The following is a 72,089-nucleotide window of genomic DNA, read 5'->3' as shown; positions in this document are numbered from 1 at the left end:
AATCAACTTTTTAACCACTCACAAAATGCCGACACCAAAATGGCCTCAATTTTTTATACATTTAATTTAAAATTAGAACACAATATTTACGTTTTTAGTTGGTAATATTCTGTTGCGATGTTAGTTTTACTTAAATATTGCAAACGGCGTCATTAAGATATCGTTATCCGTTTAGGAGTAATTTGATGCTATTGTTACTGGTACGTTTTCATTGCTCATAAGAGTATTAATTCTGGCAGATTTTGAAATCGATATACAGGATGGGCCAGTGAAAAGTTTAAATTTAAATAATTCACAGAAAAAAAACTATAAGAAATATTTCAAAAAGGAGAAATATTTGGAAGAATGCCGAAGTCGTGACGGTAGTCATATAAACACTATTTTTATTTTTTTAAATCCCAACTTCTGACGTTATATTAAAAAAAGATTTTGAAATATTTCTTATACTTTTTTTTCTGTGATTTTTTTAAATTTAAACTTTTCACAGGCCCACCCTAAACAATAAAATATACTATTCGGGACTTATGGTGAGTTTTATAGAGTATATACAACTATACAATGCTAGATGTTGCTGGCGGGCCTTGCTTCGCCTAATCAGATTCCCCGTGAGAATTCCGGGTTAAAAATAGTAGCAAAAATAACAGCAGTTTTCCCATAAAAGAGTAACATGCATCCATACCTACTAACTAAAACGCGATATTAGTAGTATAATAGGATTCAAAATAGAAACACTTATATTTAACAAATATTCAGCAGACCAAAGTATCAATAACGGTTGTTGTGGACAAGTTCTCGAGTGGAAGCCTCCCGCCAAGCGTGGGACGCACTTCAATTGAGGACTACACATTGACGATCTTCACGAGACATGTATTCAGAAGTAGATACGGTAGGGGGATGATATTAGTTATTGCAAACAATCTGAGTAAAAAATTGGAAATAGATTTATTTTTAAAACTAGCTTTTCCCGCGAGATCCGCTTCGCCCCAAAAAGTATTCTCGTGAACATTGCGCAATAAAAAGTAGCTTATGTATTAATCCAGGGTTTCAACTAACTCCATACCATCGGTGTTTTGAGGTGAAAAAGTAACAAACATACTCACAAACTTTCACGTTTATAACATTAGAAGGAGACAGAAGTCAAGACACAAAACCAATAGTACTTACTAGTAGTTATACGGATTATTTTTTTCCTCATTCATATATTATTTATCTATGGTGAACTTAATTTTTCCATGATAAACATTCTTACACTTTCCACATCCCTCCTCCCACAGTGCGTACATTCATGAACTATAAACGCGTCCCTCGAGCTCGTATTTCAAATGCGGCCGGCCCACTTCCGCCACACTCGATAAGCGATAAAACCACGCAATTTTAAACGCTACTCCCGATCGCGTTTCAGAGGGCCCGATGTCGTGAGCTGAATTTAAACCTGCCCTAAATAGGGGGCTGATTCTGGTAATCCGCCGATTTATTATGCGTTCGGCTTCACGAGCCAATTGTAAGTCTGGTAAAGATTGATTTAAAAACAACACGGCTTATGTGTGCTTGGCTTTTATTGATCGGATTATGTTTTAATAATACAACGCGGTTTTGCGGTGAGGGTAAACATTTTGAGCTTTGACTTCATATTATATGAATCCACACTAAGTAAAGCTATACAGAAACATGGCTATAATACCAGAAACATGGTAAATAGTAGACTGTTCCTAATGTGACCGGTCCATCTTTTATTGCTAGCTCTTGTGATTGTCACTGACACGAAAGGAGAAGCCAAAAACTTAAGTTATAAAATGTCCATAAGTGCTCTATCTATGCATACGAGTATCTCACGGGAAACGTGCAAACAGGTTAAAGGTGCAAACGTCGCATATAAAATATTTCTTCACAATAAGTAAAATAATGAGCTGTAGCTATAAATATTTCATCACAGATTTTATTAATCACGAAATACTCGTATCTCTTGCAAAATAAGTTAATATTGAAACATATTTACAAAGTAGTAGCTTATTAAAAAATGCTTAACATTGTACATAATACAGGCTTCAATATTTATGGTAAAAACAGCCTCATACGGCGGCGCGACGTAATGTAATGAAGGTACTCGTATTAACTCGTGCATGGTGGCTCTGCTCCACGGCTCTTCGTAAATGGTGAATACAATATGAGAGGTTCCGTATATCTTCTTGTATCTATTCTATAGTAATTATATTTTGTACTCTCCTGTAAAGTTTGAAAACTAGATGCGATCTAATGTGTCTAGTACCTTATTTCGATAAAAAAATACTATTTTTCGATTTTCGTGAAATGTTATCTTTACAGGGGTTTTAATGGGGCAGAAGGAATCAACAAACCAAGTGATACTATAGTATAGTATCACTATAGTATAGTTAGTATCACTTGGTTTGTGATTGTGTAGTAACTATACTACAGGTCCAACGGAAAAAAAAACTGTTTGTTCTACTGATTTAGTTGCAGATTTCAGCAGGCAGTCTTTGACCCTGCATTGTGCATTTTGTTTACGTGAGTTCAGGGTGTGCATGTGTGCGTGTGTGTGTTTCTGTGTCTGTGTGTGTGTGTGTGTGCATTCAATTTGCTCCGAGTGACGTCCCGGGCGCGTCACTGGGGCCATAAAACACGTGAATCTAAGCTCAAACGTCGCACTACGACGCCGTGATCTTAATAGAAGTGTATGGGAAGTACAGTTTTGTAAAACCGACTTATCTGACCCGAGGTACCTATACTGACGAAAAACGAAAGAACTAGCGTTTAATACAACGTGATAATAGAATAGAATAGAATACAGTGAACCCCCGGTGTCATTCTTTGTAGGGCCGTTCATAGGTATATTTTATCAATGATGTGTAGATTTTTTCCCTAGCATATTATACTTATGAAAATAAATGATGAGAATGATGATGAAAAGGATGACCCAGTCTCATATCTTCCCACATAATATGCAACAGCATCAAAACACTGCACTGTATCATTTTCAATGTGTATGAGTATGAGTATTTTATAATAAATAACCAACAGCTTATTCCATAATTTTCACTATCATTAGCCAGATGTCCCCCTAGTGACGTATCCAGCATGTCGTTCTAAGAAGAAGAAAAGGAGCCAGATTGGAGATCAGAAAACGTATACAACTATAACTCCACAACTCATCTTGAACGCAAACGTGAGAGCGCTCTCTAAACAGCCGCCAAGCAGGTAACACTAAAACAATTTGCCGAGGACGCGAGGGAAATGCGCCGAAATGCATCCCACTGTTGATCCAATGATCAAATATACACAGGCTCGTAAAATATGTTATGTCATGCCCCCTCGGCGACCGTGTCACACCATTAAATGGACGTAAATATGGACCCTGTCTCCTTTGTTTTGGATTTGCGCGGCTGAGGTAGTTCCTGGGAAAATTCTGGCAGTATCAAACAGTTATTTCTGCAAAATACCCTGTGGCTGTATGAAACGTTGCCATTGCATTGACAATGTGTGCTGAAATCTACATTATCATGCAGCCTTTGTGTGGAAGAATTAATGCTATCTGTAACTAGGTAGTCCTCAAATTCAAAGCTAATATGTAAAACCGTCCACTGCTGGGAGTGCAAAATCATGATTTATCTAAAATCTCGATATAAAAAATAAACTATATTTTTCGGCCGTTCGAAAACCGCCGGCTGAAATTCCTCTGGACAAAAACCGTCTCTTCTGCGTGAAAAAAGATTATCCTTTCGTGTTGTATTGAGTTTGACCACCGACGCGGGGAAAAAGGTTTTCCAGCCTTCTGTTGTATGTTTTATTTTATGGTATTCATTATCGTGAATTCTCTTTATTGATTGTTGGAATATAATATTTACTAGAGCGCAACGAGGAGACATAGCCTTGTTTGTAAAGTTTTGTATTGTTTGTAGTTTCAAGTACCTAAGTATACTAAACGCATATTTTCAAAAGTGAACAATTACTGGCAACCTATAAGTTCTTTTGTTATAGATACAATGTTATGTACGATATAGAGCCTCAACTTAGTTATATTTTCACCGAAATTACCTCAGTATTCATCACATAGAGGGTTCAGTTAGAATGCCTTCCTGTTTATCATATAGAGGCAGGGGCTGGCAGCGTTTCTTAATTAACTACAATAACACGAGAACGGAACTGAGCGCAATACATTCCCGTTACAAACTTGAACTATCCCAATAATCCAGTACAGGTTGATTACAATATACGGACCTTTGACTTAAAATGTTGGAGTAAAACAATCGACCTATCATATGGTGTGATAAAATTAATGAAATAATTAGGCTTAAAAGACTGATCAGTGATCATCTGATGATCGCACAGTGAAATGATTAATGGGTGCCGGATGGGCATACAATACCTACTATACTACGAGTACTTAAGTAATACCATGGCCATTCCATAAAATGAAAAACTAGTGAATTTTTAATCAAGTCATTGTATATCTTTGTCGTTATGAAAAAGAATAAGATAGTTTGTAAGAGTAGTTTGTAAAAATTTACTTTCATAAGAAAATTTTATTTTTATTTGAGTATACGATGAATAAAAATATTTGACTTTGATACAAAAATGTAAACCTTGTTAGTGTCAATAAAAACAAAAAAATACATTTAAGGCCATATCTCATGTTTGCAGACCGATATTTCAAATGATCAATTAATTTTATATGGCAGTAAAAACACACTCAGGGTTTACTTTTAAAACTAAATTCAATTTGGTCAACCTGTACCCTAATCTCTTAGCTTTAAACCTCACGAAGCAGCCTAACCGAGTAACCATGTAGTAATTTCGTCCCGCAAGTGGCAAGCTCGTGATATATCGGTTACTCACTGCTGTTACACCAACCGCTACAAAGGTACTCAATACCTACTTTATATTTTATTGTAATAGGTACTTTTATTGTAATATGCAAGCTGAAGTGGCAGTGGGCTGGTCATATCTGCCGAAGAACCGATAACCGTTGGGGTAGACGAGTGGAGACCACGAACAGGCAAACGCAGCGTGGGACGCCCTCCTGTCCGCTGGACTGACAACCTTAGGCTCGTAGCGGGTATTGACTGGATGAGGAAGGCCGAGGACCGAGTGTTGTGGCGCTCCTTGGGAGAGGCCTATGTCCAGCAGTGGATGGTTATTGGCTGATGATGATGATGATGAAGGTACTTCCACTTCTTATTGTGCCTTTGATAAACACTAGAACTGAACTATCGTAACCGTGGTCACTAGTCAAATTGAGTGACAAGTTGCTGTCTGTCCTCAGGGTACGCCGGACGTGTAAAATAATAAGATAATTATAATAGCACGTTGTTTTTTAAAGTCTTCGCTAAAAGAACTGAATTTTGTGCCAGCTTTTGTAGGCTAAAACAATAACACTGAGATCACAGTATAACCCTCTTGCAAGTCAAGACGTCAATTCGTCAATAACGCCTGTCTGCTTTAGTTTTGAGTGCTTTCTCGGTGCCTCTTTACTATAGCTCGGGGTAATTTGTTTAAGTTAAGTTTTGGCTGTAATTAAGGCCAATGGGTCTCTAAAGAGGGATCATGGCAATTGGCGTTTAAACTTTAAGGTATTTAAAAAGACTAATGCTTTGTTTAAATAAGGCTCTTATTTAGGAATGTATAATCTTTGCACCAACCTTTACCACAAATAGCTTCAGGGGTTATATGTTTTTTAACCGCTTCTTCTTTATTATCCGAAGAGGAAAAACAATAAAAAAATACTATTCACATTACGGCTTAGTGTGAAAAGTGTCTAGCACAATGCCTTCGATATTAACAAAATGGTCGTCCTATTACGCTGCGACGGTGGCCTTTGTTATAGGCAAAATTAAGTGCTCTGTGAAAGAATATTGCATTCCAGCCGGATTGTTCCCGGCAGTAATGTGAATGTGCCAACGAGGATAAACTACTTATATTAATGCATATTACTCGTAAATTCAGAGGACGGAAAGGCACAGGAGTGTTACTCTACAGGGTGTTGCAAAAAGGGTATACTATACTTTGAGAATTTTGAAATTCTGATTTCATTTTCGGGTTTAGATATAACATGCTGCACATGTAGGTTTCGGCTTAGAATACCCTTTTTGCAACACCCTGTATACTGACGAAAAACAAACTAATTAGAGCTGTCATGCAATCGGCACGTTTAATACAACGAGATAGAGTTGTGGCTCGCGCAGCAGCGCTTCGAAAGTTCAGTTTACGTCATATAGAATGACCCCCCTGGACCGAAAAAGTTGGCGTATATGAAATAACTCCTGTAACAGTGGGTGCTAGAGGGCTGATGATGTCTCCATAGGTATAGGCTCACAAACTGCCGATGCCGCTCACAGTAAGCCTTTAAATACTGTTAGTTGTTGTTATTTCTCGGAACACAATATTGTCGGTAATTATTTTCATTTACTTCTTCTAGGTTTAGTTTCAACTCTACTTAATTCTTAGAAAATCTAAATGGAACTGAAACTTTATCGGAACGACCGACCTAAAGCTAGCTCAATATTTCATTTAATTGTTTTGGTATGGATACAATTTTGAAAAATGATAAGAGTACAGTCTGCCATCTAATATAATACCTAATTCATAATGTAAAAAACTGCAGTAAAATTTTAAAGAGACTCTTTGATGCCTGTTTTTGTATTGATATACCTACCTATTTATTTCAATGGTTAGCTGCAAACCCGTTATAATCTAATGAGCCGTTTTCCTTGACAGCTGTCAGTTGAGCTTTTGGGTAAGCCGATAGATGGCGTGAAAACGCAGTGTACCAACTGTCAAAAATTACATAGAGAGCAAAGAGTACTAAACTCAGAATAAGAACTCACTAGTTGTGATTAAATGTCGGGTGGTAGCGCGAGCCATCCTTCCGAGGCTCAGACTGCATGTGGCTTGGGATAGTGCTAAGTATTCTGTGAATAGTTCTACCCGCGCCGTCACGTAGTGTTCTTTTCTCTATGCGCGCCGTTTGAACGGGTGCTGCGTGCGAGAACTGATTTTTTATTTTTATTTATTGTATGATCCTAAATAAGATCCCAAAGAAATACTTACAAGACAAGATGAGAATGTGTGCCGTCGCAACTTGTAAAAATAAAGGACATCATAAATTTCCAAATGATGAAAGCCAGGCGCAACAATGGATTAAGGCGACTCGGATAAATGTGCGAAAAATTGATTGGAAACTGCGAAAACATTCATGGTTGTGTTCGGATCATTTCATACCAAGTGATTTTCATTCACGTAAGCGAACGCTGAAGCAACAGTGACATCGACAACATAGAGAAAATAATACTACAATTCTACCTACCTACGTCACTTTCACATTTCGTTAGCCTCACAGAATAACATATTGTGACTGAGTGTGTTCTGAGGGTTTGAAAGTTGGTACAACCCCAGACAACGCCATCTATTTCTCCAAAAAGGAACTTTTTTTTTTTTAACAAACGCCTCATTATAATATCAAAACAAAGATCCCTGCTCTGCTTGCAACTAAACATAACGAGCAAAAAAACAAAAGCTTGGCAGCACAAGTAATTTCTAAAGTAGCCCATTTCGCACAACTAAGGAGCTATAATATCGCGGCACACATTGTCGTTGCTTCTTTACCGCCCCTCATGCTATGCACTTGATAGGCGACGGAGTCAGGGCATTCATTTAGTTTTGTTAAACCTCAAGAAAAATAAGGATGTTATGTAGCGAAGCTCCCAAAAAGCAGAACCGATTTTCTTAGAGTGATAGGTAATGTTACACCCGAGCGTTTTAAGCCATGGTTCAGCCGTTCAAAAGTTATGCGTCTTTTAATGTTAAATATCGGGTTTCTTTATCGTTGGTTAGGATATTGCATGTATCAGATCAGATATATAATATACGTTTGCCAACAAAATAACTTCTCGGTTACAAAATATAAAGGCCCACAGACGATACAAAAAATACCTGTCTCGGCCACGCTAATATACATACCTCAACATGAACTTAAATCCATCTCAACGTCAGTTTAGCCAATCAGAGCAAGTTACAACGAAAGAAAAGCTATTAAAAAAATTATTTATATATAGTGTGAGTATTCTAATTGAAAAATCCGGAGTCTTGCTCAAAATATTAATTCTTATACACTTCACTGAAGTAAAAAAATCTTTGTCAAAATGCTTGTGAATTCACACTCCCAATACCTCTCTGTTCACGATCTTTGTACGTACATAAATTTAACTTTATGAGTTTATGTAAGAACATAGGAGGTGAGCGAAAATTTTATGCAACGCAAAGGAAGTATGCTTTCAACTTGAGATTATAACCAACATCTGAATACTTGTGTAGGAATTTCAGCTGAAACTTGTATATTATGAGTGAAATTCGTACAAGTTTTCAGTTAAGCAAGTTTGTAAATAACAAGACTGTGTGAAAATAAAATGATATTGTACACAGGAAGCTGTTGTTTATGAATTTAACTAAATTACCGGAGTTTTTTTTAATTTTATACAAATTAAAGTTTAATGATCTACTAATAATGAGTTTATCCATACCCATCTCAGAATAATAAATTTGTGATTCACAAAAATAAAAATAAAATACCCTATAATATGAGCAAATTTATGAGGGAAATATAAGATTCACATGTCATAAAACTCAAGATTAATGTTGCCATGTTTAGTAACCACATGAATTTAAATAGTGCGGTAGGAAAGTATAAAAATAGTGTAATATGTTTGTATGTACCTAAGTATGTATAAAAGTCAGACTCTGGCGTAACCACCATTACCGTTACGATAGGACCCAAAGAACAAAGTGAATTTAATAATCTCAATAGTAAAAACAAATAACGAGACTGAATACCAACTTTATTTCCAGTTATTTGTTCTTTAGGTTTAGCAGGAAGATGTTGCCAACTTAACAATATTATTTGCACAAACAAATATAGCTTTTATCTCCGTGAAATAAGAATGACATCCTTTGTGCAAATGAATTGGTATTTGGGAGCTAAGTGATCGCACTTCAACTGAATTTCATAATTTCATTTTGCTTCGAGAAAAGAGCTTAGTTATTTTTTTACGAACTAGGTAGGTACTTTGTCGGTTTGAAATAAATTATTAAAAACATTTTCAAATGCAACGAGGTGGATAAATTTATGGTAACACATTTCATAATTGTAAACCACATAAATCAGACATAGTTAGATAATATCCCAACGACAACAATAAAAAATGCAGTTTAGTTTTTAGGCAACTATTATAAAGTAATTATTATAATAATATTTGGGGACATCTCACACACGGCCATCCGACCCCAAGCTAGGCAGAGCCTGTATTATGGGTATCGGACAGCTGATATATCTACACAAATACATATACAATAGAATATAGATGTCGCGAATTCATTTAACTATTTATATGAGTAAACGCGAATATCTGAACTGTTAATAATTAATAACCGTGATTAGTACAAACATACTAATCACGGTGACGAACTGAATATGGGATATATCATAAACAAATTAGTTACTTAGTATCACGCACACGTGATGACCGATCAGTCTAATAACCTGATCGTCTGAATGTCAAGGATAATCCTGATGTTCTTAGGGGTTTCACCCCAGTGGCCTCCAACCTCCCCTATAGCCACCCCGTGCCTCGCTAGCAGGGTTGTTCCCTGGGACTGATCACATGGGATTGTTTCCCTAGCTTCTTACACTGATCACATGGGATTGTTTCCCTAGCTTCTTACACTGATCACATGGGATTGTTTCCCCTGGCGCACTGAATATCTAATCTATCTATTATCACATGGTACGGGTACGGTATGTACTCGTACCTCCTTTAAACCTTACATTATTAGCTCCTTAGTTTCCTTACTCATTATAAACACAATTGGTACATCAAGAAATCAAGTGTAGGTATAACTTATCAATCATAAACGAGATATAAAAGGTAAGTAGAAAGGTCACTTAGCTGAGCACTTGCAGTAACTGGCTGTTGTCTGAACCGGGCCATCACGCCCGCCTCGGCTCCCCGAGCCTGGGCGCCTCGGCTCCGCTCCGCGGGGTCCTCTCGCACCCACGACACTGACAACTCCCTCACTCTCCGTCTGCTCACCGCGGCTGCTCACAAAAAGTGAAAAGCGCTCCCGCGCTGCTCGCTTACGTCGATATTATCGTCTACCCTCAACTCGCCGATATTAATATTAAGGCTCGTCTACACTCAGAATAATTATCTTGATTATTCTGTGAGTCGAAATCGGTACAATTCCCGATAATTCGGGACAATAGATACATATACAAGTACTAAGCATAAACTGGAGGAAGTTAGCTTAGTGCATTTACACGATAGAAGAAGAAGAAGATAGGTACATATTAATTATAAATATCAACACCCAAGACCCGAGTACAAATATCTGTCTTTATTGACATAGATTGAGTTCTGCAGCTTATGCGGTTAGAACCATTAGACAGTTAACAGATGTAGATACAGCCAGGCTTGTGTATTTTAGTTATTTTCATAGTGTTATGTCTTACGGAATTCTATTGTGGGGACGAGCGGCTGACATTAATCAAATCTTTGTTCTGCAAAAACGAGCAATTCGAGCCATATATGTATTAGGGTCTAGAATTTCATTAAGAGATACGTTTAAGGAAATAGGTATACTAACTGTTCCATGCCAATATATCTATGAAAATATTATGTATGTTCGTAAAAACTTAAATTCATTTAGTAAAGTAGGAGCCACTCACGGTATTGAGACCAGAAACAAAAATAAGTTGCTTATCCCCACACTCAGACTTTCGAAAACAAACACATTGGGGAACTGTATACGTTTTTATAATAAATTATCAAATGAAGCAATAAACCTTACTGAGCAAAAATTTAAGAATTATGTTAAAGCTACATTATGTAGTAAAGCTTACTATAGTATAAATGATTATTTAAACGACAAAAACGCGTGGTATTGTCCACCTCAGCTAAGGCTATTGAAAAAATGAAATGGATATAGGTACTTAAGTAAAATTGTAGGTACTAGATATAAGTAAAAATTGTAATAGATTATAAGGAAAAAGTTGAAAAGATGCTCGAGGAGTTTCTTTCGCCATTTCTTTCCTTCTCAATGACGGGGCCTTTGTGAAATGGTGGTAGATGACTATCGACAAATAATTGTAAAATTTTACGTCGATTAAACCATTTGAATTTGAATTTGAATTTTCTTAAACAAATATCTTCCCCAGCCGGGAATCGAACCCGGGACCTTCGGCATAGCAGTCAGGGCCACTAGCCACTACGCCATTCGACCGTCAATTGCAGTTTAGTTTTTAGGCAACCACCATTTATAAAGTAATTATGTGTAATTGTGTATATCCTTTGAATGAAGTAGGCATCCCGACTAGGCAAACTTATGTAGAATTTCTTGCAGACAGCTAAAACTAAGAAGGCCCTATACAGAACACGTAGGTGATGGTTGGTTGGATGAGGAAGGCCGCAGACCAACTGTTATTTCCTATAGGTAAAGACCTTTTTTAGCGGTGTGGGATAATAGGCTGATCATGGTGTCCTTTTAATAGCCACTCGGAAATGGGCTGATTATCAGTTAACCACGCATTTACCAAACCTTATCATCATCATCGACCCATCACGTCCCCACTGCTGGGCCACGGGTCTCCTTCTAAGGAAGGGTTTTAGGCCTAGTCTACCACGCTGGCCTAGTGCGGGTTGGTGGACCCCAACACACGCAAGCATGACTGTGCTGAGAGAGTTGTCGGGTAAGTGAGCAAAAAGACTCTCAGATGTTTTCAAGCCGCCTCTGACTAGGCTTAACGACTGCTGCCGAAAAAGCAACAACTTACCAGACCTACCAGCAAAATACACTTTAATGCAATGAAAAAGTTCCACATGCCATTGACGTTCCATATTGTGTCACTGGAACTTTTTCATTGTTCGTGAGTGTACAATGTAGTTCGTATCAAAATACAAATTTAATATCTTCTTGGTATCTTTAAAACAAAGTAGCTATTTCCGTTCCACACGAAGGCAAACATTTGGAATTAATTTAACTTGCCACAAACAACCGAGGGGTCCTATGCATTTATACAATTTTACACACGTGGGGAATAATGAAATATGGAGATAAGAAATCGTTTATATATTAATACATGTAGGAATGGAGCATTATCATTTATTATTATTTGGATGAACAGAGTGTGTGAAGAAAGGAAGAAAGCATCGATTGTCTATGAAAGGAAGTTTGACGGGATGAATGGAGGATTAGCAAAAATGTAGTTGTGCTCAAATATAAATAATTATTTTAAAAGATGTTTTACCTAAAATAAACGAGATTCAGTGCTTTAAACAGTTTGATTCTCATTTCCACCGCCTGGTCCCACAATTTTGGGGGCTCGTCCGGGATCGAGCGTGGTTATGAGAAAAAACGACGCGTGATGAGCACACAGGACGACGACGGCCATTAAAGACGAAGACGAAAATACGACGAAATTAATTGGAAAAAGTGATTGGTGACAAAGTTGGTCGCTAGTCACTAAATATTTGAAGACGAAGACGAAAAATGACGACGCAAACAAGAAACGACGGAAGAAGTAACACGATGCTTGGTAGCATGGTGTTAAACGACAAAATCTGCGGAATTACTAAATTCAGTGGAGAAGATAAGACGTATTCCTCGGCGAAGTGGGCCGCCGATATTGAAGATAATTCCGAGATATTCGGATGGAGTGCCCGGCAGAAACTCATTGTCGCTCGACAATCGCTCGTTGGTACAGCTCAGTTGTGGCTGAGATCGGAGGAGACGTACAAAACATTTGAAGAACTAAATGCCGCCTTACAAAACGAATTTCCTGATGCATTAAATAGCAAGGAAATGCACGAGCATAGATACCCAGAAGAAGAAAATGACAGCCATAGACACGAATCATGCAAAGAAGAACTGAGTGACAGCCAAGAAATGACAATGTCAAACAGCAACTATCAAGAAGTTGTAAACAAACAAGGTTTACAGAATGAAAAGGAGGAAAAGATAGATATTTGCAAAAAATCTGTAAATATGTTGATAGATAACGGAAATGACGTTAACCTTATTGTAGACGATGTATATATTGTAAAAAGCGACGATGAAATGAAGACAATGAGAGATGAACCAATCGATATGAAGGTTAATCTCAAAGATGATATCCCTGAAGCACCAACGCGTATATCATCTATGGAACAGAAGTTAGTGGAGGAAGAAGTAGCAGAATGGTGGAGGGAGGGTATCATTCAAGAGAGTTACTCAGCATATTCTAGTCCCCTGGTGTTGGTGACAAGAAGAATGACAAGGAAGATGATAAAGTTTATAAATCAAGTGATACCGAGGCGAAGAAGGATAAGAAGGCGAGTGACACGTGTGAGAAGAAAGATAAGAAGAGAAGCGAAATTTGAGATAAAAAAGATGAACAGAAAGAAGGAAAAGAAGATGAAAAGAATGAAGACAAGAAAGAAGAAAAGAAAGGAAGTGATATTGGGAGAAAGAAAGATAAAAGTGATGATGAACGAATGATGACGAATGTGTGTGTTTTAAGTTGTAATGCCGTATTTGTTTATTATTATTAGTTAAGGTGTAATGCCGTATTTGTTTATGTTTGTTACATTATCATTTATTATTATTTGGATGAACAGAGTGTGTGAAGAAAGAAAGAAAGCATCGATTGTCTATGAAAGGAACGAAGAATGAGTGAGGGAAGAGATTAAGAAAAGATGGAGGATTAGAAAAGGTTGTTGTGCTCGAACATAAAATTGTTTTAAAGGATGTAATACTGGAATAAACGTGATTCAGTGTTTAAATACTTTTGGTTTTCATTTCCACCGCCTGGTCCCACAATTTTAATTGTGGGACCAGGCGGTGGAAATGAGAATCAAACTGTTTAAAGCACTGAATCTCGTTTATTTTAGGTAAAACATCTTTTAAAATAATTATTTATATTTGAGCACAACTACATTTTTGCTAATCCTCCATTCATCCCGTCAAACTTCCTTTCATAGACAATCGATGCTTTCTTCCTTTCTTCACACACTCTGTTCATCCAAATAATAATAAATGATAATGCTCCATTCCTACAACTCGGCCATCCTGCTTACATGCTGCCCTCAGCATGTGCATTTAAACCAACTTAAATGATTAACCCTTTAACTAATAAACATAAACAAATACGGCATTACACCTTAACTAATAATAATAATAAACAAATACGGCATTACAACTTAAAACACACACATTCGTCATCATTCGTTCATCATCACTTTTATCTTTCTTTCTCCCAATATTACTTCCTTTCTTTTCTTCTTTCTTGTCTTCTTTCTTTTCATCTTCTTTTCCTTCTTTCCTTTCATCTTTTTAATCTCGTGTATCGATTCTCTTCTTATTTTTCTTCTCTCGTTTGTCACTCGCCTTCTTATCTTTCTTCGCCTCGGTACTACTTGATTTCTAAACTTTTTCACCTTCCTTGTCTTTCTCCTTGTCACCGGCACCAGAGGATTAGAATCTTCTGAGTAACTTCCTTGAATTATACCCTCTCTCAACCATTCTGCTACTTCTTCCTCCACTAACTTCTGTTCCATCGATGATATACGCGTTGGCCACTGTGCTTCAGGGATATCATCTTTGAGATTAACCTTCATATCGATTGGTTCATCTCTCATTGTCTTCATTTCATCGTCTCTTTTTACAATATATACATCGTCTACAATAAAGTTAACGTAATTTCCGTTATCTATCAACATATTTACAGATTTTTCACAAATATCTATCTTTTCCTCCTTTTCATTCTGTAAACCTTGTTTGTTTACAACTTCTTGATAGTTGCTGTTTGACATTGTCATTTCTTGGCTGTCACTCAGTTCTTCTTCGCATGATTCGTGTCTATAGCTGTCATTTTCTTCTTCTGGGTATCTATGCTTGTATTGCTCGTGCATTTCCTTGCTATTTAATGCATCAGGAAATTCGTTTTGTAAGGCGGCATTTAGTTGTTCAAATGTTTTGTGCGTCTCCTCCGATCTCAGCCACAACTGAGCCGTACCAACGAGCGATTGTCGAGCGACAATGAGTGTCTGCCGGGCACTCCATCCGAATATCTCGGCATTATCTTCAATATCGGCGGCCCACTTCGCCGAAGAATACGTCTTATCTTCTCCACTGAATTTTGTAATTCCGCAGAATTTGTCGTTGGACACCATGCTACCAAGCATTGCGTTACTTTTTCCGTCGTTTCTTGTTTGCGTCGTCATTTTTAGTCTTCGTCTTCAAATATTTAGTGACTAGCGACCAACTTTGTCACCAATCACTTTTTCCAATTAATTTCGTCGTATTTTCGTCTTCGTCTTTAATGGCCGTCGTCGTCCTGTGTGCTCATCACACGTCGTTTTTTTCTCATTTCCACGCTCGATCCCGGACGAGCCCCCAAAATTGTGGGACCAGGCGGTGGAAATGAAAACCAAAAGTATTTAAACACTGAATCACGTTTATTCCAGTATTACATCCTTTAAAACAATTTTATGTTCGAGCACAACAACCTTTTCTAATCCTCCATCTTTTCTTAATCTCTTCCCTCACTCATTCTTCGTTCCTTTCATAGACAATCGATGCTTTCTTTCTTTCTTCACACACTCTGTTCATCCAAATAATAATAAATGATAATGTTCCATTCCTACATACATACATATGCTCACGACTGTAGCGAGTCACCCTCTTTTCGCTGCACATTTGTACTCACGTGATAGGTATATATATTATTAATAAAATGGTTATAATTTAAACGCTCACTTCTCTTTCTTATCGTGTCGGGGGTAAATACAAGAGTTAGACTAGGATTTGTGACCGTGGTCATATTTGGATAAGTAACTGGTTGCTCAGGATATGAAAACTGCGTGTAAGTAATGTGTCTATGAAATCAAAGTGCGTCTTGCACTTTCGTAAAGCCTTTAGACAGCCGGTAGTGTTGTTAGAGGTAACTTTGTCTCGTAGAGGACTATTAAGAGCAAATTTTTCATTTCTCCCTTTACTCGTTATTCTACACCACAGTGCACATTTAGTTTTAATTTGGTATATTTGTCGCGTGACCTATTTGCGGAGTGCACAATGCCACGGCAGCACACAATTGTTGAGCGCCACACACTCACATTACGTATTCCGTTTTGAATTTTTAAATCGCTAATTTTTGGAAAACATTTTGTTCGGAAGTAGGTAACAGTTATGCATGTTGAAATGCTGATTCTGTATCTGAGATCTAATGGACAACATTTCATTTTCTTTACCCTATATTTTTATTAGCTATTCGGAAAGTTTATTAAAAATTAGAGGACCCGTATTTTTTTATTTTGTATATACATGAATTTTTGCATGTTATTTTTAACTTTAAAGTTAATTATTTTAAAACCGGAAGTGACGTCACATATTAGGCTCAATTTTAATTTTTGTCTTTTGCCTTAGTCTCGAAAAAAAAACATAAATGACACTGACAAGTGACATTTAAACTTTGTTTACATGCCAACCAACAAATGGGTCATTTTCAAATGATATTGATATTTCAGATAATACAAAGTAGGTACCTACTTATCATGTAAAAAAATAAGCAGAAGCATTTTTCAGAAGCATTTTTTCAGCTGTGTAGGCGGTGGCATGCTCTGGGACATAATATTATCATCATCATTGGTCATCTCTTAATACGTACTAACCATTTTATATCATCATCAGCCAATAATCATCCACTGCTGTACACAGGCCTCTCCCAAGAAGCGCCACAACACTCGGTCCTCGGCCTTCCTCATCCAACCACCTACCCGCCACCCGCCTAAGGTCGTCAGTCCAGCGGGCAGGAGGGCTCCCACGCTGCGTTTGCCTGTTCGTGGTCTCCACTCGAGAACTCGTCTACCCCAACGGTTATCGGTTCTTCGACAGATATGACCAGCCCCCATTTTGACAGCTATGTCGGTAACCTTAGTCCTCTGACGGATAACCTCATTTCGGATACGATCTATCAGAGAAACCCCAAGCATAGCTCTCTCCATAGCACGCTGAGCGACTTTAAATCGGTGGACCAGTCCTACCGTCAGTGTCCACGTCTCTGCACCATACGTCATCACTGGCAGGACGAACTGGTTGAAAACTTTTGTCTTCAGGCTCTGAGGAATGGCCGAGGAGAATATGTGACGAAGTTTCCCGAATGCAGCCCAACCCAGTTGGATGCGCCTTGCAGCCTCCTTGTCGAAGTTGCTTCTGCCTAGCCGAATAGTCTGCCCGAGGTAGACATATTCTTGCACAACTTCGATTGTTGCCTCACCAACGGCGACCGGCTCAGGTTTGATGTGAGCATTATGTACATGACTTTCGTCTTGTCCAAGTTCATACCGAGGCCTACACGTCGGGAAGCAGCATTTAGGCCACTTAGCATCCAGCTGAGTTCCTGCAGAGATTCTGCCATAAAAACGATGTCGTCCGCGAAGCGGAGGTGTGACATGTACTCGCCATTTATACATATGCCATGTCCTTTCCAGTCCAACGTCTTAAAGACATCTTCCAATGCATTGCTGAACAGTTTCGGAGATATCAGATCCCCGTGTCTCACTCCACGTTGCAGTTGGACAGGTCTTGTCTTGTGGTCCTGTTGGACAGTCATAGTAGCGGCTTTGTACAGACATCTCAACACCTTGATATAGCGCCAGTCGATTTGGCGTACCATTTTATATGATAAATAAAAAAAAATGACAGAAAGTGTCAGAACAGAATTTATGAAAATGGCCCAAATAAACAACAACATCACGATAAAACTTCAACGTCAATCAAAAATTAAAGTGACAGTTACTTTGTTTTTAAATCTATAGGCTTTGATCATCAAACTGCATCGCACCTGATGCATGACGTCATCAGCACTTTTTTACTATTTTATGAATTTCTCGAAAATGATACATCCAAAAAATACAAAATCATATTTTTTGTGGCCTTTAGAGCTAAATCTCGAAATGGTTTTCGATTTGTAGCAGCTTTAGTTTTTTGAAATGTTGTCCATTGATGTGATGACAATTTATACGGCAATGGCAGTTAATTGTAACTTTTTCATTGCTCGCGATTGTATTTAATTATGTTTATAAGTTTGAACCCATGCATTGCGAAGCTTAAAAACTCCAAGGTTCACAAAAAAATAACAGTCAGTCGGCACTCATGAGAATAGCGCGGGGTAAAAGCCGTGATAACTGTAAGCTCTCATGCCCCATGGGTCGATCCTCGCCTAGACCTAGCAATGTGGAAAAGGCGGCAGCACCACCATCAAATCATCACTTTTGATAGGCATGAACAACCCGAAGCGAAAGAAGTATGTCAGGATCGTGGCACGTGGAGATCCATAGTCTCTGCCTACCCCTCTGGGAGACAGGCGTTAGCATATGTATGTATGTATGAACAACCCCTAGTAGATTCGATTGTCAGCTCCCATTACACAGTATGAAATTATTTATAAGCATTGATTTATAAGTATAATTCTCCAACAGAGCTTTACATAAATCGAACTGCCCTAGAAAACATGCAAGCTACGAAACAAACAAATACAAAAGACTCATATTAACAAAAAAAAAAAAACACGCACTCGCGCCTTGTACTAATGTACTCCCTTGCGGGGTAGGCAGAGGTGCATTGCTGCACCCACTTTTCGCCAGAGTGTATGTTAGTCCCAATGTAATAGGGGGCGGGCCTAGTGCCATTTTACGGGCACATCCAAGACCCGAGAACAAATATCTGTGTTTAAACAAATATCTGCCCCAGCCGGGAATCGAACCCGGGACCATCGGCTCAGTAGTCAGGGTCACTAACCACTACGCCATTCGGTCGTCATATTAACAACATTTTCTTTATCCTTTTTATAATACAAACGAAAATAATATACAATATGAACTTGCATCAACGTTTTTTTAATAAGAGTTATTAGCTCTATGCCAAGCCCGTTTTATTAAAACTGCAGAAACTCTCCCCAGTGCAAACAAGGGCCATCGTGTCTCCATACAACAACTGATGAGCTATCTAAGCGGCTAATACCACCGACACAGCATTATATGGCAAATGGATCAATTATTGCTAAACAACATGACTATTACGACGCGTTAAATACGAAAGACTGGGTCACTGCCATCAACATGACTGTTTTTCAACGTGTTAAATTGAAAGACATGGCTTACTCATCCAACAAACGACTTCCATAAAGTTGTAAATACTTTCTAGCTTCTATAATATTCCTATAGCTATTTTTTTCATCAAATGTGCACTTGAACAGTTGCTGTAAAGGTATCATCATCAAAGAGCTCCTAAGTTTTGGCATCGATCCGTGTTCAAACTCGGATTTGTTCAATTAGTGCATTTTTTATTACTATAGATAATCTGCTGATGAACATTATGTGAGTTCCCGATTAATAAAACGGCTATGTTTTGTCTTTAAACTTACGTCATTAACTTTTTCCCGACACCATAACAAAAACAAAAAACTTTGCGTTTCAGCATTTCAGTTAAATGAAAGGCTTTTGAGTTCGCGATAAAATGGCAGCATTTTAATAAAATACAACCGTCGGTATTGCCCAAGAGAGGGGAAGATAGTCAGAAAAGACTCGAATGGTTCCTGAAAATTCTACAGGAAGAATAGAGAATACAGAGTAACGTAAACTATTCCACGTAAAACCACCAATTCGGGGTAACCATGGCTCAAGGTAAAGAAATTAGGGGAAAAACTTCACGGGACATCGAACCCGCTATTGGTCGCTAATCACTACACCACTCTTTCGTCATTTTAGTATCATTACCTATATTATAATATACATCTATCTATCTATCATTTTCTTATTCTATATACCTGCCCAACAAACTCTGAAGGATGAATCTATTGAAAAAGGCTAACCCATTTGTTTGAGTTTTGTAAAAGTTTGAAAAATCCTCCATCACGGCTGATTTGAAATTCACTTTCAAGTTAAATTGGAAAAAAATACTCGTAAATCGAACAGTCTCAACCGACTATTCAGTAATTCATAAAAAAAAACTTATTAAACCTTGTCTCTGCTTCGTTAAAATTCTTCTTAAAGAAAAAAACGCCAGCGTCCATAATTCTACCAAGTCAATCAACTGAATTCAGACACTATGCTTAGGGTGCTTTTCCACCAGAGATGTGCTATGCAGCTATGCTGCGAAGATGTGATATCTACGCTACGAAAATATGTGACCGTTTCCACCAATACTACGCTAGGTAGCTGTGCGAGGAAGATGCGCTACGAAGATGTGCCGCCGCAAAGTAGCTGTGCGAGAGAGATGCGCATCTCGAGCTATGCTATGTATCGATAGTGGGGAAACGACGGGGGCGGCTACACCACTCGCGATGGTCCATAGCACATATCCATAGCACGCATCCATAGCACGCATCCATAGCACACATCCATAGCACGCATCATTCCATACAAAAAACATATCTTAGTTGAATCCATTTCCACCAGTGCTAAGCTATGTGCTTGGTGTAATATGATTGGTGGATATCAAACGCATCCATAGCATCGTAGCATAGCACATCTCTGGTGGAAAAGCACCCTTAGATATGCGTAATCGTTAATTGATTTCTGATTCTGTTGTGATTTTGTTTCAAAATATTGATCTAAGTATATCTTTACAATTTTATACACAGACAAGCTAATCTTAAAACACCCCCCATTTTACGTCACAATAAAAAAGTATAGTGCCACAAACTTATCTGTTCCGGTGACAGCGAACTAAATTGATCCATATCTCATTACTTACTAATGAATTGTATATTTTAAAACATTAGATGGGTTTATTAACACCGCAAGAGCGAAATAACAATACGAGCAAACTTAAAATCTTATAGAATTAAGAAATATTAGAGATTTATTTGAGCTGTCACCGGAACAGATAAGTTTGTGGCACTATATCTCGATGATGCTTGCAAGCCTCTTGTAACTTGACAGTTTGTTCTATGAATTCCGGTATAAATCGTTAGTACCCAAGCCGTCATTAGAGCGATCAATCTGAAGCAAATCCATGTAGGTATTAATCTGAAACCGGCGCCCTACATTATCACATTATTAGGCCCCCGAGTTTAGGCCCATTTATCTTTACATCCAACCATGGGTAATTGAAATTAAGAGAAGTGGCGTTCTCATTAGGTATGTTGACAGCCACGTAACATTTTGGGCCTGTTTCACAATGCCTGGATAATGGCTACCTATCGGTTAAAAGACATGCTGTCACTGTCTAAAAAATTATGACAGAGTGTGTTTGACCTTTTTTTTAACCGACAGGTAGCCATAATCCAGACATTGCGAAACAGGCCCTTAGTGTGCATAAAGTACCAAGATATTATAAGTAGGTATATTTGGTATTGAAAAAATAACACGTTATAATAATAACTGATTATTTTTGGTGTACAACCAGAAGGCCTAGCACGGAGCACAAGACTCGCATGTCAAGACGTCGACGTGCGTGTCTTGCGACCAATGCTAGGACTTCAGATTAGCCTTCAGACTACCCATAAATAAATTATAAATAAATAAATAAGGATAACCCTATCTCCTTTGTTATTTAGCTCAAAACGTCGGATCCCTATAGTTAGATATGCAAAGTAACCAATTTAATTACCATTAGCAAATCTCTAGTTGGAATATTTGAGTGTTTGGCAAATTCACGAGCGATGCGGTTTGATTCTCTGTTTAAAATGATTGACTACGGACCGGAGGGCTCTCTGGCTTTCATTACAGATTACAGCGACTGGTTGAGCTGGAATAAACAACATATTAGGTACAATTATTATATCATGGGTAGTATAACAATACTAGACAATACAGTCATCTTTATTTGCACACCATAAAAAAACTTAAATCTAACTTAAATAACAGAGTTGCACAAATGGTGGTCTTATCGCTAAAAGCGGTCTCTTCCAGACAACCGTTGTATAACAAGAATAAAAGGTAAGGAAAGGGCATTTAGGTCTACTAACGAATATATAGTTTTTTTAAATACCTGCTGAAACGATTGCAAGTTTCGCCTTAAGCAAGAGATTCTATTGAAAACAGGCCCTGTAGCACAGGGCGCTATTAAGACGTGACAAGAGTTCTCCGTCGCGCTCGCTCTTGAGGCTGCGCGATGTGAGTGAGCGCGATGCAAAAATCTTGTCACGTTAAAACTCTTGAATGCGCCCCGTACTAGCCCTTCAGGCTCTCACACCCAGACGTTGGTATTTTGGTAGCAACAATAGCGCTATTATAACGATCGGTTGAGGATCCGTCCGTCCTCGACCAATCATTTTGCATTTAGTCGAGGACGCGAGAGCTCCACACACATCACTTTCGAGGCCATAAACAGAGATCCTCGGAATAATCGAAATGCCCGAATCTCAGGGACGCTTCTAGTAATGCAGAGCCTGTCACAGAGGTGTCTTCTATCCAATATAATTATTAATAAGGTTAAACTTTGTTGCGGAGATCCACCTAGGTACCAAGGCGGGTAACATGACTATAATTATGTTCCCCTCGCAAAAAATATAATTTTATAGAAAGTTTGTAGGTACCTACATACCCAGAATTAGAATGTCATCTAAGAGCAATGTAGGTACATGACTTTTGTTGTTAATGCGTCTATAGGTGTGGACACTACGTATCAAAGAAAATGTTGTGAAATTATTTTTAATTTGAAAACCTTCAGCAAAAAGTTGTCGTAGCGATATGAGAGTTGGTGCGCAATGATAGCCAAATGCAAGTGTACTCGTAAGCTTATGTCTGATAAGTGCCAAGAAGCCTTATTACTTTTAAATGGTAACAATATGCCTTATTCAACATGAATTTCAGATGTAGAGTACCGAAATAGCAGAATCGTTCTTTATAACCAACCCAGTCCTCTATCACGCCAAATTGGGTAAATCGGATTTTAGCGTATCTCATTACATTACACACTCATTACGTTCTTGTACCCTGATCGTATTTCAATTTCAATTGTATTGTATTGTATTGTGTATGTAAATCGTCATTTGAATACAGTTAAATTCCAGTTAGCTGATGAGAAATGTATGTTAAGTCTGTGTAATGCTTGATGAATGTAGCTGTACAAGTATGCGTGTATATGATGTATATGATGTGTATATGATATCTACAATGTACAGTTGACAAAAGAGATAGGTACCTATATACACTCACGGGCAATGAAATGGTTCCACTGAAAAAGCACCTAATTACTGCTAAACGAAAAAGGCTTGCTTAATAACGGCTTCTGCAACATTAAAGTACATTTAACAGAGCATCAGGAAACTACCAACTAAAAACAATAATATTTTGATAAAAATTTAAATTAAGTCTTTGAAAAAATGGGTTCTTTTGGGGTCGGAATGATGTGAGTGGAACGTTTTCATAGCCCGTGAGTGTATAAAACCAAGGAGTTACCTTTGCCACTCACAATATAACAATCTTTTAACTGTTAACTGAAACACCTAACAGAATATTTTGGTTTTAATAGTCGTAACATAGTGAAATGTCACAGGAATTATCGACAAACTCGTATAATGCGCGTTCCACCAATCAAACCGCCGTATTTATGGCGAATGATATAGTGACGTTTATCTATGTCGATAAAGGACCCGTGCAGCGGGTACTGTATTAAACACTGCAGCGAAGCGGTTTTACAGATGCAATAAAAAGTGCAAAAGGAAGTGTTATCACCGCGGCGTACTGACCTGGATAAACGGCGGCTACGTGAGAAAAGTGTTCTCATTCTATAACCTAACTGGAGAGTTATATAAAATGTCCGACAATGGTGACAATTATACGACTAATTGTCACCATTGTAGGACATTTTATATAACTCTCCAGTTAGGTTATAGAATGTACTCTTTTAACATTATGTGCAATATATTTCAAATAAAAAAATATAATTTGTCAATAACTTATCGGGGGAGGGGGTATGTCCAAAGTCAAACTTAAAACAACTTCAATTTACAGACAGATTGATTCGTATATCAGGTAGGTAGTTTTTTAATACAATATTTATTCTTAAACTACTGTGTATGAAAACAACATTAATATTTTTACACTAATCCCTTTTCATAATGAAAACTTATTCATATCCATACTCCATACGTATATAATACAAAGCTTTCTACGAAATGAAATTTACACTACGGCGGGTGGTGCCAACTTCATACTAAATTTCATTTTGTGAAGTGATTGGACAATCAACTTTTCAGTGATTGTGGCTTTGGGATGGCTTTGGGAGCGCGTTTAACTTTATTATTAGTGTGAACTATTTAAATTATGAAAGTACATTCGGAGTCAATAGTCAGCCCAGACTTTTTCCGTTTAAACACGAACCAATACCTATTAAAATTTTAATTACTCGTATAACAACAGCAATAATAATTTTAGCAATCTTTTGTTTTGCTCTATGTTATTTTAGAAATTCGCGAAAAAAAGTTACTTCTACATAGAAATGTTAATGGTAACGTGACTTTTTACCATGGGGTAATCCAGTTAATCATAACCATCAACCTAATAACTCACAAACTTGTAATAAAGTTACAACATAATTCAGTATAAATTATGTATGTAGCACATAACTTTGAATACTAATTTGAAGAAAGCATAGTAATATTATATCAAATTACCACATAAAATCATCTCGAACATTCATTCAAAAACATTTTCCGATGCGAAAATAATTACGAAATATCTTGTCAAAGACATAGTTCAGCTAATTAGCGTTGAACATAAAAAATAGCTCAGTCGGATGTCTGAGCAGCCGCTTAGCCGCCGAATGATTAAAATTTCATTAACCAAAATGCACGGGAAAGATTCTTTGAATAATTCAAGCAAAAATGAACAGCTGACGCAAGGGCAGCTTCTGGTGAGAGCTGGGTGCGAGCGAGATGGCATCATGCACTAGCTGTGGGTGCGAGTGAGAAGGTGTTACTTACAGGTTGTTCTATTGAAGAAGAAAATGGCTACGAAAGATATAATAGATGAGAAGTTACATATTTTAGTTTATTTTTCAGAAAATTATATCTAAACTTGATCATGCTTCTTAAAAGAGTATGCTTAATTTGGAGTTAAACGGTAAGTTTTTCGTTATTTATACAATACGTGTACCTACTTATCTATCATTTAAATGGTGAATTTTATATATATTAAGTTTTCTTCTGTCATCTGCATACATAATCTGTCAAAAGTTTCCGTTAGGGGCGCCACATTGTATGCGAGTAACCATAAACTGTTATAGTTTTCGACAAACTATCAAACATTTACTAGACGTACAAAAAAAAAAATTTTTGTCATAATTGTAGAGGTGTTGCAAAAAGGGTATACTAATCCGTCAGGCGGTCATTCAGAACAACTTTCGCTCTACAAGTTTTTAAAATTCACGAAAAAAAAGCTTTTCCATAGATTTCTTTTTATTAATCCCTTTTTGCAACACCCTGTAGAGTGAACCCCCTGTAACGGGTTCACGTACGGAGGTGGTTCAAAAAGACGCCTCCTTGTTGATACACGCTAAATATTTACTCCTCCACTCTATTTACGGAGCTCGGAAAGAAAACTGATACCTCCTCGAGAGGCTTTGTTGTTGAAAACTGTTAGCCTGATGGGGATCAGCGTTGTGTAATGTAAATTCACTACTTATCTATTTTCATCATACTGTAGTTTCATTTTGTCATTTAATTATTTTTGGTAGCGTAATGAAGTTTTTTTTCTTTAACTGGTAGCCCTAACTAAATCAATAAGGAAGACTAAAGTTTAACAAATGGAATCGACGAATTAAAAGAAACATCTATCTTATTCTGAGGTTTGATACCAAATACATAATATAATACCTAATATATGAACAAAATACTTTTCCATTCTTCTTCAAATTCCGCAAATAGCCTAAATTAAAAGAGCCTAAATTTTAGCAATTATAATTTAAAAATTATAATTGATTATTTAACGCAACCCTTGTTTATTTAATAACAAAAAATTATTCCATTCACTAGGTAGGTACATAAAGAAACTCTAAAACATCTTTTAAATCGGGTTCAAAACACAACAACATCTCCCAACAATGTCTCGAGCCGGGAGGTCAACAGTTAATTCTGTTATTGGTTTTCGTTAAAGTCTAGCTTCTGAGTCTCTTCAATTAAATTCATTGTGGCTTCTTAGTAGTTGGTGCAATTTGTCCACGAGCCAAAGCAGCTTGTCCGGGGACCACAACTTATTTATAAGTAATTGAATGTTTAAAGCGAGACTTGAAGAAAATGTCTCGTTTAAAGATACCTTTCATTGGAGCTAAACAATTCCAGGAAATTGAGATTTTATGCTACTAATTGCCTCGTGTTTATGTACTGGGAGGTGGATAAATGTTTTTTTGTCCTGAACGAAATAAGTTTTTAAGTAAATAAGTGAAATAATGTATAGTTAATTATCTGTCTACGTTTGCAAATGTGCAAAGACGTGTTGCACGATAACCTTAAGTCGATTTCGGGTGAGTACAGAACATATAGGTATAAAGATATTATTACTGAGGGCGGATTCGACCAACGTCGAGTAACTTTTTACTCACGAGTAAAGTACCAGTTACTCGCGAGTAAGCAGATTTTGCATTCTACCAAACCTGAAACCAAGATAACTAGCTTATCCCAAGAATAAAATGTTATACCGCCAAAATTGACCGTGTAACGAGCTTATCCGAGAGTAATTTTGTAATGGCGGCAGCACATCAGCTGATTAGAAAACCGTCATAATGACATATAAACACATCTGTCAAAACATAAACAAAAGTACGTTAAAAGGCAAAGTCTCAGAATAACAACAGCGAATAAAATATTAAAACATAAACAATTTCATACTTTTATAATCCATTCAAACTAAGTTGGCATGTCATTTCTATTGCATGCTTTGAAACGCAGCTATTTTTATTTTAGTTGCATTACAGTTTCGTTCCTCGTTCATTCAATTTAATCATGGTATAACTTGGTAGAATGCAAATGTACTTATCCTAGATATTTACTCGCGTATAATTTTAATTCCGGTATAGTTATTCTCGTGTAACGTGATGTTTGGACGAATTCACCCTGAGAAGATTTAGAACATAGTCATACATAAGTGTATGCATAATTTATAGAATAACAAGCAAAATAAATCACCAGACCACACGCGGGCAAGATGTACTTCATCATTAGGCCGTATACAGAAAGAAAGCTGAAATCTTATAAGGGCTTATTTACTAATAAATATTTTACGAATCGTCACGTCAGAAAAGACAGATCCCATCAAAAACAATAGGTACTTGTCAAAAAAACCAAGTCTCGTGTAACTCAGTTATTCTACGGTAAAAAGTTGTTAGATCCATTTAATACCAAGTCTTATCCACGCACGCATCTCAATCTTAAAAATATTTAATGTTTTATATAAATATATTGACTCGGCCATCGCATGGAAACACGTGTTAATTAAATTATTTAGTGTAACCTACCTACATAAATCGCAAACTTGAGGTAAGAATCAAGAATCTTTATTTTTGGCTACATAATGTACGTAATGAATAAACGTAACTTTGATACTTCGTACTGCATCAAATTTCCCTTATTAAATTTCAACCTTAGTTTCCAATACACAAAGTTCATTGTACCTACATTAAGGGCGAATTCGTCCAAACATCATCTTACACGAGAATAACTATACCGGAATAAAATATATACGCGAGTAAATATCTAGGATAAGTACATTTGCATTCTACCAAGTTATACCATGATTAATTGAATGAACGAGGAACGAAACTGTAATGCAACTAAAATAAAAATAGTTGCGTTTCAAAGCATGCAATAGAAACGACATGCCAACTTAGTTTGAATGGATTATAATAGTATGAACTTGTTTATGTTTTAATATTTTATTCGCTGTTGTTATTTTGAGAATTTGCCTATTATTTTACTTTTGTTTATGTTTTGACAGATGTGCTTATATGTCATTATGACGGTTTTCTAATCAGCTGATGTGCCGCCGCCATTACAAAATTACTCTCGGATAAGCTCGTTACACGGTCAATTTTGGCGGTATAACATTTTATTCTTGGGATAAGCTACTTATCTTGGTTTTGGGTTTGGTAGAATGCAAAATCGGCTTACTCGCGAGTAACTGCTAGTTTACTCGTGAGTAAAAAGTTACTCGACGTTGGTCAAATCCACCCTAAGAAAATTTGACTATAAGTGGTAGCACTGGTAGCCTGATGTGCTTTGTCCGTAGGTAGGTAATCCATCCTTTGCGGATTTAATTTGCATGACGGGAATTTTTTGCTCGATTTGGCAGGGGCACTACCGTGCGCCTATATTTACTTGGTGGGGGCACTTCCGTGCCCCCAGATATGTGATTATGAAATTATTTAAGCAGTTATGTACCTTGTACCTATCTAGAAAACTGGACTAAAATTGAAAAAAAAATTACTCGAGTTGGTGGGGGCACTGCCGTGCCCCCAAATATTTTAGTTGGTTCTACCTTTTTTGGCCTAAGATTTATTTGCCTAATCTCGTATTGCATAGTAACGTTTGGTCAAAATCTCGTTTCGCCGAAAATCGTACGGCATAAATCTCTTTTAGTAAAAAGTTATTTCGCATAATCTTGTTTAGCCTAATAATGGTATAGCCAAATCTTGAATAGCCTAATAATGCTATGGCATAGGTTATATAAAGTAATAATATTCGTTTGGCTTTAACTTTGATGGAGCGTCTCCCTACATAGCGCAAACTGGTGCCTTGTATTGTGGCCGCTATGTGGGAAAGGCTCCGCTCCGCTTCGCTGCGCTCCGCTTTGCTTTTGACGATATTGTGCACCTAACATGCTCCTCCTCGCTTTGTTCGTCGTCGCACCTATCTTTAGGTTTCGATCCCATGGGGTTTAATGGCGTTTGTAATAATTATAATGGTCATTCACTTTCGATATTTTGATCATTTAATATGGTGATTTTCGGGATGTAGGAGAAAAATACCACAATTTGTACATTTAAAACATACTTAATACAGTATTTGTAAAGATAATATTAGGAGAAACAAGATTATACCAATACGAACAATTAGAGAAAACGAGACTTAGGTGTTTCAAGTTTGTGCCAAAAGAGTTTTAGACGAAACGAGTCTTATGCCACATAAGACTTGGTGAAGTGATGATTCTACCAAAAAAGTTTAGACCTTACGAGTTATGCGAAACGAGTTTAGGGCAATAAAGATTAGGCCAGATGAGGGGAACCCTTTAGTTTTTACTTGATTCATACACCAAACACTACTTATAAGACTTATATTCCAAATTTGAAGCTTCTAGGTCTGCTAGAAGTGCCTATGAATTTTTATGATCGGTGAGTGAGTGAGTGAGTCAGTGACAAAATTAAGAAACTTTGACCTGTTATAATTCTTAAACTACTGTTTCAAATTTAATGAAATTTTAAATATACCGTGTCTTTACAATGCCTGCATGGTTATTGAAAATTCAGTCTTCTAGTTTTATCCACAACGAAGTTACAGGGGGTCGAAAATGGCTTGAATTGCTTCGAGAAAAGGATGGTACGGCCGTGCCGCTTTTTGGCTCGACTTGGTGGGGGCACTCCCGTGCCCCCAGATACACTCACGGGCAATGAAAAGGTTCCACTGAGAAAAGCACCACATTACTCCTAAGCGGAAAAGGCTAACTTAATGACGCATTCTGCAACATTAAAGTACGGTGGCTTGCGCCTAAAAGTATACAGGCGGAGTTTTTAAAATAGCGATCCCTGATGATGAAGGGACGAGCAACATATGTTATAAATCCGGGGACGTGTTGTGTGTGATGTGTGTAGCAGTGGTGTTTATGTGGATGTGCTTGAGCAGCATGTGAGCTTGAGATCGCTATTTTAAAAACTCCGCCTGTATACTTTTAGGCGCAGGCCACCGTACATTAAACGGAGCATGAAGATATTACTAACTAAATACAGTAATATTTAATTCAAAATTTAAAGTAAATGTTTAAAAAAAATACTGGGGTCGTTTGGTGTCGGCCTTTAGTGAGTGGAACTTTTTCATTGCCCGTGAGTGTATAATAGACATACTTTATTTGTTTCAGGGATACGCTCGGTATATAAAGGCACACACACTATTTTAAAATTCTCTAGCTCACATTCATTTAGTATTTCTGAAAGCAAGTTTATATGAGTTATAACTTAATATTGCTTCTTTGATTTATATGCGGGCGGCACTCACAAACTCATTAAAGACTTTTAGTATTTCACTTGTGTTTCACGAAATGATTTACTCAATGTTATAAATGTTTTTTTAACTAAGTGATTAATTAAATATAATAGATAAAGTCCGACAAAGCAATATTGTGACAACAACAAAAATTTATAGTTTTATTTTTGTTAATTTCTGACACTGAAGTCACTGAAGTGGTCTTCGTTTATTTAGAGCTACCGTTTGAGTTGAACTCTACCTATTGATTTCTATCGTGTCCGATCAAAATGTTTACCTTGCCATACAAAAAAAAAACATTAAAATACATAAGTTTTAATAACAAACAAACGTATATTACTTATAGCATTCAATTTGAATTTTATCCGTAATTGTTAAGTTCTCGAATCCATTGAAGGCTATTGCGGGGGAACTAGTAACATAACTTTGTCCATTGCACTTTTGCTAATAAATTTACAAGCGACCCAGGTCACGGGACCAATACGAATGTCGCACTAGAGTTGGGCTGGACCGATAGCTGTAACACACGTCAATATCGATAAATGATAACGTTGTGATAGTTTAATGAAATAGTTCCAGTGGCATAATATTATTTTACTTATTATTATAATGAAACGTCAATGGCGAAATTTTCTTGGTAAACTTTTTTATTGATCGCCAGTTATATGTATACGGCAAAGGTTAAAAATATTATCAACCAACTAGAAGCGAAATTTCAATACTGTTCCCAAGAATTTCATTATTTTCGACTAACAGTGAATAATTGGAATATCTCCATTATCATTTTGGCGCTACTTATAATATTTATTTATTTAATTTTCATTTACAAAAGCACCGTACAGTATAATAATACAAAAGCTGCTTTTAACAATAAATTCCCCTATTCTACTTAATGACACTCAACGCGTCAGTCATTTACATGGAAATATGCACAATATTTATATTTAATACATACCAGTGGGAGAAAACACCGTTGGAAATTCTAGAAAACGGTAAATACGTTATGATCATGTTATTAAAAGGGCATATTTAGGACTCGGGGAGTCATAGTAGAACAACTTTTGTTGTAAATTTTACATAACAATGATCGGTCAGAAATTATGAATTTTATGACCGTGGTCATTTCGGATATACTTAGATTCAGATTGTATATAATCTATCGATAGAAATATCAACCCAACCCTAAAGGCAATACAGGTTGAAGTTACGGGCAGGTAGGGTCGCCACCGTTTAACGATATTGCCAAAGTCGTTACCAGTTCACTGTTATTCCCAACACTATGTATGAATTATGAGTAGAGCTCGCCTTTCAACCAGTTTAATATCCTTTGTTCGCAGGTTTCTTTCGTAAGGAAATTTTATTTAAAAATAAATCGTTAGGACAGATTTTAATTCTAAAAAAATAATGACCACAAAATGACAGAATTCTGATACAAACAATTTACTTGTGGCATAATTTATTATTTGAAATAGACAATAAATAGATAAGTAAACGGTACAATGTACCTTTATTGAACGACTATGAAAATTTTGATTTAATCTTGTCAAAGGTACGTAAAGTTAGTAATCCAATAAAATAAAACGTATTATTACACACACATACATAAGTATGCTTGAACTTCGTATGAATAGTTACGTAAGTAAATTATACTCCTTTATTTCTGTTGGCCTTGTTTTGCTGAAGTAATGCTTAATAAATTATCCATTTCATAAATATAATAATAATACGAGTAAATAATACTAAAGGGAATGGTCCAAATACTTATATATTTTCTCTGAGCACCCCATGCTGAGTTATGAATGGTCGAAAGCTAGTAGGACACCCGTGGCTAAACTTTTTCAACTCCAAACCGAAGAAGATCAGTATTATAAGTTTGGCGTTAATGTGTGTACATTGTGTCTCGGTGTATCTGATCCAATCGCAGCACCATGCGGCTACCACCAGAAATGTAAAGTTTAGGACATAAATTAAATTTTCATGCTCTGAAACGAGATAAGAAATTGTCTTAAAGACGGACAAACATAGATTTTTTTGTCCATTCGGAAAATCGCTTTCTCAATTTCAAGTGAAAACCCGTAAACTAAAAACCCGATAATATTTATCTTGCAGTGAAGGTCTTTTTGTTATTAAATTATTACGTCAGTCGGGGAGACTTTGTTCGTGCAGTAGAGTGTTAATTTTAATCCTAAATTTAATGTCCAATCCTTATTTTTTGTCGTACTGATGACAGTTTCATCCCCCATTTCGAATAATTCGTAAATCCGTTGGGTAAATTAGCATAAGGCCCATTAATTCGTCGCTAAGCCTCTGACGAGTCCGAAACAAACCTGAAATTGATACCCCTCTTGCTATGGTTCCTATTATTGCCATAACCAATTATTTATCTATTCATTTAATAAATCTTTGGAATACGGAGTTGTCTGTATATGGAAAAAACTAACTTCTTAATTCGTTAATTTCTTTATTTATTTATTTTTTGTTTGTGGAAATGTATTAATAATAAATTTATATTATTAGAATTATAAAACTATAACATTCGAATCAAAAATGTGGACATGGCCAAAAAATCCAAGGCTATATTAGAGGTGCCTTGAAACTAGCTAAAATATTATATTATGTACTTGCTGATACTAGAAGTAAATAAAATTATAGTAATATAATATTTCAAGCTCAGCTAAGAAAATTCCAAACAACTTCATAACATGAAAAAGTTTCTGAAAACTTAATAATTCTCAAACTTTTAATAACAACTTACCCACTTGAGATGGAGGTACATAAGTGAAACTTGCAATGAATGGATAAAATACATTATTATAAATTAATTGAAGCTTAACAACGCCAACGTCTCAAGTTCATTTGAACTGACTTGGGAACTTTATTCAAGGTAAGCTATCATAAAATCTCATAAGTACATAAGTACCTTGTTAATAATATGATTTATGATTATTGGGCTTCATTTTGAAATCGGACTTTTACTCAAAATTCATGATAGGTATTATGTACAGTAAGGGGCAGAGAAACCTGACCCCTCTCAGAAGCATTATTACTATGAGAGGGAGGTCAGGATTCTCTGCACCTGACCGTACACGTATAAAAAACGATGAAGTACGTAACGATGTAGTAGACGTTGTACTTGATGTTCCTTTATCTTATCTTGAAAATGAAATCTAAAGATAGTTTACGTTATAGAAACCCATCATTAATCTTCCTATCAATACGTAGTCGCTGGCGGGTTCAGCTCACACCGGAGGACCCCGCGAGTCTCGTAACACGATTACTGAGAGATGTTTATAATCCCAGAGCTTTACATGATCGCTGTTTAAGGAAGTGAGCGGGTAGCGATAGCAATTTATATTATGAGAGAGGTAACTACATTATTTTTGTTACAAAATGTTACTGAAACAAGACGACGGACGACCGAATGGCGTAGTAGTTACCCTGACTACTGAGCCGAAGGTCCCGGGTTCGATTCCCGACTGGGCCAGATATTTGTTTAAACACAGATGTTTGTTCTCGGGTCTTGGATGTGCCCGTAAAATGGCAATAGGCCCGCCCCCTATTACATTGGGACTAACATAACACTGGCGAAAAGTGGGTGCAGCAATGCACCTCTGCCTACCCCGCAAGGAAGTACATTAGTACAAGGTCTGGTGAGTGTTTGTTTTTTTTTTGTTACTGAAACAGTCTTTAGTTGCGTCACCGAGTGTGGTGGGAAGAGAAAGGCCGCGATGAGATCTGATATTGGATAAAAATGGCACTTCTAGGATATTAATATGCAATATTATCTAATTGATAATGGTGGCTCTTACACCAAACCTTATTAATTCGAGATTGAATGTTATAAGTAAGAAGAATAAGATTTACGCAGCCAAAGATAAATTTTAATTTCGAACAAAGAATAGGTTTTGACAAAGCTAAATTTACATGTTGTGCCTTCAACATCGTTTCCAAATTTTTACTATTTACAACATTATTATCCATATTTGTGAGTACCTACTTGAGTTCGATTCTGGAGGTACAGATATAATCTGAAGTATCGAGATATATCTCTGTTTGAAATCTCCCCTATAACATGTCCTATAAAATTAATAATCTATTATATCTTCTTCTACTTTAGCCTTTGTCTACTAACTGCAGGGCCTCATCAATGTTACGCCAATTTCCACGGTCCTGTGCCACAATCATCTTTATATAGTATTATGTACCTACTGTTTATTAATTCGAGAGCTATATAGAATTTTACCCTGTGATTTACACTTAGTTGTACCTTATGTCTCAGTGATTTTAGCTCTTTGGAACCTAAAGGAAGCGATTTTTTATATAAAATTTTACCCTGTGATTTACACTTAGTTGTACCTTATGTCTCAGTTATTTTAGAGCTCTTTGTAACCTTAAGGTAGCGAATTTTATTTGCTGACAGTACTTAGTCTTAAATCGCAGAATGAAGACAACTTCGCGCGCCGCGTGAAGTCACAGAAGGAATTAAAGTTGTTAAATCGTCATATCAGCAGAGCCCAGATTAAGTTTACGTTTCGGTTTTACTAAACTCGATTAATTCCGTTACGTAATCTTATCAGGCCCGCGGTAATGCTTAATGAAGATAATACCTAATAAGGCACTGATTTAATATAGAAAATTTAAGGTTGTGTCTTAAAAGGAATTCTATATAATTTCACATAAATGTTATAGTGAATGCTGATGATTTGTAAGAAGGATCGATTGAAAACATTTACCTAAAGCTGCGTACAGACCGGCCAAATGAACGACAACTAACGGGCTTCGTTGACTTTCGTTGCTACAATCTGCCCTGTATTATTAAAGATAAATATCCATCGTTGGGCGTTCGTTGGGCCGGTAAGCAGCTTAAAATAATTGCGTTGCAACGACGACGCAGCGCAGTTGCAACGCCCGTGTGGCTACCCATCCACGAATAGGTATCAGTGGGAACGAAAATATTAAGTACTTAATTATTTAACTTTTTATTGCACCAATGTAGGATATAAATAGACTATATATGATGATATAAATGGACTAGGCCTAAACCCTTCCTTCATTGGAAGGAGACCCGTGCCCCAGCAGTGGGGACGTAATGGGTCGTGATGAAGATGATGATGAAGGATATAAATGAATAAAAGATGGGCTTAATGCTTAAAACATTTTCTACCAGCCATCCTACAAGAAGTTCAGGATTATGCTTGAGTGAAGGATTTTGTGTTACTCCAACGTCTCTACCGCAACACCTCCATGTCTCTACTAATCCTAAATTAGCAAAGCGCCTCGTCTGTCGTCAGCTTAAATAATATGAATAACTGAGCATTCATAGTCGATCCCTTTCACTGTATCAGCCACGTGGATTCGTATTAATTAGTATATTTCAACTTAGTTCAATTGATAGAAACTTAATTAGGTTAAAACATATGTTCTTTGATGGCAGCGTTGCTAAATACATCAATATATCTATAGAATAGGTAATAAGCGGGAAAGATTCACCTCAGCGGTCATTTTATCTGTGCCGTTGGAAATTCGTTAAAAACTTTTTTTTTTCACTTAGGTACATATTCATACACGATTAGTTTTCAGAATGACAAACTGAATAACATGATTTGGTTTATTATACCACTTATTCATCGTTATACCTAACATAAATACTTTATTATAAAATAACATAAAAGTAACTTTCACTCGGTTTTTGAGCCAACGGAATAAAATATAAGATTTCGTTCTAATTATGAGGGAAAAGTATCTTTTTCTTTTTACCTCTATTTACTCATTCATTTTGTTGGGGTAAACACATTTTCGGAATTTCGGGACAAAAAGTTCGCTGAACAGAAGTAACATCAGCAAGCTGGGGAGGAGCCTACCCAAGTAATCGACGTAGTAGATAAACGCATATAATATCGGTATTCACCATAAATACGGCGCGGTGAATGGTGGAACCACATTAAACCAGTTTATCGATGTCGATAACGATCCTGTGTAGCGGCCGCTAGTCAACCACTGACGCTGTTCACTTCTGACCGTTTAATCTTTTTACGGTCACAAACCCTAGATTCACTTTAGTGTTGGTCACCGATACGCTAAGAAGAAGTTGGCAGTTGGGCAGCTGCTGGAAAACCGATAACCGTTGAGGTTATCATATGACATGACGACCCCATCTCTGGTAGGATATTCCGAGAACAAAGAGTTGAGGCTTGTCAAGCAGTGGTTGCATACGGGCTGATGATGATGGTTATTATACATCTCGCGATAAAATTAGCCCTCACCAATAAAAACTAAACCAAAATCGTTTCATTCGTTTGATCCAATGACACAGGCATTTTAAACATATAACACCCCTCTATTGCTGTTGACAAGTTAATATACGTACGGGGTAAGTCCGGTGAAATATGACTTGAACTACCCTAGAGCAGAGTGCAAGCTCATACAATATTGATGATAAAACACTGAATGTCGATTACACTTGAGCTCCGATTCTGGTAAAGTTAGAAAATAACGTAGCATACACACACTGCTCAGTCACTCACGACCAATGAAAAAGTTCCAGCCACCATAGCACCAACTTACTCCTAAACGGAAACGGCTAGCTTGATGACGTTGTCTGTAGTATTGAAGTACATTTAAAAACGCATAACTAACAATTAAAAACGTAAAATAGTTTGTTTTTTTTATTATTTATTATTGTGGTTGTTTGTTTTCGGCATTTTGTTCATCGGAACTTTTTCATTGCTCGTGATCGTGAGTCTATTAATTAGATTTCTCTAATGTGGTAGTCGTAAGTTTTCCAAATAATTATAAAATAAGTAAATGTTCAAAGATGTTCAAAAGTTTAAAAACAAAGTAGTGCTTTAATTTTCTGTGTTTTTATTTTCATTGTTAAGTAATATAATAATATTGTTTCAAGATATCTACATGTTCATACCCGTAATGTTTAATTCAACAGTTTTAATCGAAAGCAAACATTGTGCGGGAGTAAATATCGGTACCTCATTGTTTGAATAAAACATAAGTGGAAAAAGGTTAAGTGATAGGTAAGCTTTCCTTTTTTATATCTACTTTTTAGGGTTCACTGCCTGAAATGTTCCTTTTCGTTAACCGTAAAGTGTTTATTTTCATCAACATACACAGCTAGCACGGGGCGCAAGGCACGCATGTGACTTGATAAAAGACAAGACAAGACATGATAAAAGTTTTGCATCGGGCTCATTCACATCGCGCGGCCACGAGAGCGAGCGCGACAGAGAACTTTTGTCACGTCTTGACGTGCGCGTCTTGCCCCCCGTGCATCTGGTGCATAGATATCTGGTGCACGGTCAGTCACAGTTCACCTAAGTGGCAATTTCTCCATAGTCGGTTAGAGCATAACCAGGTATTAGTGGTTGACTTTTGTCACATCTGTGAAGAATTTTATATGGAGATGACGTATAATTTGATAAACCAATCCCGGTCGGTTAGATAACCGACTATGGAGAAATTGGCACTAAACCTACTTTTTGCACAGACTTCATGGCATGTAGTAATTTTTAATCGAGAAAAGTTAGTAAAGAACGAGTATTAATAAGAATAATTTGCATCTAACGTGCCAGTCGAAATGAATGAATATTGATCAATCTATCACGGCGCGACATAATATCAATCAGGTCGATAGAGTCTATTAATAGGCAATTTGCTATGAAATATTGCTGTTTCAATGACAGCGCAGTCAGCTCTCATAACGTCATAATTCATCAGCCAGTTACTGTATACAGGATTTTGCAAAAGTGGTACAAAATAACATTCTCCATAAAAACTTATCGGTTACGTCACTTTCACTGTAGAGATAAGTTTTTTTAAATACTCAAAATTTGTAGAGCAAAAGTTGTATGCCCTCTGAGTCACCCACTTGTGGCTAACATCCTGTATAGGTATTATGTCTTTTCACAAGTCATGATTGGCTTTGGGATTGGGAACGTTTACTGTAACATCTTAGTTTGAGATTTCTTTCAATATTTATTTGTGAAATGGGCGATAAAAGACCGACATATACCAGGAGATATGCTTGTTGAATCCTTTGATGTCAAGTGTGACAAACCTTATAGTAAATGCTTAGTATTATGATTTTGAAAGGCTATAAAGCATGCATACAATCAGCGTTACAGTGGAATTAATTACACTACAGAGATAGGTGTCCCTCTCCACAACCATGAAATTGTGACATTAACAAGACGGTGTACACACGGCAACGTCAAATGGTTGGCAGGGCACACTAACGTAGTGTATGTGTGCACACTAACGTTGTCTATGTGTGCATAAACGCAGAAATCGGTTTACACACCAGTAACCAGTAACAAACCACTCACACATACACAACAGCACAAACGAGTTTGCGCGTAGGCAAACGCCCGTATACCAGCTGTGACATAAAAATACAAACCGGTAGTGTTAGTTAAATAGTTATAAAATTGACGTGAAGCAAAATTTCACTGCTTGTGTCTATACACTTCGTAGCTCATTGGTAGAATGTTAGACTTATGCTACATAGGTCGTGAGTTCGAGTCCACTGATGGTTATTTTTATTTTTATTTTACTTAATTCAAATTTTGCGTTATTTAAACGATGTTGAGTATAAAATTAATTTATTTGAAACTGACAAATGACTACAAGCTGCATAGCTGTCGACTATTTCTCTTCGATAAAAATATATGATTCGTTTTTCATTTGAGAATTAAAACAATTCTACCCTCATACAATATGAATAAACGAAATTTGTTTTTAGTTTTAGTGACAATTCACCTCTGCGTCTGCATAGTGATTCACTTTGGGGCCGTCCATTAATCACGTGAGGTCGTTTTTCTCATTTTTTGACCCCCCCCTCCCCCCTGGTGATATTTGGTGAGGTTTGGGACCAAGCCCCCCTCCCCCCCCGTGGATCACGTGTATTTTTTGAAAAAATAAAATAGTACAAATTTTTGCGCCGTTCAAAATTTGGGTTCAGAAATACCTACGCTTTTTGACAAAAAATTAATACACGTGATGTCTAACGAGACCCCCCCCTCCCCCCTCATGATGTTTCGTGAGGTTTTCCGTACCCCCTCCCCCCCCCCTTTGAGCCTCACGTGATTAATGGACGGCCCCTTTGTGATTTGACAATTTAATTAATTTCTCTTCGCAGTCACTATGGAAAGTCACTTAACCATGTTCAAAAAGGTGGAGATAATTGTATTTATATGAACAAAATATTACAATTAGTGAAATCGCAAGACGTTTAATGATATTGGTAAGTAACATAGAACTGCAAATATTTTATTTCACTGTTAGAATATTTGTATTTTTATATGCTTAGTATTTGTTTTTTTTTTGTTTGCAGAGGAGCTCTGTTCAATAAAATTATGGGTTCACCGATACGCAGATTCGGGACATGTCGACAGTAGTCGTCAATACGGATGCATCACCTCGCCATCGAGAAATCGTAGCTACACATAGCGCTGATCCGCTCTGCAGCACCCGTTCTACGGCCACAACACATAATCTATCCCTACAAACCATGCATGCTGCTGGGTTGCGGTGTCGGAGGCCGGCGAAGAAAATTGCTCTAACCGATCATCATCGTCGAAACAGAGTGCGTTTTGCGACTGACTATTTAAACTTCGATTGGTGCAACAATGTTGTGATATTTAGTGATGAAAAGTCCTTTAAGTCAGACAAGGATGGACGTAAGATATTATGGCGAAAAAGTGGTGAAAATTATAGTTATTGGGCTTAGCTCAGTAATTTTTATTTTTCCATTTGTATAAAATTTTAGTAACTTAGTTAAATATCATTATTTACAATGGGTAAGCCAATATGTTAATGATGTTATTGTTACTGAGGTTAGAATAAGTTATCTTATTTCTAGCTAATTAACATGTTGATTCATATAACTAATGACTTGCTTATTTACTTTAGTAAAACAGCCAGTCCATCCTTGTCTGATGATTACCTTATTAATATAAACTACAACTATGTTTTAAAACGAAAAACAACAAAAACGTAACATCCTTAATGTTTCACACACGCACTCACGCCTTGTTTATGTTACGGCAAGAATAAATTTGGTAATTTTAACACTTAATAACTTGTTTAATTTACTTTCTGTGTTGCTTTTATTCGTATATACTACAATACTATTATTAACCATCTTGAAAAATAAATTAAATCTATTAAAAAAACAAAAAAGGAATATATAAAGTTCAGTGGGATTTGAACCACCTTACCGATTAATGTTAGTCTTGTATCATACCAACTGAGCCATTCATTCTATTACTATGCCTTGCAAAATTTTGTTTCATATCATAAAAACAATGAATCATTGTTACTGGCACAACTACATGCTTACAATATCCGTGTGGGTTGCCCAGAACTAAATAATTACGTCGACGTCGCCAACACACACATACACTACCTACGTTAGTGTGCCCTGCCAACCATTTAACGTTGCCGTGTGTACCAACGCCAACCTTAGCAGACGAATTTAAACCATTACCACATGGAAAAGTCCGCAAGTTTACTGTCAATATAATTATGAAATCACAATAAGTATGTTAGATAAAGCTACTGTTACGGCTCCCACAACACCATGCATAGGTATAGCCTTAAGTTTGTACTTGCGATACTTCATACTAGGATTCTCAGAATAATAACATCCTAGCGTGTACTTGGCATACTTACGAGAAACGGCTTACATTTCCTACGGAGTATATTTTGATTTGAAATCAAGCGTGGTATTTCCTTCGTAACATAACCTGTGGTGTTGTTACGAGAAACATTCCAAACAAATCATAAATATGCAGCATTGCAACGTAGAAGATAGGTACAATTCATGAAACAAATGATTCTGATAATACCTATTAATTTCATATAAAGAATATATTACGTGTAAAAAAATCTATACAGGTAGGTATATATATAGTTCTATTTTCTAGGTAATGCCACAGACCATCCCTTTATTAAACATAAAATATCATTTCATTCAACGTAAAATGAAATACACATAAATATAATAGCTGAGAAACTAATATTTAGAGGCACTATTATTCTCAAATGTCTCAAAAGGCCACTAACGTGGTACTACTTTTATGTAAAATGTTTATTTACATACACTTTGTGAGGAGCTAATCAAAGTAAATAGATTTTGGAAGTGGCGTGAGGAGAGCGTTATCACGACAGACTCTCGTGTGTACTTACTGTGGGTGTGTTCACTACGTCACATGTATTTAACATAAAGCCAAGGAAATTGCGATTAATTTCAAAATATAGTTTTAGTAATTATGTGATATTTTACCGGATAGCGATGTGATAATTTTACATTTCCAATATTTTCATTATATGCCGTCTTAGAAGCAATTATAACAACCAAAAAAACGGAAAACCCCTTATGTAATGGCATTAAAACAGAGGTAGGTAACACGATAACATGGAGAGTAAAGATTACAAAATGACGTCCTATGTTTACATCGTGCGTCTTTTATTTGGATTATCATGTTTTGAGGATTTATTGTGGCCGTAAAATGTAGACAAGGAAACTGAGATAAAACTGGCGATCACGGTATTACATGAAAACCTTTTTAACTTCAATTAGCAGTTTTAGTTTTCGGTTTATACAAATGGTTAGGTGATGAAGGCGTAAGAGAGGACCAGAAGGTTCTTGCTTGCATTCATCATCAGCCAATAATCATCCACTGCTGGACATAGGCCTCTCCCAAGGAGCGCCACAACACTCGGTCCTCGGCCTTCCTCATCCAACCACTACCGGCTACCCACCTAAGATCGTCGTGTTCGTGGTCTCCACTCGAGAACTCGTCTACCCCAACGGTTATCGGTTCTTCGGCAGATATGACCAGCACACTGCCACTTCAGCTTGCATATTTTGACAGCTATGTCGGTAACCTTAGTCCTCTGACGGATAACCTCATTTCTGATACGATCCATCAGAGAAACCCCAAGCATAGCTCTCTCCATAGCACGCTGAGCGACTTTAAATCGGTGGACCAGTCCTACCGTCAGTGTCCACGTCTCTGCACCATACGTCATCACTGGCAGGACGCACTGGTTGAAGACTTTTGTCTTCAGGCTCTGAGGAATGGCCGAGGAGAATATGTGACGAAGTTTCCCGAATGCAGCCCAACCCAGTTGGATGCGCCTTGCAGCCTCCTTGTCGAAGTTGCTTCTGTCAAGCCGAATAGTCTGCCCGAGGTAGACATATTCTTGCACAACTTCGATTGTTGCCTCACCAACGGCGACCGGCTCTGATCTTGCTTGCATTGTGTAAATGAAAATAATATGGGGGAGTATGGGGGAAATAATTCATTAGTTACTTAAGTAGTTTGTAATAATTATTTTCAAAGGTAAAAAAAACCTATTACCTACTTAACAGACAGAAAAAGTCATTATGGCAACATTTTTACTGAATATGAGAAATGTTTTTTTTTTTGTGAAAAATATATATTTTACCTAACATTTTAATACCATCTTAAAAGCCAATTAAAAGTTTTTACGTGAGTAGGTAAATAACTTTTTACCTAAATGGAACAAGATATTTTTATACATTCATTTTTAATTTACAAATGGACTGTAGAATTATAAGTAGGCACTTAATTATGAATATAATTACTAATTAAATTAGTGTCTAATACAAGTTTTTTGCTATTTTTCAAAAGTTACATTATGAAAGAATTATACCTACCTAATATTTATGTTTTTTATTTATTCTAAACACATAAACAAAATCAACATGTATTTCATCCAAAACTAATTAAAAATACATTCGCATTCAAATTATTATGTGTGTTAGAGCTAAAAAACGTGTTAACCAGTTATACTGGTGAAATCATTTCTATAGGAATAATTTTGAACACACCATTAAGTAGGTATATTAACTAAATTAATAAACCCTAAACATTCATATAATCAGTAGCTCCTGGCAATCTTTATATAAAGTCTCTACAAATGTATAAAAAATACTAAATAAACAACAAACCTACATACACCCTAAAACAACTGCTTAACTACTACAATGCCACGACTGCCATGACCTAGGTCAACATATAGGTTCTCAAAAGCACTCATTAAGTGGCCGCGATCAAATTGGAAATGGTTTAGCAAACGATTTGAGGCGCACAAACATTCTGCATGATTGATGCATCGGGGTTAAGGGGCAGTTGCTTGTGTATAGGTGTAAGGTATAGGCAGAGATATGGCTTCCCTCAGAATTATTGTTGAGGAATCTGTCGAGTGGAGAAAGCCCTTATTCATGACTTTTGTCGACTTTGAAAAGGCATTCGATAGCATTAATAGACAATTTATTTGGGACGCACTTATGCACAAAGGAGTACCCGAAAAAATCGTTAGCATCATAAAGGAGGCTTATGACGGGTTCAATTGCAGAGTCGTTCATAATGGCAAACTCACAGAGCCATTCAATGTGACAACCGGAGTCAGACAGGGATGCTTGCTGTCCCCGCTTATCTTTATAGTGGTCATGGATGCAATCATGCTGAAAATCACCCACGAGAAAAATAGAGGGATACCATGGACAGCGTCATCATCACTGGAAGACCTAGACTTCGCGGACGACATCTGCCTACTGAGTAACACCCATGATGATATGCAGCGCAAAATTACAGCCTTGGATAAAACCGCAAACATGGCTGGCCTCAAGATCAGTAGAAAAAAGACGGAAGAAATGCGCGTGTGCAGCGATAAAAACCCACCGCTCCTATTGGAAAACCACCGCATCACCCAGGCTGCCGATTTCTGCTATCTTGGAAGCATCATCACCCCTCAGGGAGGAACAGAACGGGATGTCGAAAGTCGCATCAACAAAGCAAGAGGAGCCTTCTCGCAGCTAAAAAGCCTATGGAGGTCGTCCAACATATCTCGTACCACGAAAATCCGCATCTTCAACACAAATGTGAAGACTGTCCTCCTATACGGATGCGAGACGTGGAAGGTCACTAAGGGCATATCACACAAACTCCAGGTCTTCGTCAACAACTGTCTACGAACCATCATACGTAGACACTGGCCGAACACCATCACCAATGTCGAGCTATGGAAGGTTACAAACCAAAAGCCTATAGACATAGACATCCAAGAGCGGAAATGGCGATGGCTGGGCCACACACTGCGAAGACCTGATGACCATATCCCAAAAGTGGCCCTACAATGGAAACCCCAGGGCGGTTCAAGGCGACCCGGTCGACCAGCACATACTTGGAAGCGGTCCATATACAGCGAGGCCCAAGAGAAAGGGAAGTCGTGGCCGGAGCTCAACTTGCTGGCCCACGACAGAGAAGCATGGAAGCGCCTGGTGTCAGCCCCAGACTCCTCGGAGGAGTAACGGGATTAAAGAAGAGAGAAGAAGAGATATGGCTGACAACTATACGATTGAATACGAACATTATAGGTACATTGCTATAGAATATAGAAGGAAGCTGTAGACTCCAAGAAATATGGATGTCAGAATGTGAAATATGTAAATTGAAATAGTATTTGTAGTTTTTCGTGCCATAGCCATATAACTTAGCCATAAAATTATTGAGACTATAATCAGGTCCGAATTTGTTATTGCGTTTATTGGTTAAAAAAACACTATACAATACATATAAGTAATCATGTATTTATTTTTACAAAAGTACAAAACAGAAAACAGATCTTATCTCTTTATATTATTGAATTATAACAAATTTCTTGTAAAACTTGAGAAAGGAGAAGAAGATGTAATAAGTAGGTAGTTAAGTACATTTATTAACATAACAAAAATTGTAATAAAAAGGATTTCTTTAAAAATGTTCTGTTTGCCGTGCTAAAAATAAGACAAAAATTCCCATTCAAACGCCTCCTTAATCCGATGTTGACACGACACATTCAGCCACTAAGTGGCGATAATAGATCCGACAGTGCGGTTCATAACAAACAGTTGACGCACACACACACAGACACACAGATATTATACATCGTATAGCGCCCCTCGCCTTACTTCCAGTCGCATGCTGGCCGGTGACACAGTGCCGCGAAAAAATAAACCGCGCAAAAAAACGAAATTCCAAATTTGAAATACGTTTAAAAAGTTAACCGTATTTTTAAGTTATGAGAAAATTGTGAAAAAGGTTTGTTGTGTTCTGTATTTTATTTATTTTGCCTTACTATTTTTTTTGGATTCTATATTGTTTTTAGTTAACATTTTATCTTTTTTGAAAATGGAAATAGTAGTTTCCTATTATTTTGACTTCCTCTATGTTTTATTACCGACGGTTTGTATGTTGATTACAAATACCGAAACCGACTCGCTTGTTGTAACAACAATGTCAATAAATTTTATTGTGAAATAAAGTTAGCTACATGTTTTAAATTAATTTCCATGTTTTATGTCAGTAAATAAAAATTCAAACAACGCATTTTGTTTGCGAACTATTTCACATTGATATAGTAATGCAACAATTGTTTCACGATCCTTATGTAATTAAATTGTATAATATCTCATGCGTTTCTGGTTAAAACATATTTTGAGCATTGAAATGGTTTCATAATTTTATTTACAAATAACATCGTGCTTTATGTATTAGCAGATGTATTTCAATGCTGAAGATAATTGAGTGTAGCGCCAGTGCCATGTTTAATAAATACTTTAGCGACTCACTTGCATCACATAAATGTATATCACTTATTCATAATACTTATGCAGTGAATTCCAAAACATTATTTCCTTCAAAAATACGAAATACCGCTAAACTTAACAAAGTGACGATTGCATGACAGATCTCCAAACCTCGTAGATATGAAATGAAATCGTTTATTTTTTTGTCGTAAAATTTTACAATTACTTGTCAAAAGTCATAATATTACTCAAAGTACCACCATTTCACAAAGGGGAGGAAAGAAATGGCAATTTTTTTTATAATTGTATATCTTCAAGCAAAACAAGTCCCGCAGAACCTTCCACTTTTTACACTACCTGAAACCAATTTCCATTTTCCACCACCACACACAAAAAACGCAGTACAGAAACTAGGGGCCACTTGCACCAACATATTAAATCTAGATTTAGTGTCAAATCTCGATTTAAGAAACGTTTGTCCATATAAAATTTGATACTAAATCGAGATTTAACACTACATCTACATTTAATATGTTGGTGCAAGTGGCCCTAGAATCAATTCCAATCAGAATACCTCACTGAGCTATTAGAACACCCTGCTTCAAATAATACTGGAGTTGGATTGGCTTAAATAAACAGGGAAAACGTAGAAAGGTTCCACATACTAGAGCGACCAATCTACAGGAGAAATCACACGTTCCTGATAAATGAAACCACATGATCTACTAGTCAAACTGATTTTGTTTTCGCAAGACCATCGAAAATACACTTTTTATCGACCCGCCATCAGACGAATTTTGTGAATATATAGAACTGTGTAATATATTAATACCTTCCGTGGAATTGTGTTTATGTGATCCCACGCATGAGGTATTGGTATTTTATAATATAAAGGTAAGCTTCCATCTATCGGTATCATACGTATCGCATCAAACGGATTGTCATAAAATGGTATAGACATAGAACGCTGGTTTAACCAACACTGATTACTGTCTCTATGTTTTTTTTTCGGCATTTATAAACCCCGCGACGCAGCCGCTGCTGAAAAAAAGTATGATACTGAAAGATCGATGCTGTTGTAGCCAGCTTTTTTCAATTCTAAGATACTTGTGTACTGATGTTCTGTATTTTATTTAAGTAAGCGTCCACCTTTTGGCATCGGTTTTATTTAGTGCGTCTACTTCATCGGCATCGCCGACGCCGGTTCTCCATACATTTATGACAATCCGTTTGGTGCGTAACATAGTATACCGATGGGTAGACGCTTACCTTAATGTGGAATAGTGTGGGAGCCGCCTAACCAGTTCGTATTGTGTTTCAGCGAATATGAATCTACACATGCAGCGAGGGAAGTTCGCCGCAGTGCTGTTGTTTCAGATAGCGCTGGCGATCGCGTTTTGTTTCTTGTCTACGGAACAGAAACGGGAGCCGCACGGGGGTCAGTATTCATTTGTTGTATGGAAATTCAGTTTAGGCAAATAATTAAGTAATTAAATACAAATAACAAAATTATATTTGAACAATAAAGTCAATTAATCACAATATAAAATCTATTTTACAATTAATGATGAAATTAATTTGACTATTCGAATGATTTAATTTATTATAGAGGATATAAATATGCGTGTACATTTTATGTAAATATGTCGTAATTTAACACTATACAAGTATATACGATACACACAAACGGAGATTATCTTATTCCTTATATTATTTACTGATTTATTATCGTTATTTTCAGAACATGGCTCAAATAACTCGACTGAGTCGGGGGCGAGCGTCAACCAAGATGAAGACAACACTCAGTTTGCTGATCATGGTTCGTATATTGACACATCTTATATATTATGTATAAAGACAAGAAATATTGAATAGTCTACTTTAAAACATCGTTCAGACTGGCGCAAAGATACATAATAGGTATAATTATCTGACCCCTCTGAGAGTGACCATGCTATGCATGTACAGTATACTCCCTCCTCAGAATAGAATCTACTCATATTCTTAGTTTGCACATTAATCTATCCCATCATCACTTAGGTACTCTCCACTAACGTCCCCGTCTCTCCCACAGCCTACCTAGACGTGCACACCATGGTGTTTGTCGGCTTCGCCTTCCTCATGACATTCCTCAAGAAGTACTCCTTCACGGCGGCGGGAGGCACGCTGGTGTTTGCTGCTCTCATCATGCAGTGGGCACTGTTCTGCCAGCAGATCATGTTCGGGTTCAAGGGAGGAGTGTTTCCCGTGACGGTGGAGGGGCTTTTGGGTGAGTCGAAGTCAAAGTAATCAAAATAAGAAGTATCATTATATTAACTAGAAATAGTGGAGGCCGCGACTAGGCAAACGTAGTGTGGGACGCCCTCCGGCTCGATGGGGTGATGACTTGCGAAAGGTGGCTGGTTATGATTGGATGCGAAAAGCTAAAGATCGCATTCAGTGGCATGCTTTGGGAGAGGCCTACGTCCAGCAGTGGACGTAGGCATAGACATATGGCAGGCTGATGATGATGATGATGATGAACTAGAAATAAAGTAAATGACTGAAGTAAATGGAGAAAGAAGAATAATCAATTAATTAAAAAAGTTGCTACAAGAACTTATAAAGAGCTTGATGAGTTCATTACCAACTTTATAAATCGCAGAGAAGCACTGGTCGTTCGACTATTTGTCGAAGACAGAAAAACAACCTTTTGTAAATGAATATGGGTGAGTTTTCTATAAAGTATACAAAAAGAACAAAATACCCTGTTAATGGTTGTATTCATGAGATGTAGCTTTACCTATCTATCTTCTGTGAAAAAATGCAGTAAAATTTGTTACGTTGTAAATAAAAAATAAGTAAATAAGCGAACTAAAAAACTATTCCAGTATGAATTTGCGATGTGAAAAACTTTTGGCTTAATTTATGTACGTGGGAATGCTGTACATTACAAAGTACCTAGATACCTACATAATAACAAAGCTTTGAATTAATCTGCTGTTTTCATCGATATTTTTAGAGTAATTAACGAGGATGTTGACAATTAAAAATGAGGATTAATGATAAACAAACTATTGCTCAAATTAAACCACTTATATTAATTAAGATCACAATGTTTGTATATGGCAAAGTTCATTTTTGCAATAAAAACAATTATCGTTAGTTGCAATATCTCACGTCCGGCGTCCTTGACTAATTAAAGATGCACAGTAACAATTAAAACATTAATTTCATTAACCGAAACGGTCTTCGTTGTCACCAATAGATTTTGATGTTTACAATGGTACATGCAGTACCGGCGTTAGGGTAGGGCGCGGTTGGGCGACCGCCCAGGGGCGCCGAACTTTAAGGGGCGCCGTGAAGCGGCGCCCCTTTATACAGGGTTATTGGTAAGTAGACCTGATCCTTTCAGGAGGTGATAGAGGAAGATATTTCCAGTCGATTGAACCCTATAATGCATTATGCGAAACTTAACCATTTCTAAGATATTTAATATTGAAGTTTTTTAATATTTTTTTGCCAAAATTGTATGATTAAACCGAAAATAAAAATAACTAGCCATATTTCAATATTTTTTTTGAATGTTTTGCATAAGTAAAACCTTAATAAACTAATTAAAATAATCAAATGTGCATTATTTGACTTAAATTAGAAACAATACCTCAAAATAGTTAAACATAAAAAAAAAACAAAACGCAAAAACAAATAAATCAAATTAAAAAATAATTATATATGACATTTTTTTGTGCACTTCAGTTTAAAAACATTGTCAACTTAAAAGCTTTCAAATAAGATAATTCAATATCAAATTGATTTTGGTATCAAGCAAGATATGGCTAAAGTGCACAAAAAATGTCATATGAAATTATTTTTTAATTTAATTTGTTTGTTTTTGCGTTTTTAATATTTATAAAAAATGTTTAACTATTTTGTGGTATTGTGTCTAATTTACGTCGAATAATGCACATTTGATTATTTTAATTAGTGTATTAAGGTGTAACTTACGCAAAACATACAAAAAAAATTGAAATACGGCTAGTTTTTTTTATTTTCGGTTTTAAGCATAAAATATTTTTTTTTCCTCAACCTCTAGTGTCCCACTGCTGGGCAAAGGTCTCTCCTTGAACTTTCCACTTATCCCTTTCTTGGGCCTGCTCTTAAAAAACTTAAATATTAAATATCTTAGAAATGGTTAAGTTTCGGATAATGCATTATAGGGTTCAATCGACTAGAAATGCCTTCCTCTATCACCTCCTGAAAGGATCAGGTCTACTTACCAATAACCCTGTATTCCCATCTCTGTAAGCGAAAAAAAAACGATGTGTTGGTAACACTAGAATGGAACGCAGTGCTCAATCCGTTCGGTCGGAGCACTACATACATACAGTTCATTTTACTGGGAATCCCCGACCACAGAGCCATCTATCAGACCACATTATCTATCTCTTTTAAGATATTTTAGTTCAAAAGAGTTGGCGTTATTTAGCGAGAGCGGTGGTAGCTCAGCGGAGCGGTGGTAGCTCAGTCGGGTAAGCGCCCGCTTCTCACACCAGAGATGCGGGTTCGAATCCCGGCGCTGACATGTACCAATGAGTTCTTTTCTGAATTTAAGTACAATGTATACCATCGCTCTTACGGTGAAGGAAAACATCGTGAGGAAACCTGCATATCTAGATTTAGCACATCTAGATATGTGAACCCACCAACCCGCAGTGGACCAGCATGGTGGGAAATGGTCCAAGCTTAGGAAGGCAGTTTAGACCTTGGGGATATGCACAAAGGTTACATTCGAGAGAGCCAGGTGCAGGTACTGACACCCCCACAGAGAATAGAATAGAATAGAATAGTTGGCGTTATTTTTGATGAAGCGGAACACAGCTCATTCTTATTCATTCAATCGGTGCACGCACTTAAAAACAGTTATCGCAATTACATATTTTAAAACAAACAGACGCAGTAATCAGGCGGTCCACGCTAATTAAGTTACGAAGTACATGTTTTTTTAAATAAATGTTTATTTCTTTTCATAAATGGTTATTTCATTATTATCCTTCGCCTTTTTCGTATGGGTTTGAATTGCAGTTAGGGGGCGCCGTAGAAATCTCGCCCAGGGCGCTGGTAGTACTAAAACCGGCACTGGGTACATGTACATGTGTAATTGTGTATCTAACGTTTCGAACGGTCACTATGGAAAAGTTATACTAGGAAATGTTATGAGGAAAAACTACACTCAAAGATTAAAATAAAGCCCTACAACTCGCTGAACTTACACTAATCTACCTGATAAAAAAAAGTCAATGATTTCAACGACTGCCTCCATCCCGCTGGACTTGAGACAGGTACCCTTAAGGTAAGCGTTATGTAGCGAGAGTATTTCCTTCAAATATCAAATATTTATTGCGTACATGTTGAACTAGAATGTTACGGTAAAATTAGTATCAATTAACCCCGGCACGGCAAATTAAACTAAATTATTTCTACCTCTTATTTGCGAAAGGCCCGTATCTAGAAGTAGCTGATAACCTTCCTGATGATGCTGATGATGATGATGTTGATGATGCTGATGATGATGATGGTGGTAATGATGATGATTATGATGCTTGCAGAGGCGGACGTGATGACGGCGGCGGTGCTCATCTCATTCGGGGCCATCCTCGGAGCAGCCACCATCGAACAGGTATTATCATGATTAATTTAATACTTTGCAACACATGAATAATAATAATATAATATGTGGGGACATTTCACACACGGCCATCCGACCCCAAGCTAGACAGAGCCTGTGTTATGGGTGTCGGACAGCTAATATATATCTACACAAATACATAGATCATCATCACGACCCATCACGTCCCCACTGCTGGGGCACGGGTCTCCTTCCAATGAAGGAAGGGTTTTACATAGATACATATTCAATATATAAACGACAACCAGACACAAGGCAAACACAAATGCTCATCACACTGATGTTTGCCCTGGGCGGGAATCGAACCCGCGGCCCTCAGCTTCGGAAACAGCTTCACTACCGCCTTAGCTACGTTGCCGCCTAATAACATAAAGAAGTGCAAAAGAGAGTGGACTTAATGCAAAAAGCGTTTTCATCCAGGTATTCTTCATCGGCATCGTGGAGACGGCGGTCGGCTGCGCCAACCTGTATCTGTTCACCAACGTTTTGCAGGTGAGTGGATAATTATGTTGATGAGTTTGGTGACGCTCCACTGACAGACGGGTGGTTGAGAGTTGCCCTGCGGCCACGGCACGGGTCTGATAACGACGTTGATAAACTCGTTTAATGCACGTTCTTCCGATCACAGCGTCGTATTTATGAAAAATCGCGATATATTGAAGTCGATAACGAACCCGTGAAGCAGAAGCTTGGCCAATGTCATAGCACGATAAACAACGGTAACTTTGCAACAGTAATAATATGTGCCAACACCAAAAAAAGTTTAGGATATAAATTTTATTATTCTTTGTATGTCCGTCAGTGACGTAAAAACAAAGAAAAAATATCCTGTATTATTTTGCTGCGAATAGTTTCATCCGTCGAAACATTAATTAAGCTTTGAATTTTAGTCGTATCATAAATCATAAATATTTTGTAGGTACGTTATTGAAATACCTTTTCACTGTATTTGGAAATATTAAGTTCCATGTTGGTTTTATTTTTATACCAGTAACAGTGATTGTTTTTTTTTTGTTTTGATTTAAAGCCACAACAGAATTTACAAATGAACGTCAAAATATTTTAAAATCTACATCCGTTCTTTATAACATAAAAGTTGAAATATTTTTGTTGTTACATTTTCCAAGAAACCTATTACGCTTGACTCACATTATTATGCATTCTCAATAGCCATTTTCCAGCCAAATGAGCAAGCTGTAGGCACTTACAGGCCCTCAAAATAGAATAGAATTCTCCTCGACCTATCAAATATGATTAGGGTTAAATCAAATTGAAAGGTTGGATCGATCGAAGATATTTTTGCGAAACGAGTGGGTTGATCAATAAAGGTGCTTTTTGAACTTGAATTGAGAATATTTTGTTAATACCTAACAATATCGTTCGCTCAATGATAGACGCATACAATCATATTATGTCCATCGGGGTGGTTCTGTAAGAAACTCATCGTAGTCGTCAATTTTTTTGACATTGGCATTGTTAACATTCATGAGCCCACGATGAACTTCTCACGGAATCCTATAGCAGCTGTAAACCATATTTTTTTAAGCTGACTGTGTCGATGATAATAATCAATGAAATGATCCAGTTTCACTTTAAGTTATCACCTACTACTTTCAATGTCACTTTAGGAACTTACCTAATTATCCACTTTCACATTTATTTATGGCAAGGCTCTTCCACCTACCACTTTCACTTTAACTTCACCCGCCAACCTCCACTTTACCCGCAGGCCAACGACGTGGGCGGGTCGATCTCGATCCACACGTTCGGCGCGTACTTCGGGCTGGCATGCAGCGCGGGGCTGCGGCTGCAGAAGCTCCACAAGCCGAGCCCTAACGTGGAGCCGCTGAATGGGTCGTCGTATAGCAGCGACACTTTTGCTATGATCGGTAAGTACACGGGCAATGAAAAAGTTCCAGTGATATATTGCACGTGAATAGTAAATGGAACTTTTTCATTTCACGGGAGTTTAGTATGTATGTAAGGAAATGATTGGTTTTCTGAGTTTTATGGCTGTAACTACGTAGCTTTTTTTAGCATATAAGCCGATCGTGAAACGGTTCTTATATGATGTACATATATACATGTTGATAAGGTTAACATATAGTTTATAGTAATGTCAAGAGGTGATTTATTGAAAAGGTTTTTTCTTGATATTTACGATTGTACATTGTACATTAAAAATATTAATAATTATGTACATTAAAAATATTAATTATTTGTTAGTACCAAGTACTATGATTCATTGATAAATATTAAAATTCCATAACTACTTCTAAGTACAATTATACAATGTAGCCGGGAAATACGAGAGTAAACAAATATTTTAGCAAGACAAGTATCAACACCAGTTCCCATCAGTGTAGCGCAGTGCTCTAATTAGTCACGTAACTATCAACATCTCTCGGAAAAGATACAATTCTCAGGTAAGTTTTATAAACAGCAGAGTTCGTCCGACACAAATAACAATGAGAATAGGACGATTCTCACACTTGGTTGATTCACCGGATATCAGACTCGATCCCCCTCGCTATCGGAACAGGGGGACTAATTATTTTATTGCATTGACATTGAATTAGAGAGCATGTTTCTCTCTAATAACAGTATATACGTAACAGGTAAAAACATAGCATTTTCTTATGGATTATTTATTTACCTAAGAACTGCGTACTTATGCGTAGGTACGAGACCTACGTAACGTTTAACTGCCAGTTGCAATAACTCTATTTATCGATAACAGGTAGTTACTACTCGTATCATACGATTTTGTCAGGTTGTAACTTTGAATGTGTCAAAATAGTATGAAAGCAACTACCAGTCATTGGTAGATAAGAGTTGCTGAAACTGGCAGTTAGTCAGTGAGGTTTATTCTCGTGGCATTACTTTAGTTATCCTTATTCCAATGTCTAATCTATCAACAACCGTATCTATCACTCCCTTTCGCCCTCATCTTAAGCATTTTTGCAACACCCTGTATCGTACGTACTTACAGGCACGCTATTCCTGTGGGTGTACTGGCCGGCCTTCAACGGAGCGCTGGCCCCGAACCGCGACGCCTTCGAGCGAGGAATCATCAACACCTACCTGTCCATTGCTGCTTCTGCAGTGAGTATTGCAACCGCATATGGATCATAACAGCAATGGTCATCGTCCATAGCAAACAGTCGCAGTTCACTGGGCGTTAGGCCTGAAATGGAATAATAGTTACCTGACGCTTTCAGACCTTGTAAAACAGGCAGTAAGGAATGAAAAGGTGGCAATTCTAAGCAATCGATCATCGATAAGTAGAGTGAGACGCCCTGCAGTCCGTTGGATCGATTGATCAGAGGTAGCCATACAGCAAAGCCAGTATGTCTAATTCATGAAACTTATTTAGTGGTTTTTAGGGCCTCTTGCACTCTCTGTAATTATTTAGCCAGTGACAGCATGTCTTTATAGTTTTATAGTATACATGGTTGAATGAGAAAGATCAAGCACAGAGTATTATGACTTAGAGAGGCATTTATGTTCAGCAGTGGCAGAATACTGACCTATGATCTATTATGATTAAATAAGAAGAAATCGCTAACCGGCTGAGGTCGGCATCAGTTCAGTTGTAGTGGTATTATTGAAGTCAGGTATAACAGGTGTTGGATTTAATTTTATGTTCATTGTCCCCGATGGTAATTTTCAGTGCAGGCTGCGCGGCGAATATAATTATTTTAATTATACGATCACGTAAACATAATCATTTTGTATTAAAATTTCGCGTCCCATTTACACTTACCTGTTTATGAAATTCATTGTCCTTTTTATTCTGATATTTTGTTAATTCCTTGTTCAAAGTTTTTTATAACTACACTTCAATTCGACGAACCTCAAATTCAATTTAGACTTTAGACGTGTGTCGAAATGTCACGTTTTTACACCGAATGGATTTCAACTAGAAAATTGCTTCGTATTCGAATATTAGAACAAAGAACTTACCTACTTTTCCTTTTATCGTCCTGTAACAGTATCCCCGTAATTCCACTGAATATGAAATTAATTAAACTTCTTACTTACTAACTTATTGCTCATAACTTTAGTAATTAGGTACTTTGGTATTTCTGAACTTAAATCTTAATATTAAAACTACTTAAATAGGTACACGTTATAAGCTTTTGTATAAGTACGTAGTTGTCGTCCACTGACTTGGTCTGAAACTAAGTATTTTTGATATCCCCGTCATGGATATCCATCGTATGTATCTTTTTAATAGAATAGAATATATTTAAAATACTACTTATGTTGAAAAAAAACATAAATATAAATGAAATACATTAAGTATTAAGCAAAATTTATTAATTTCGCAACTAAACCATACATATTTTTTGCTGTAGTTTCTTGATAAGTCACAAAAAAAAATAAAAAAATAAAATAAAATAAATTGTCATTTATTTCAGGCTAGACACCCATATTACACATTATATAAACACAAACGTACTTAAACAAATAAATTAAATTGTAGTATTACAATTATTATCAGATTAAACATACATATACCTATTACATAGGTAAGGTCATTTTTATTTTCGATTTGCGTCTTGATGAACAGAGAGCCAGTGTCTGTAGAATGGATTTCTAAAATCCTCACTTACCACTTTCAGTATTGCATTCCCAGTGCTGCGCAGCCCCGACCAGAATGTCGGTATACGTGACCTCAGGACTGCGAAGAAGTCAGGCACTCCCGCCTCAGAGAACATGCCCGACGCGCTACAGTACCGCGGCCGCCTCATGAGGGTGCGGTATGCGTCATTATACTGCACCCTCATGGTGCTCATCGCCTTCCGGGTGTAGTTGATCCACAGATGCCCAGTGTAGATGTTCTGGCAGTATGCCCTAAATAAAGTTATTTTAACTTGCTCACTGCATCTGTGGAATCTTCGGGCAAGCATGTTACATCTGATCGAGAGTGCCCGTCTTTCACGCTCTATGTCAGTGTCATCCCTGAGGTCACTCGTCAGTATATGGCCGAGATATCTGAACTGCTGCACAACCCGAACCGGTGCCCCATCCAGAACGACTTCGGGCACCCTCTCCGGACCCCTCCCCACTCTGAACACCAGCATTTCGGTCTTCGACACGTTGTACTTCAGTCCATGCGCATTTGCATAATGCTCACAGACCGAAAGTAGTTTCTGCAGACCCCTGATCGAGGGGCTGAGGAGCACCATGTCGTCCGCATAACTGAGATTGTTTACACAAACGCCCCCAATATGACAGCCGACATTGGTGCTCCGCAGACCCCGAATCAGGTCGTCGATGTACAGATTGAAGAGGTCCGGCGAGGTGAGCCCACCCTGACGAACTCCGCAATCTAACCTGTACTCGTTAGATGTCGCGTCGCCCCACCTCACGCAGTTAGTTTGGTTTCCGTACCAGTACCTCAACAGACTTATCACATCATTCGGAACATCTGAGCTCGACAATTTGTTCCAGAGAATATTATAATTCACTAGATCAAATGCCTTGCTCAGATCCAAGAAACAGGCATATACTGAGGTAGATCGATCGGTATAATATTTTACGGTGTGTTTTAAACTCAGTATAGCCGAGTCCGTTGAAAGACCGGGGCGGAAACCAAACTGAGCATCCGAAATATCTAACTTTCCCACCAGTTCGGGCTGCAGCAGACGCTCCAACACCTTACCCAAAATGGTTCCTAACGAGATAGGACGATAGTTACCGGCAGATCCAAGGTCACCGGTCTTGTTTTTTGCCACCGGCACAACGACGGTCTTCATTAGCGCACTAGGAAGGTAGCTGTACCTAAGTGAAAAAAAAGACTACCTTTTATACTCCATGTATGAATGAACCAAAAATGCGTACAAATGTTTAGTTTGAAATTTATGAACCAAAAATCTAACAAACCAGTCTATCTTACCAAAAAAAGTGTATATATATGCATTATGCAGCCTGTATAAAATTCATCATAATTTACAATACAATACAATATAACTTTATTGAACAAAACAGTAATTTAGTGTCATGCCTTTATTTAAGTTCAATATAATTATATTTAAGTTAAGGCAGTTCTAATACTTTCTTCTAGTTAATCATAATAATTAATCTTAAGACTTATTGTAATAATTGCCGAAATAACGAATTTTGAAAATGAAATCAAAATCAATCTATCCCACCAGGTGACAGCATTCTGCGTGTCCTCGCTCCTGCACAAAGAGGACAAGCTCGAGATGGTGCACATTCAGGTCAGTATAGACCACGTACTATACCATAATCGTGCAGTCAGTATGTAGTGTTGACTGTTGTCTGACGTACTGACTGCACGAATGCTCGCTGTGTAACATGTTACACCTCGTAACGTTGGTCAGTACCTACAAACAAAACAACTTTACAAACTTTTAATCATGCTTTTGCCTGTATTCTACCATTCGAAAGAACGTTACATTACACAGAAATGCTCGACAAAATGTAGTGTTTTTTTTATTTATTTATACAAAACATTGTGTAACATAGTTAGGTTTTTAAATTAACATGCCATTAAACCTAAAGGGTTTGTCTTGACACTAGATACAATCGTGGTCTACGAAGCAGTAACATGAATATAACATTATAATTTCTACATAGGTACTTATCTTTTAATTTTATATTTGCACTAAGTAAGGAGGTATTAAGGTAATCTGTACCCACGTTTCAGAACGCGACTCTGGCGGGCGGCGTGGGCATCGGCACTATCGCGACGCTGGTGAGCGCGCCGGCCGTGGCGATAGCGGTGGGCGTCGGCTGCGGGGCGGTTAGCGTGCTGGGGTACGAGCATATTACGGTAAGTTTTGAAGTCCAGGTCTAAAGTTTTTATTCGTGTGGATTAAGGGTAGTAAGCCAAAAGGGAGTGACACCCCCAGATTGACTGATGTCGAGCAACATTTACTCTACCACTTTTGGATAGCGGAAAAGAAACTACTTGCGATAGTCAAATGTCACATGACCAACAAAGTTTCTATGGAGAGGCGTGAAATTTTGCGAAGTACTAGAATATAATATCACAACTGAACACAGTGACCGTACGTTACACCCGGATATATCACTAACAATCACGGTCAATTTGAACCGTACAATTAAACAATATGACATTTACGCGTTACAAGTTAAGATAAGAAATCATTATCATCTTTAACACATCTGTAAATCCGGGCCAATTGGCTATGATTGGGATTTCTGATTATGCATTTCTTTCACGTACAAAAAATTCATTTGACCTCATAATCTTCACTTCCAGCCAAAACTATCCAAGCTCGGCGTCCTCGACACATGCGGCGTGAACAACCTGCACGGTCTCCCGGGTCTCACATCCGGGGTCCTCTCCATCATCCTGTTCGCCGCCACCCGCGACGGGGCGTCACTAGCTCGCCTGGCGGGGCAGGAGGTGGGGGGGCAGGCGTTGAGGCAGCTGTTTGGGTTGCTGGCCACGCTCGGTGTGGCGGTTGTGTCGGGGGCGGTTACTGGTGAGTGGGTTGGAGTATTTGGTGTGTTACTGCTGCAAAAGGGGGTATTGTTGTTCTTAGCCATTTTCAACGTTAAAAGTGTAGGCCTCCTTCAGTATATGTCACTTATTACGATCTTGGGATCTTAGGATGTCTCTATCCATTCGCTACTAGATGTTTTCCTTATATCGTCGGTCCATCGCATTTCCGGGGGAAAAATTACACATAGAATAATTATTGTTGAAAGAATTAATATTTTTTTTCATGTTTTTGTGTACAAATAAAGAATATCTCTCTATCTATTGAGATTAAGGCCAGTCACCTAAGTGGTTTCAGTAGCTGACTGTCCAATTTAAAACATAATTATAAGGTTACATTTGATACGTAATCTCAGGAAAGGCTCCTTTCGTACATCCCTGAAATATTCAATACTCTACAAACTACTGCATTAATATATTATGAACGTTGAAGGCACTAACCTCTATTTACACCTTTTAATTTCAGGTTTCGTTGCGAAAAAACTCTTTAAGCCGCTGAAACCTGAAGAGGCGTACTCTGATGAAAAGAACTGGGTGTTGCCTGAATATTGAAGATAAATACTCAAAGAACTCGAAAATCTCTAGTTTAACGTTCATGTAAGAGCCAGAAAATATGAATAATTATAAGTTTTAAGTATTATGTATAAGTCTTAGTGTGCTTGGATAAAACTAAAGGTCAGATACATTATTTTATAAATGTGATACTATTTTAAAATCACTATGATTCAACTTTAGATTCTGAAAATTAAAATAGTTCTGCTTTTCTACGGAAGTTTATGTAGAAGAAATAAAGAGTATGAAATGCTGCCTAGGTATGTATGACTGAAATTGTATAAGTATTACTTTCTTTTGTGAATTTTAATTTAACAATAAGTTTATTTAATAAAATGTCGACAAGTAATAATAACCTCTTTTAATTCAAACTATGATTTCGCAATTCAATAATTATTTGGAATGAAAACCTTTCCACAAAAAGTTTAAATCTCTCTCCTATATACCTAGGTAGGTACTTAATAATATTATAAATGCGAAAGTTTGTGAGTATGTGTGTATGTATGTTTGTTACTTCTTCTCGTCAAAACGGCTGAATCGAATTTAACGAAATTTGATATGGAGTTATCTGAAACCCTAGATTAAAACATAGACTACTTTTTATCGCAGTATTCCCACGGGAAAACTTTTGAGGCAAAGTGAAGCTCGCCGGAACAGCTAGTAATAATACCTATAAAAAATAAAGGACTAAACTTAATATTAAAAAGTGATTCGTCTTTAATATTCGTCACCTTGTGTCTTACAGTCTTACAATAAAAGCAATTTGATGGGATTTCGCAAATAAACAATATACGCCTACGACTGTTCGTTTCACGTTGCCGAGTTAAATAATTTATTCATTATCATCCCTCGCACCTTTCCTTACACAATAGAAAATAAAACCTCTGTTTAGCATTCAAAATCGAAATACGAAACATCCAAACGCTCGTTCAATTTTTGTTCTGACACACACCTGGGGCCTGCTCTGCCCGGGCTAATACCATTCCTACGGGAACGGAATAAGGCTGGATTTAGTGTATCCGACACGGTGACTAGGATGCTAGGATTTCGAACGAGCTGTCATCGGCAAAAGTCCTGTTAAAAAATAGCAAAGAAATGGTAGAAGCGATACGTTCACTGCAATCCTGTTGGCGAGTGCGATACAACTCGTACAACTGCTACACGGCACAAGCATTCCTATTAACGATTCTTTCATTAACCCGCGACTGAAAAAGAGAGGTGGCGTGGTAGGAACAGTATATGCGCGTTGTCTTACATAGTAGATTTCATTTTCGGGCTTAGATATAACATGCTGTACACGTAGGTTTCAGCTTATCCTTTTTGCAACATCCTGTAGTATAGCGCCAAATGATGTCCAAGGAGACTGATGGCTAGTCTCTTTCTTTTCTTCCTCTTTCTTTCTCTCAACAAAGTAGTATTTTTTAGATAGTTTCATAAGTTCTAGCATCATTTGCGACCAAAAATTAATAAATAAAATAAAATAAAATGGACAGAATCAGTTTTTTCTACCGAGTAGTAGCAATCTCTTACCAAACCACCTAGCGTGTGGATTATCTCCCAAACCGTCTGCTACCGACGAGGTGGTGTCCAATACAGTGCTGCTATGTGTTGTACATTGACAGTATCTGTGTATCTGTCTGTGGCAGAGTAGTGGGGCTCCAGATCGGATGTGACCATGTCGATGCGGTTGGTGTTGCGGTTTCCCAATTATTGTCGAAGGTATTTTAGTTGTATTACATGATTTACATGTCGGTGAGGTGGTATTTTAAAGTGAAAGAGAGCCGTTCTACTTATAAATTCGTCAAAATAGTTTGCTTACTGGGAATGTAGCCTAAAAGGGAAAGATAAGCATCATAACAGTTGGCTCCATCTTTCAAGCATGCTTTGCTTTGACAAAGAAAGAAACAAAGTTAATTGCCTACTCGGCAGATTGAATCGCAAGATCATACTTACAAATAGCAACCCTATTTTACTACCAAACAGTAATCTATTCCATACTGTCATTTTTTTGCAATCCGCATTACCTTATTGCTCACGTAATGAGCCGTCCTGAGTGCCATATCGCACATGACAATCCGAACCGTCATATCTTGCAAAATCGCAATTTTTTTTTATTACATTTTTGGATTCTACAGATCATTCTCTACAATCTGGTAAAACAGTCATATCTGTAGCTCATTTCTGGGCCGAGATATGGACCTATACGACTGTCTTGCCTGTTGTGATGCACACTCATTGTCGATGGACAAACAGTCATATTTTAGTTTAATACGCTGACCATGTCTGAAGCGCGGGCTCCGGTCGTTTTATCTTAAGTTAAGACAAGTGTAGTTACGAAATACGCAAAATGTGATGAATCAAAACGTATTATAATGTAAATGATACTATTTTGCTTGTTTCGCATGTAGAATTTTTATTGTATTATTTCTAGATAATACTATCTTGCCTGTTTTATTATTGAATTTTTACTAATTTGATTGTTGTATGTTTTTATGTGACGGTTTAGCTATGGGATTCGTCAAGATAATACTGTTTGTCCAGTTAAAGCAATAATTTTTCTATGTCATAAGAGAAATAATACGGTTTGTACGGTTTTTAATGTAATTATTCATGGAATATTTGAGTTGTAGTAACATCATGAAGCTACATAAACGTGCTGCTAAACTAGTTTTGACGGCAATTCCTCCACCCAAAAGGCTTGGAACCTGAAGGGTATTGCAGCTAAGGAACCTAAGACTCCAGACAAAGGCTTTGACGATGATTTGGTTGACCCTTCTTACGTATGAACCCGTCGAAGAAATAGTGACTCTGTCCAAGTTCTCCGAATCTTCCAGAGCAACAACAGCAACATTGCGAGCACGCCCATAGCAGTTCTGAAGTCTAATGTTTGCTTTAAATGTTTGGCATTTCAGCTTGAGGTAAAAAGCTTGGTTGAGATCTGTTACGAATTACCTTATTTCTGATGTAGTTCTCCAGAGAAACGCCGAGCATAGCTGTTTCTATTGCTCGATAAGCGACTTTAATCCGTTGGAGGAGTCCAACTGTCACAGCCGTTTCTGAACCAGACGTCATCACTGGCAGGGTGCACTGATTGAAGACCTCAAGTTCAGACTTTAGAAACGGCCTCAAGGTGAATGTGTGTCGAAGTTTACCGTATGCAGGTCAACTTATAGTATGCTTATCTTCTGCCTAGTTGAATAGTTAGACAAATTCCTGAGCAACTTTGATATTTGGGTTCCCATGCAACTACCACCGGACTTGGTTTAATGTGAACATTCAATTAAATAAGACTTATTTGTTAAATATTAAGTTTCGGCGATATTAAATCTATGGATGTCGATGGATTTGTGGTTCTAGACAAGCACACAGTCGATGCTATGCCAGTAGTGGCGTTTTACAGATACCTCAACACATCGATATAGCGACATTCAATTTGACATCTCCAGTTTCCAGAAGTGTCAAAGTCTCGATGAAATATCCAAAGATTTTGGTCAACAAAGGCCACCAAGGTTAATTGTAATCTTTGGTCTTCTGTACAATCTGCCTGAGGTTGGAAATAGTGCTTGACCGACGGTACGTTCTGACCGTACCATCTGAATGTCAGCGCTTACCGTCGCGTCGGTTGCGAAAATGCATTCAGTGCTTCATCATCACATCATCACGACCCATTACGTCCCCACTGCTGGGGCACGGGTCTCCTTCCAATGAAGGAAGGCTTTAGGCCTAGTCCACCACGCTGGCCAAGTGCGGGTTGGTGGACCCCAACACAAGCAACCTGCGCGCCCGACCGCGTGACTGACCGCATGGATTCAACACGTATCGCAGTTTGCCGTCAGCGAAGCACTGAACGCGTCCCTACAAACTCATAGCTCATCGGCGACCGACGTACGCTGACCGACGAGCCCGACCGGCGGCTGCACCGACGTGTCACACGAAATCACGCGCGTACCTTCAGCGTAGCTGCACTCATAGACTTGCATAGATTCAAGTCAAGCGACGGTCAGCGCTGACCATCGGTCGAGCACTATTTCTAGCCTTACTGTTTGATGATCTATGGTGATTAAGAATTTTCGAAATCTAGCCTGTTCTGGGAGCTGGAACTCGGCAAAATTATTAGTGAAACGGTTCTAAATGATCCTTGAGAACGTACATAAATGTCACTTATATAGCCTCGGTCTATAGTTCCTTAGAACGGTTTTTATTTAAAGTTCCTTAGAACGGTTACCATTGTTGAAAAAATATCACGACACTCTCGTACGATACCTCCGGTGTTATACCAGTACAAGCAACCGACTTGCACTACTTCTTGAGCTGTCCGAGGCTTCGAGACTACCTCGAGAATACCTCCAGGTTTCAGAAGCTATGAGGTAATGCTGCCTGTACCAGGATTATTTTTGATTTATAGCTGCTCAAATCTTGTCCTCGGTTTTCAACCTCGTCCGGTGGTTCTCCCATGCTGCTGAACGAATACTTTCCCCCACGATTTAGCTCTATAGCTGCTTCTATAACTAGTGTATTGGAGCAACGAAGGTCTTTTCGTATCAGCTTGGTGAGGGCCCGTTATTCTGACGAAATGTTACTCACAATTTGCTTTCATAGTTTGTAATTATCTATTATGGAAAGCAATAAATAATAAAATTGTTTTTGTATCATTCTTCGCTACGGCTTAAGAAAATATGCACTCTACTAAGTTCCTAATAATTTCATTGAAAGAGTACATAGTATTTATATAATCAAAGGTTTAAATGCTGTTTTTTTTGTAATTAAGTCTAAAAATATCAAATATTGTTATAATAGTGAGATTTCTCGTTTTTAAAATTCGTGTTTAATCAATTAAAGGACCGATTTTCTATATATAAAAATATATCAAACGCTTTGTATTATTTAATTTTCCATAAAAGAAGATAAACCGTATGTATTATCTCGACATATGACAAATTACCAGCAAGTATGTAAGCAAAAAAACGGGCTATACAGTCATAAATATGAAAATCGAAAATTTTGACAGGCAAGACCGTATTATCTTCGGACCGCCTCAGAAAAACACTTGTAGATATAAAATTAAATGACTTAGGCTCAATTGAACTATATGTTTTTATTGGCAAAGAGTTAATCTACCAATCACAAAAGAAATCTATTTATTTTATTTATTATTCTTTGAATGATGAGACACCAAACTTTCAAAACGCGATATCTCGAAACTACGTTTTTCAAGATATGACGGTTCGGATTGTCATGTGCGATATATTCTCTGATGCACCCTGGGCAGTCATCAACAGCTGTTGCTAATTTGACCTGCCTGGCTACTAACTAACCCTTTTACGGTAATAAACCCTGTAATAAGTCCAATTCCAGTGTTTGTCACCGACAGGATAGGAAGAAGCGAGCGATTTAATTGCGAAATTGTATTTTATTTGTTCAAGCGGTGTGGCGGGCGTGAACGCAGCTTATAGACGTAGCTTTTCAAATAATTCTCTAATCGCCTGGGTGCTAATAAATAGCCAAAGGTCATCGGCCTGACTAGAATACCAAGCTTCCACAACATTAATAAATATTGCTACCTACGACTGTCACCAATTCTGGCAAATAGCTTCACCGCGGCACCCCGCCTAGTAACCTACAACTAGTGGGGGGTCTTAAAGTTTTATGTTTTGGAACATTTAGCCCCAGGGTTGCCGCGCGGGTCGCATCACTGGCTGGGTGCCAAACTTCACTTTTCTACTTGGCCCGTTCAAATAAATACTTACGTTTTGGGTTGCCTAGTTGGCTTTAAGGTGAAGGTTGTGTAATTGGGTTATATTTTTATCGAGCAAGCGTAAATGGTGTGTGTAGTTTAGTGAAAGCCTTTTCTAAGACTGTATGATTTATAGATGCCATCCGATCATCGCTATTCCATTGGCTACAAAAATAAATCAATTAAAAGAAGTGTTGCAAAAATACCATAGTAGGCTGAAAGAGAGCTCATCCAGGCAAATTTTATAAGTTTATTTTTCTCATTTTCAAAAGGCAAACTCTTTTTTGGCTTACTATATTTTTATAACACCCTGTAGAGATACTAAAGCAGCACTCCATATCAACACCCGTCCCCGTCTGCTGTAGAGGGAATGCATTCCCGAGATCGCAACAAACACCAACAGCCACCGGCACGGCCTATCTGCTGATACAATACACTGTGCGCCGTACATTAGCACATCAAACAACAAAGCAACAGTGAACTTGTTGCAGACAGTAATAGAACCGTCTAGTAATTATGCGATTATCAAGTTTTCTTCTGAATTTTAATCACCATCATCATCAGCCTTTAGCAGTCCACTGCTGGACGTAGGCCACTCCCAAAGCACGCCACTGGATGCGATCTTTAGCTTTCCGCATCCAATCATAACCAGCCAATTTTAATAACCTAAATAATACGTTTACTTTCCATAGTAACTATAATCATTACATTTCATTTTTAATAAATAAATAAATAATAAATTACAACATAAAAAGATAAACGAATAACTGAGTTTTCATATGGGCCATAGCTAACATTATAATAGAACAAAAATGATATACTTTGTTGTCTTACTCTTTTATCGCCGATAATATCTTTATAGCATGAAAATTTACAGTAATCGCCAGAATTGTATCTTATACCAGAGTTTTACAGAAATTTATTGCTACAGAATTGGCTACATTGTCTTTGGAGTTGCACTACTGTTCGCAACACAAATGCTGAGCGAGACGTCTCAATAGCTAGATCGATGACGTCACTGTCGTCAAAGGTATCAAATATTCCATTTGCGCTTCCTCGGCGGTTGACTGATCAATAAATAATACAGGTTGATGAGTTTGGCGACATTGGCCCACTCAGAGCCTGTTTGTGGCTGAGCCCTGGGAATGGAATTTTGGGTTGCGCTAGAGAACCCGAGCTAACAGGCCTATAGGTGTAGATAAGTATACATATGTGATGTGATTGTAGGGAATTACAGAATTTATGTACAATCCACGTTTCTAATTTGTTCTGTGGAGCAATCGGATAGATGGAGGGATTATCTACATTTTAAATCTCTAATAGTATTTATTAAATTATTGTTAAAAGGAAATATTTGATTGTTTGAATGAACACTTTCAATGGTGATATAAGGAGTGAACGTTGTCGAGGCAAACCGTTTCCGAAGACCGTTTTAAGGGTTTCGTAGTCTACTTACCCTTATAGTTTCGTCATGTCTGTCCGTCTGTCTATCTGTCTGTCCTGGCTCATTCTCCGCCGTTTCTGCGCCGATTAAACTATAGCGGACTCTGTATCATAATGCATAATTATTTTTAAACAACTCGACCAACTTATGACGTGCAGTTGCCATAAGTAAATGGTAATGTATGGATTTTTGTGTCAAGCGATCGGCCCATCGTATAGCTAAGGAACCCTTTCATGTGCGTGTCTGACACGCTCTTGGCCGGTTTTTTGAGCAACTACGAGGCAACCGTTTTTGGCCAAACCTTTGTGTTGGCAATTTATAAAAGTTTTAATACTTATACGTTATTGGTTCCCCAAGCTGGAAACGCGCTAAAAAGTAAACAAAAATGTCCTGTCAATATCACAGATATAAAGAGCATCAAAAATCGTCCACCCCGAGTCGTTAGTCGCGCGGCCATTACCGGCCGATGCGGTCGCGGGTTGCGGGTTCGACCGCCGGCCGGGACCAAGTCTACTACACTAATAATATTGAAATTGATTTTTTTTTGATATTTTCTCATAGATATATAGTATTAGTATTCAAGTTATACCTTGTAGTTCAATATAGTATTAAAAGTACTTATACTAAGCTATATATATATTTTACAAATAAAAAAGATAATAATATAAAATACTTATAATAACATCCTGGCCTGGAAATATTCTACCCTTAATAAACAGGAGTTTATCAAAGGTAGAATATTACTTTTAGTTCGCTGCCGTCGTCGCCCGGGATGGTTCCGAGGAGGCTGGCAGCGTTCCCTCTCTGTATAGCCAGGCTGATGCGCTGGCTGAGATAGCTGCCAGCCCTCCGGTCCCTTGATACCTCGACCAGGCGCGACGAAAGTTCTTTTACTAATCGTCGCACTTCGGGTCCCCACGGCCCCAGGGTCTCAACCCCAAACGGCACAAATATGTAGCTGTCAGACAGACCGTTGTATTTGCGCCGTTTGAGGTTTTCTTCAGCAGCCGCCGCCGTGCCCGCTGCCGCGGCACTACCCTGGATGTGGGAGGGGGCCACTGTGTCGGTGCAGGTGGCGTCCCAGATTTTTTTTTGTTGAGAAGTTGGACGGATAAAATTAAATTAAAGATGACCGCATCATAGTTTTTCAGGAATAATGATACAAAAAACTTTCATAATACTTAATGAATCAGTAGATGTATAGGTGTTCCCTTCATTCTCTAAGTTACAGTTAAAACAAAACTTTTCTTCAAAATGTACTATTGCATATTGCATTAATTTCAAATCACAGCTAAAATACAATCACAAGCAATGAAAAGTCCAGTCCGTGGGACGTGAATCGCTGGTGGAACGTTTTCATTTCTCGTGAGTATATTAGATATTCCCTATAACTTAAAATACCCATACAAATTTCTACCTAAGACTTTCGCTCTAGCTAAAGACCATATCGACAGCACTCTATCAATCCACCATTATTTAGCAGACTCGCCCCGGGGCCGATTCATTGGGTTATTTCATGCAATTGTCCAATAACAGCGCTATGTATGTTATCCGGTTTTAATCCTGGGCGGTTGCTGGGCGGCGTCCTGTAGGCGGGCGGCGTTTTATATTCACAGACCTCAAATTAATTTTAGTTCCTGTATTGTGTCGCAGAGTGGAACAGGAAAATATTGGCAGATAATAATATAGGTTTTTAGTTCAGCATACTAATAGTAAGTTATATAATATTATATTGTGTATAATAATTATGTTATTGTATTCTATACTTATATATAAGTAAGAAACACAGGGTCTTTGTACATAATAAAAAACATGAGTAAAAGTTCAAATAATTTCATCCTATTCGAGACATATAAAATAAATGTAAGCCAGAAACGAATTCATAAGGTCGAGATTAAAAACATAATATGATTGCTACGACTGTAGGCGTAGCGCCGTAGCACCGTAGCACCGTAGCGCGCTACGAGAAAGCGTAGGCATCAAAATAATGGCCCCAACCTACGCAGTCAGCTGAATACTTAAATTAACAAATATATGGATTTTAGCTTAACATTTATTTTCTGACTTATAGTTATCCGTTCATTAGCATTTTAATTTAAATTGGTTAGTAACGGATTTCGAAAGCCGTGATTATTTTCGTGTCTAGACATAATGGGCTAAGACCCCCCGCAGACTGAAGACATTTAGTCAGCCGATAGTTTGGTCGGGCTCTTAATCAGTAAGGAGATGTATGGTAGTGCGCACTTTCAACGATTATGTATCGGCCGATACTCCATACTGATTAAGAGCCCGACCAAACTATCGGCCGACTAAAAGTCTGCAGTCTGCGGGGGGTCTTAGACTACATATTTTTCAGAATGAAAATAAAATACTTACCAATTTAAGACAATTTAATAGTTTAACTGGGTCAGATTGTGCCCCTATAGGGGTGGATAGGTACAGGCGCACACACAATTGACAAGTGCGGACATGTGGACAGAGCGGGCAAACACGCGGCCAATGAGATCCGATTACTGAGCGACACACGGAATTGTCAACGCGACTGTACCGCGGCCGCGCGGCGCGTGGACGGAATATGTTAGAATTTTGGGGGGAAAAGTGGGTAAAATAGGTAATTTTGAAGTACCAAAATAACAACACTTTTACTGATTAAAGACCTAAAATCTTTGAATAAATGAATAGGTGGTTTGTTAGTTTTACAAGGTACTAAAGTGTAATAAAGCTCTCAACTTCAGGACTATCTACTTGTTTGGAGCGAACTTTATTTACTACTACCACTTTCAAAAGAAACGTTGCGGTTTTTCTTACTGTTTAATTACCTACCAATCTGAGCACAGAGCCAGTCACTCCACAAGCCAAGCAGATTGATTTCTATTATCTCAACATATTGTAACAACAGTGATTACCCGGTGTAATTGTGTACGTCCGAACTAGTACAATAGCATCCGACTACAGTTTCCCGTATCGGGCCAGCCAGGGGATATCTTAGCTAATTCAATGCATCTGTTACAGGAAATCTATGAAAACCGTCATTTATGTATAATTTCTAGGAATTACAAGTTACCTATTTCTAAATTTATTTAATTTTACAAATGTCTGATATAAATTAACATTAGACATATACGAGTATTATTATTTCCTAGGAAATTTACATTTCATATTATACAGCTATCGGAAATTGTAATACACTTAAGATGGGGACGTATTGAAAGACCTGGTGCGACGGCGCGATGAGCAAAGCAAAACGATATTGAAATTCTATAAAATTCCTACATAGGTATGCGTATTAAATAATATCTTATATCAGTTTTACAAAATAAACACATATATAAATTCCTAGAATTCATACATGTATTCTGAAACATACGTATTCATTTACAGAGGCCTATTATTTAATTAAGTTATAATTGCAGCAATTTTAAACGAGTTAGAGCATAGGACATCCCAAGTAACATTTTTGGTTTTAAAAAGGTTTTGAAAAGGTTCTAGAACCTTTGTATGGAAATCAACTCGTGAGACTTAGAAGGCTCGATAACCTTATATTAACCTTATATTAACCTCCTGAGTGCAAAAAGGGCCCACGTTTTAGAACCTTTCTGAGAGCTACAGCAAAACTTATAGCTCAAACCCAGAACCTTTTGAACAACTTACACAGAACCTAAATAAAACCTTCACAACCTTAATTTAACGTTAACATAACCTTGGAAGACAGCTTTTAAGTTCTAAATTAGTCCTGGATGTAACTCTACTATAACTTGAAACACATTTGATGGATATTTGTAATGCCTTCCCAGGACTCTCGGGTCTTAAAATGTTTCTGTGTAAGATTTTATAATAATTATAATAAATGGCGCCATTACCTGACACTTTCCAAGACTCAAAATGGCTAACTTGTAAGTGTTGTATTAATACAAAATATAGTAAGTAGTTAGGCTGAAGTCAGGAAATATGAAAACCTTGTGCGACTAGCACTTTATTGTGATACTTTCGGATAATAGTTCTGTATAAGTGACGGGCCTTTTGTAAATGATAAATTTGAAGATATTTTAATTTAAAAAAATAGATAAAATTTTATGTTTGGTGTAAATTTATATTAGAAATAAAAGTACTGTCTATATAAAAAAAAACATATATTTGGAATAGTATAGGAAACGCTACTGAATTTTCCCTTATTAATTAAAATGTATCTTTTTGGTAAGTTTTTTTTTTATTTCAGTGAAAAAATATGGCGGCCGTTAGGAAATTACTAAAAAGCATTAAACATATTTTGAGGATGCCTCCAAAGCTTTAAAATATTCTTGTAGGACTTAAATCATGCCTTTAGCTCATAGCCAGTGCTTAATGCTTTTGGTTTTCACCAAGTAGTCCTAATTTGTTTGCCTAGACAACTCTTATCAACCTAAAGGTTTAAGATAGGTTTTAAAAAATACTTATAAGTAATTTAAATATTCCATAACTTTATGGTTGTATCAAGGTTAAAAATTTAACCTTAAGCTCTCAATTTAGCATTAATGCTAGCTTTTCTAGAAGTAAATCAGGAGTCTACGACAACTATAAGATCCTAGAACTATATGCTCCTGAAATACATGTTAAAATAACGTTAATATAAACTCTTATCAGCAGCTACAAGGTTGTATTAATAAACAATTAGTTTTAGGACTTAGTAATCATTCTCAAGTACTCAATATGACCAGATAGCAAAGCATTAACCTTTTCACAACCCTTATAAAACCTAAAGGCATTTCTTACAACCTAAGCTCGAATGAAATGTTACTTGGGATATGAGCATCATCATTTTGATAATAGAGAGTAACATAGGCTGCTTTTCATCCCAGCAGAAGACTAAGAATACTTTCAGCTTTAGTATTGCTGACTACGATGCTGACTAGATCTTAGATGAAGAAAATTGATGATAGAAACAAAATACGAGGTTTAAAATATATATGAAAATAATTTAAATCAAGTAAACAACACTCCGGCAACCATAGATTAAATAACACTACGTTTTACCTCCTCTAATGTGACATAGGTATTATGCCTCTATAGGCTTACCTGCTAGCTACCAACAAGAATTATAAAGGTACTGTTTAATATCCAGATATCTGTTATATATAGGGATTGTTGGGAAAATCCCGATTATTAATTTTACATTATTTCGTTTAGGCATAGAAGAAAGAGAGAATCCCCCAGATGCATTCCCGATTCACAAACGACGAGAGACAAGGGATTTTAACCACAAGTTCACCGAGCGTTGAATCCGGTCTTATTTATTCTACGACTCGTTTTTATTCCGTCTCTCACATGTAAATCTACGGGGATCGGCAAAAAAGCCACAATTTGAGCGT

General features: G+C 37.4%; 1 protein-coding gene across 1 annotated transcript; it reads left to right on the top strand.

The window, feature by feature from the left end:
- Window positions 1-45,200: 45,200 nt before the first annotated feature.
- Window positions 45,201-60,383, top strand: LOC105385068 (ammonium transporter Rh type A). Its single transcript, XM_048627163.1, has 12 exons — window positions 45,201-45,357; window positions 47,167-47,283; window positions 47,587-47,664; window positions 47,920-48,114; window positions 51,434-51,504; window positions 51,934-52,005; window positions 53,243-53,402; window positions 54,506-54,618; window positions 57,678-57,743; window positions 58,193-58,318; window positions 58,772-58,997; window positions 59,481-60,383. Exons 2-12 carry the CDS (start codon window positions 47,172-47,174, stop codon window positions 59,564-59,566), a joined length of 1,305 nt encoding a protein of 434 aa, XP_048483120.1. The 5' UTR covers window positions 45,201-45,357; window positions 47,167-47,171; the 3' UTR covers window positions 59,567-60,383.
- Window positions 60,384-72,089: the final 11,706 nt, after the last annotated feature.

The sequence above is a fragment of the Plutella xylostella genome, chromosome 18, assembly GCF_932276165.1.
Source record: "Plutella xylostella chromosome 18, ilPluXylo3.1, whole genome shotgun sequence".
Classification (NCBI taxonomy): Eukaryota; Metazoa; Arthropoda; class Insecta; order Lepidoptera; family Plutellidae; genus Plutella; species Plutella xylostella.
The sequence above is the reverse complement of the archived record's forward strand: the minus strand, read 5'-3'. Positions and strand labels throughout refer to the sequence as shown.

Bases quoted from the DNA above. Each gene is read 5' to 3' on its own strand.
- LOC105385068 (XM_048627163.1), top strand. From the start codon at position 47,172: ATGAATCTACACATGCAGCGAGGGAAGTTCGCCGCAGTGCTGTTGTTT. The intron at 52,006-53,242 runs GTGAGTGGATAA...CTTTACCCGCAG, and splicing joins TGTTCACCAACGTTTTGCAG to GCCAACGACGTGGGCGGGTC. The intron at 57,744-58,192 runs GTCAGTATAGAC...CCCACGTTTCAG, and splicing joins TCGAGATGGTGCACATTCAG to AACGCGACTCTGGCGGGCGG.